Source organism: Bidens hawaiensis, unplaced genomic scaffold, assembly GCF_021521415.1.
Source record: "Bidens hawaiensis isolate Kalapana, Puna unplaced genomic scaffold, B.hawaiensis_p1.1 tig00017050_1, whole genome shotgun sequence".
Taxonomy (NCBI): Eukaryota; Viridiplantae; Streptophyta; class Magnoliopsida; order Asterales; family Asteraceae; genus Bidens; species Bidens hawaiensis.
The window spans coordinates 109,492-181,580 of record NW_027492581.1 but is presented as its reverse complement, the minus strand read 5'-3'; the positions used below and the strand labels follow the sequence as shown (position 1 = coordinate 181,580).

General features: G+C 35.2%; 5 protein-coding genes, 1 long non-coding RNA gene and 1 pseudogene across 7 annotated transcripts; 3 read left to right on the top strand and 4 right to left on the bottom strand.

The window, feature by feature from the left end:
• Positions 1-13,559: 13,559 nt before the first annotated feature.
• On the top strand, positions 13,560-14,464 carry LOC143552914 (zinc finger BED domain-containing protein RICESLEEPER 2-like). Its single transcript, XM_077043021.1, has 3 exons — positions 13,560-13,767; positions 14,027-14,391; positions 14,444-14,464. Exons 1-3 carry the CDS (start codon positions 13,560-13,562, stop codon positions 14,462-14,464), a joined length of 594 nt encoding a protein of 197 aa, XP_076899136.1.
• An 8,256-nt stretch (positions 14,465-22,720) lies between these two features.
• LOC143552904 (glycosyltransferase BC10-like) lies at positions 22,721-24,972 on the top strand. Its single transcript, XM_077043012.1, has 3 exons — positions 22,721-23,009; positions 23,100-23,888; positions 24,694-24,972. Exons 1-2 carry the CDS (start codon positions 22,721-22,723, stop codon positions 23,870-23,872), a joined length of 1,062 nt encoding a protein of 353 aa, XP_076899127.1. The 3' UTR covers positions 23,873-23,888; positions 24,694-24,972.
• Positions 24,973-25,518: 546 nt separating this feature from the next.
• LOC143552903 (uncharacterized) lies at positions 25,519-26,008 on the bottom strand. Its single transcript, XR_013138728.1, has 2 exons — positions 25,850-26,008; positions 25,519-25,717 (listed from the first exon to the last, which is right to left on the bottom strand). It is a non-coding gene; the product is annotated as an uncharacterized LOC143552903 (long non-coding RNA).
• Positions 26,009-28,258: 2,250 nt separating this feature from the next.
• Positions 28,259-29,439, bottom strand: LOC143552913 (protein IQ-DOMAIN 5-like). The gene is made up of 4 exons (XM_077043020.1): positions 29,343-29,439; positions 28,657-28,884; positions 28,372-28,584; positions 28,259-28,285 (listed from the first exon to the last, which is right to left on the bottom strand). The coding sequence occupies exons 1-4, from the start codon at positions 29,415-29,417 to the stop codon at positions 28,259-28,261; spliced, it is 543 nt and encodes a 180-aa protein (XP_076899135.1). The 5' UTR covers positions 29,418-29,439.
• Positions 29,440-30,519: 1,080 nt separating this feature from the next.
• On the bottom strand, positions 30,520-36,588 carry LOC143552902 (outer envelope protein 61-like; annotated as a pseudogene). The gene is made up of 11 exons (XR_013138727.1): positions 36,508-36,588; positions 33,365-33,595; positions 33,206-33,262; positions 32,968-33,096; positions 32,712-32,789; positions 32,552-32,622; positions 32,405-32,454; positions 32,120-32,312; positions 31,546-32,016; positions 31,304-31,447; positions 30,520-30,939 (listed from the first exon to the last, which is right to left on the bottom strand). The product of XR_013138727.1 is annotated as an outer envelope protein 61-like (transcript).
• Positions 36,589-39,386: 2,798 nt separating this feature from the next.
• Positions 39,387-40,481, top strand: LOC143552912 (uncharacterized). Its single transcript, XM_077043019.1, has one exon. The coding sequence runs from the start codon at positions 39,387-39,389 to the stop codon at positions 40,479-40,481; it is 1,095 nt and encodes a 364-aa protein (XP_076899134.1).
• Positions 40,482-43,760: 3,279 nt separating this feature from the next.
• On the bottom strand, positions 43,761-49,942 carry LOC143552929 (protein SEMI-ROLLED LEAF 2-like). The gene is made up of 19 exons (XM_077043034.1): positions 49,511-49,942; positions 49,267-49,341; positions 49,050-49,165; positions 48,618-48,732; positions 48,038-48,166; positions 47,711-47,758; positions 47,470-47,600; positions 47,192-47,388; positions 46,827-47,119; positions 46,595-46,744; positions 46,310-46,513; positions 46,054-46,203; positions 45,885-45,960; positions 45,576-45,703; positions 45,170-45,367; positions 44,925-45,065; positions 44,711-44,836; positions 44,265-44,471; positions 43,761-44,156 (listed from the first exon to the last, which is right to left on the bottom strand). Exons 1-19 carry the CDS (start codon positions 49,643-49,645, stop codon positions 44,004-44,006), a joined length of 2,772 nt encoding a protein of 923 aa, XP_076899149.1. The 5' UTR covers positions 49,646-49,942; the 3' UTR covers positions 43,761-44,003.
• Between the last annotated feature and the right edge of the window lie 22,147 nt (positions 49,943-72,089).

Genomic DNA, 72,089 nt, shown 5'->3' with positions numbered 1-72,089 from the left:
GTATAAGAGTGTTCATATAATAGATCCATTTAAAAATTCGACTTCTTTGAACTAAATTTCATAAAGAGATTGGATTTTGGTAGATTGTAGGGTTGTGTATGTTCACATAGTAAGGTGTGTAGGTAATTTTTATTTTGTATAGGCCTATGTAAGTTCATTATTTTGTTATTCAAGCAATAAGGAAAAGTGATAGAATTGTAGAGAATAAAGCATATTGCAAGACCTACGTTGTTTCTTATAATTAACTTTAATATGCACTACATGATATATCTTAAACTAATTCTTCTTGAACGTGGTTGTATAGTTTTACCTACACTGCATATGGTTTTCTACATTGTAACGTGTGCGGTTTTTATAGAGAATCTATATACTGTGCATGATAATGTAAGTTCATTGTGTAAAATCTAAAAGTAATATGTATTATATGTGTATACATGTGTAGGATTATGTGAGTTCATGTGTAGGTCAGTACCCATTTTGTGTAGCACTATGTAACTTAACATAATAAAGTGTGTAGGTAATATGTATTTTGTGTAGGTCTATGTTAGTTCATGCATTAGTTCTTGTGTGATTATGTGTAGGATTATGCATGGCAAACTTAAAAATGTGTAATTATGTTACTTAATAGTATAACCTAAAAACTACGAGCGTAGGTAAATGTATGTGTAGGTTTCATTTTTGAGGATATTTATGTATATTAAAACTTATTTTTGCCTAAATGATTTTTTAACAGTGTAGGTATTTGTGTCGTTTGGGAAAACTAGAAGTGCACAAATTGCTAAAATTTCAATGTTGATTCTAAACATCATAGGGACTTTTGTGTGTGAACAACTATAATTTACATGTTTGATTTGTATGTGTTGATATAAGTAAATTGATTTTGGGTTTACTAAAACATAAAGTTTATTTGGCATTATGTGGATTTAATCTCTTATTTGTTTTATATGTTGTGACATGTATTAGGTGTGTATGAATGTTCATGGAATTGTATACGAACTATGGAGTATGTCAAACAAGCCAAGAAACTGTATATTTTGAAGTTATACCGTAGGTATGTATGTGTAAGATTTGTGGAGATGTGTGTAGGCTTATTAAATTTGTTTGGGTTTTAGTATTACTATTATTGTTTAACGTGTATATGATAATAACGGTTCATGTGCATGACATTCCGTTCTTTTTATAACTTTGTTTTAGGGTATAGTAAACCCTAATTGACCCATTCATTATTAAATGGGCCATAACTACTACCTATATATTTCAATCTTCAAAATATTATACTGAAAGTAGGAGTCGTTGTACTTTGGACTTTAATGATTGAAGAAGTAGCATACGCACGTAATGAAGTAGGACCCAAAGAGCTCACACATACGACAAAAGTACATATCATGTCTCTACGACATTAACATTAGAATTAGATTTCTTTGAATATAATTAACCAGTGAGTTATTTTCTTTAACTATTCTTATAAACAATTGAAGCTAAACCTGGCGTTCAAAGAATTTGAGATTGTGATCAAAGCAGAAAGTGGTGTTACTAAGTCAAGGATTAAATTTGTAGCAAGGATTATGCATTGAGAAAATCCTTGAGGCATATTGAGACGTTCATCGGGTAAAGAATTTGGGATTGTTTATTTTGTGAAGAATCACTAAGGTGTCGTTAATAAAAAACACACAGTGTAGGGATTTTTGAGTCTATGTATTATATGATGATTTGTTTGTTTGGTATGTTGATCTATTTATCCATGTATAGTAGTGTGTATGTATGTATACGGATATGCTGACTTTGAAATTTTGTTGGATATGAGATAAAAATTAACAGCTATATAACGTGTAAAATAAAAAATATATTAAAACTGTTATAGGATATTTAGAAAAAAAAACTAAATTGACAAAAAGATGTTCATAGAAAACACAATAGGAATTTTACAAATAACTAGATTGGCAAGATCGAAATTTTTAACTGACAAATCGGAATTTTAAACTATTTTTATGATAAAAATGATGATGAATAGTTAATAGTTAAAAGAATATAAATTAATAAAAAAACAAAAGTATATAATTCTAATAAACTATGCTTGGATTCATGAAATTAATATTAACGTTTTCTTAAATTTTAAACTAACAAAGATATATAATAATTGTTTAGTAAAATTTAAACTTCAAAAACCATAATACTTACTAACTAAAAGAAATTATGATCTTCAAAAACCATAACACATTTTAACCTTACGTGTTTCGACACCCTAGGTAGCGGTGTTGGTGGCCTCTTATTGTTCTTTTAATGGTGGTTTTGTTGTTAGCTGTTACCCGGGGGCCGGGGATGGGGAACGTGCTTCGTCTCCCGTTGCCGGTTTCTGTTACGAAACCCTAAGCGGTGGCGGTGGTCAGGTGGATGGAGAGGCCACCCGTAGGGAAGCCGTTGTCTATCGTTGCCAGGTTTTGATTTGAAACTCTTGGTAGCGGTGGATTTGTGGTGGCAGTGGATGTTTGTGGCTGCTTATTGTAGTATGTAGTTCACCGCCATTTGTTACTCCGTGTTTCTGTCGTTTTGGTTGTCTACAGCTATGACGATCATGTATCTGACGATGATAATCGGAACGAGGATGGTCATCTACCGTAGCCGGGTTTATATTAGAAACCCTTGGTGGTGGTGGCTTTGTGTTGACAGTGGGCTATTATGATTGCCGATTATGAGTCGTGGTCTTCATCGGTTTGGTTGAATGCGACTATGATGATCATGTGTCTGAGCCTATGATGACGATCATCTACCGTTTCCGGTTTCCAGTTCGGAACCGTTGGTGGCAAGATATTAAATATGGTACAAAAGTTGTTTGATATGTGTTTTAATGAATTAAGTCGTTATAAAAAAGCTTTTAGTTTTTGTCGTCTTTATCCTTGAGTTAGTTTTCGTCGTCTTTAGCCTTTCAACGCAGCGGAGTTGATGTTTCAGCGTTGGTTGCTCTCTTAAAGACACGCGAAGCGCGGGTAAATAAACTTGTTTAAAATTAAAAAAGTGGCATCTTAGTAGAACAATAAAGAAATAGATTTATTTAATTATATTTAAAAAATGAATCGAGTACTAGCGTATAGAAAAGAAAATTTCGGTGGTAAAATCTAATAAAAGAGAAGTATTTTCGTTCTTTCCTATCACAATTGTAATCGTCGACTGTACTGGTCACTGTCACTCTAGCTATGGTTATCTTGTTAGGAGTGGTTTCTTGTTGTTGACATTAACACTAAGACAACTTGTATGCTACTTGTTTTGTAATATTAATCGTAACTCAAACACAATTAGATCATAAGGAGTTGACCAAGGAAATGTGAATTGAAGGGGGGGAGTTGAGATGAAAGGTGACGAGATGTAGGGTGTAAGTGGGGAAACCGGGAAGAATTCCACGAAATCCACCGGATTTTAAGAAGAAATCGATTTGGTAAAGAAATAGAGAAAATATAACAACGCCCCCCCCCCCAAAACGAAGAAAATGGAGATGATGATGTGGATCCGGGGAGTGGGGTAAAAACGGGATGAATTTGTGTGGCTTTATAGCCAAGTAATCTAAGTAACAACTTATGTTTGTATCTGTCGAAGCATGAAATGAATCTGACCTGATCCATGACGATGTTTCCACGGATTTCGAGATGAACGAACCGCGACTTGATCTTCTTCTTCGATTGCTTGAGACCTGCAATGGCTTTTCGGGGGTGTGGAGGTGACTGCTAAGAAATCCTGAGGATCTCTTGTTTTACAGACACAAAAATAGGGTGGTGGCTCTTATTGAGCATGACCCTCTAACAAGGAGGTGGAGACCTCCTTATATAGAGAGCCTCATGGCCACCATCATGGTACCCTAATGGGCCTAGCCCAGTTAGGGTTACCTCCACAAAACCCCCTCAGCCCAATAACATTGTATTAGTCCATATAATAAAATAAGCCAAACATAATAAATTTAGGGTCGTAAAACCGGGTTTAGTACCATACCCCTACAAGCCCCCCAAGTCCAGTGTTGCTCCTAGGCGTGCAAGCGTTTAGGTGGAGCGCTGGACTTTATAAGGTGTGTTAGGAAATGAGGCGGTTTTCTTTTCCCTTTTCTTCGGCCTTGTCTTTATTGTCTTTGAGTTTTGGGAGGTTTTCTCCATGATGGTGACATGTTGTGATTTTTATGATAATGATGGTGCACTGGCATGAATAAGATATAGCACGCATCATAACAATAGTGGCGCGAGGCCTGATAAAAGATAGAGCGCGCATCTCGATAATGATGCTTAATAGTTTGCGCGCGAGGTAGCTTACGAGCTATAAGAATAATGAAGCTTGCGCGCGAGGCGACTTACGAGCTATAAAATAATGAAGCTTGCGCGCGAGGCGACTTACGAGCTATAAAATAATGAAGCTTGCGCGCAATGTCGACTTACGATAGTGGCGCGAGGCCTGATAAAAGATAGAGCGCGCATCTCGATAATGATGCTTAATAGTTTGCGCGCGAGGCGACTTACGAGCTATAAGAATAATGAAGCTTGCGCGCGAGGCGACTTACGAGCTATAATATGACGATAATGACTGGCCTACAAGGGCCTCTTCTACGCAGGATGACTATCCCAGCTTGTTTTCAAAATAATAATGGAGGCGCAGTCGGCCAGATAATAATAATGTCATATGTGCTTGTGCGACTCGTAGCCGAACCTGCAAAAACATATCAAATTAGCGCGTGGTCGTTTGGGATATTGTTAGGCTCCCGCCCTAAGATTCGGATGTCTTCCATCGCGATAATGTAGTGGTGGTATACCACGATAGTCCCCTAGTTCATTGCTGCTAAATAAAGTTGTCCTTATCCTGATTTTGGGATTAGACTATTCTCATTTGTTGTGCCGCTTACGCATAGGTTTTGGCTTTGTGTCACGCGCAGATGCGCTTGCGCATAGGCTTTGGCTTTGTGTCATGCGCCACGCGCAGATGTTTCATGCGCGTGCGCGTAGACTTTGTGTCATGCGCAGATGTTTCATGCGCTTGCGCATAGGCTTTGGCTTTGTGTCATGCGCCACACGCAGATGTTGTATGCGTGTGCACGTAGACTGTGTCATGCGCCACGCGCAGATGTTGCGTGCGCGTGCGCGTAGACTTTGTGTCATGCGCCATGCGCAGATGTTGCGTGCGCTGATGTGATATGCGTGAGCATGTGATGCGTAAGCATATGTAATATGCGTGAGCATATGTGATGCGCGAGCATAAGTGGTGCATGAGCATGTGATATGCGACTGCGCTCAAGCATCATGGCGGCGCGCATGTAGAATGGCGGAATGGTTGACCCGCGGTGGCGCGCATGTGACGTGGCTTGGTTTAATAGGTTTAATTATGACGGCGTGTTGAGCGGAGCGGAGCCGCGTTCGGTCTTGTATTCGGCGCGAAGCCGTATGGGTTTATGAGGATTCCCAACCTTTAAGTTTGGCGCATGGCCTTATGGGTTTGAGGATTCCCAACCTTTAAGTTTGGCGCGTGGCCTTATGGGTTTATGAGGATTCCCAACCTTTAAGTTTGGCGCGTGGCCTTATGGGTTTATGAGGATTCCCAACCTTTAAGTTTGGCGCTTGGCCTTATGGGTTTATGAGGATTCCCAACCTTTAAGTTTGGCGCGTGGCCTTATGGGTTTATGAGGATTCCCAACCTTTTAAGTTTGGCGCGTGGCTAAATGGGTTTATGAGGATTCCCAACCTTTAAGTTTGGCGCTTGGCCTTATGGGTTTATGAGGATTCCCAACCTTTAAGTTTGGCGCTTGGCCTTATGGGTTTATGAGGATTCCCAACCTTTAAGTTTGGCGCGTGGCCTTATGGGTTTATGAGGATTCCCAACCTTTTAAGTTTGGCACTTGGCCTTATGGGTTTATGAGGATTCCCAACCTTTAAGTTTGGCGCTTGGCCTTATGGGTTTATGAGGATTCTCAACCTTTAAGTTTGGCGCGTGGCCTTATGGGTTTATGAGGATTCCCAACCTTTTAAGTTTGGCACTTGGCCTTATGGGTTTATGAGGATTCCCAACCTTTAAGTTTGGTGCTTGGCCTTATGGGTTTATGAGGATTCCCAACCTTTAAGTTTGGCGCGTGGCCTTATGGGTTTATGAGGATTCCCAACCTTTAAGTTTGGCGCTTGGCCTTATGTGCGCATGCACGGCGACGGAGTGGTGACTCGCGGGCGCGCGTGCATGGCGGAGAGTTGCGCTCACGCATGTCGGCGGAATGGTGACCCACCTGCGAGCATGCGTGGTGGCAGTCTTCTGGGCAAAACCCACATGGTGGAGGTCTTTTGCGCGAAACCCGCATGGTGGTTCCCGCGGTGGCACATGCATGGCTGCGGAGTGAGAATCCGCGAGCGCGCGTGCATGGCGGCGGAAGTCTGGTAATTTTTGGATCTACAATTTGAGAAATCTGTAATTTTAAACCTAAAATCTTGGTCTGTAATCTAGATCTAGATCTGTAAATCAGATCTAGATAGATCTGAAGCTCGTAGCGGAGAGAATTTAAAACCATCACAGATCCGGGGGCTTGATCATCCGAATCAGGTAGTTTCTTTTTTGCACAGATCTGGAAGCCTCTTTTAGATCCATGGATCTTTTTGAGCTTTAATAGAACAAGCCTTGACGCCTTTTTCTGTAAACTTCCAGATCTGGGTTTTTCCTGGGAGAGATCTGACAGCCGAGACGAAAATCGAAGGGTAGTTCGTTGCCGTCCCACGGATGGCGCCAATGTCGAAGCATGAAATGAATCTGACCTGATCCATGACGATGTTTCCACGGATTTCGAGATGAACGAACCGCGACTTGATCTTCTTCTTCGATTGCTTGAGACCTGCAATGGCTTTTCGGGGGTGTGGAGGTGACTGCTAAGAAATCCTGAGGATCTCTTGTTTTACAGACACAAAAGTAGGGTGGTGGCTCTTATTGAGCATGACCCTCTAACAAGGAGGTGGAGACCTCCTTATATAGAGAGCCTCATGGCCACCATCATGGTACCCTAATGGGCCTAGCCCAGTTAGGGTTACCTCCACAAAACCCCCTCAGCCCAATAACATTGTATTAGTCCATATAATAAAATAAGCCAAACATAATAAATTTAGGGTCGTAAAACCGGGTTTAGTACCATACCCCTACAGTATCTAAATGTGACAAGTAGGTTGGCAAGTCGAAATGGGTAAGTTTGTAGTCATTAAGTTGTATGACTTGTAAATAATTAAAACTAATTAAAACTTGTAACTAATTAAAACTTTCGATGCCAGTACCGAGCTCCTCCGTATTATTTTTGTAACTAATTAAAACTTGTAAATAAAAAAAACACGAGATTTATGAAATATTAGCCGAAAAATATGAAAAAAATAATTGAACAAGTGAGATATTATTGCATATACGAGGCGTGTAATTCATCCACTAAGAGCCATACAAGGCGTACAGAGCCTATACGAACACATGGCCACAAAGAACTATATGGGACATCAGGACCTATACGACTCATATAGGCCTATACAAGTCGTATAGACTGAAAAAAGCTTTTGCTTTGATTTTTTCATAACATTATTTATACGGGTCATATAGTAATAGACCTATACGACTCATATAGACATATGCATATATCATGCGGGTTTGTACGTAGCATTCTTTTCTAAAACCTAAGGTTTCATAGGTTCTCTTAAACACTTTATTCATGAGTTTATTAATATCCATATTAACAAACACGAATCATATCACTTTCATTCACATTCTTTTTGTGGAACACATCATCATCATCGTACTCAGTATATCCCACCAATAGCAAAGCTATGGTAGGGTCTGAGGAGGGTAAGATGTAGACAGCCTTACCTCTACCCCATGGGGATAGAGAGGCTGCTTCCGGTGAGACCCCCGGCTCTATAGTAGTTTTGCATCAAGCCTTGGACATAAGGCACATAGCGCTCAATCATCGGGACGCTGGCTGATCGGTGCATGTACCCTTGTCTTTCGGCTATCAACGCCACCACATGATGCATGATTAACCTTCCATCACTTTTAACGTAATTTTCACGAGATTAGTAAAATAACGTCAAAATTAGTGCAATGTTACTTTTGCCCACCCGATGGTTCACACATATATACATTATATGCGCGCACCGCAAGCAGGGCACTTTTTTTGGAACACACAACACAATAATGCAATGTACACCTAGTCAGGTAAACGAGGTGTCAGTACAATGTGCACATTCCCACATTATTAACTATTTTGTCGATAACAAATAATTATATAACTTATTATGTATCTAAGATTGAGTATACACATTATAAGCAAATATTTGAGTGACTTTATTTTCTCACAAAGGTAAACTGGTAAGTGCAACGCTTCATACGCAAAGGCGTGACTCGTAACAAATATTTTTGATAGGAACTGGCTTAGTGCCTTAGCCGCTCGCAACCAGTGATGGAGCCATATACTCTCAACCGGGTTCGGCCGAACCCGGTGTTTTTTTCTTTTTTGTTGTTTTATATATAGCCTATAAGTACGAATTAACGAACGAACTCATTCTTGAACGAACCAAATATCTTTAAAAAAAAATATTCGAGCCCATTGATTATGAAAAATTTAAAAAGCTTTAAAAGAGCTAAAAAAATCCCTAACAAACATTACAAATGAGACAATAAAACTCATATAAAGATCATTAAAGAAAAATGCCCAAAATTGTTAATAGAATGGGTTAATAAGCCCAACCCAATTAACGTCAATAAACATAATACGTATATAACAATAAATTAATATAGGCATAAAATAATAGCCAATCAATTTCTTTTTAGCAATGTATTTTATTGAACGTGGACGATATACTTTTTTCATGATAGCGATGTTGCATTTTGTTTATTTGGCTGAGTGATCGACTTGACTCATCCGGACCCAAAAACTTTAACGCCGAAAAAAATCGAGCACCAAAAAATCCTAAACCCGTAAAAATAATTCCTGACTCTGTCACTACTCGCAACACCAATTTATGTTTGAAAAATTTTGGGTACACCACTCTTTTGCGCATTCCCTTTGGATTCATGCAAATATATTTATACTCAATTTGAACATTAAATGCATTAGGGGGCGTTTGGTTCACGGAAAGTTTAAGAAGGAATTGGAATGTTTCAAATGAATTGGATTTGTAATTGGAATTTATTCTGTCCGAAATTAGCAAGATGTTTGGTTCGTAAACTTGTTAACGAAATTTGAATTAGAGAAAATAGCAAATGACTTAATTGCCCCAAAAAACCACCCCTAATTTCCTATAACTTCTCCTTGTCTTCCTGCACCTTCTTCGTTTATGGAATTCAAAATTAATAGCTTCACTTTATTGCTTTAAATTAGCCTCCACAATCAACTGAATGTGTATGAGAATTGCGAATCAACCACCAAAACTGTATTACTATGTGCCCGTGGTGAACTAAAATCCAAGCAAGCGGCGTACAATTCCTCGAAATTGACATCTTGTTCCTCATCATGGTTGCTCGACTTGCTTGGGATTCGAGCACGTTTATGTTGTCATGTTCACTTCGCTTGAATTTGTGTTGGTTCAATTGTTTAGGTTTTCATCTTTGATTTATGGGTTAATCATTCGATTATTTGTATAGTTGATTTTGGAATCTACAAGCTCACTTCAAGTTTGTTGATTTATGGTGGACTACAGTTTGGTTAATTTGGTTTTATGATTTTGGCCTCAATGTTTCAAGTTTATAAATTGTTTAGCTGGAGGACGAATTGCTTATATGTGTGAAGGGGTTTATGGTAAGTATTGAATATTCCATTGGAATGCTTAAATTCTATCAATGGAGTGGAAATGTTGAAATGTAACATCCCGGCTAAAGCGTAAACGCTTGAGTGTGATGTACAGATTGCTCAAAACACATGTGACACTATTAAGTGATAATATTATCATTAATTGGTTTAAACATCATATACACAAGTTTGTAAACAAGAAATGCAATAAAATATAAATACAACTAAACATCTTGTCCATTTGTTTAAATAACCTAAGTTTAGTGTCTTCTCCAAGTATCATCCTCTAATGCTTGTACCTTTAGCATATATATAAAATACGGTCAACTAACTTAATAGTTGGTGAGTTTACACAAGTTTTGTATTAATACGTAAAAACCATGCAATTCCGTGAAGCTTGTGAAAATTAAATTAATTCGCATGCAATGTCCTTTCTAGTCAATAACAACCAACGTACTCGAATCGGGGGTCCCTTTTTCACTAGATACAACTGCCCCTGAGTGCAAAGGGGGGCGTATAATTATACTTATTGAGGCAACCACTTGCTGAGCACATAATCAAGTAAGTACATAAACACACAAGTCCACGATATGAATTGCAGTTTCATAACTGAGTATAAAATCAATTGCGTTGAATAGGATATATATGCTACCCCTAAAATGTAAAAGCGTTTAAAAGGGGATGTGAGAAACTCACCTCGAAATCGAAGATAAACTTGAAATGTAAACCGAAAGCGCAAAAAGGAAACCGAAGCAACCGAACTTCAATAACTATAATTAAAACAAAAACGAAATCTAACTAACGGGATTATAAAAGTTAAATATTTTGGTTAAAGGGATATTGTATTATTTTATTATATTTTATAGCATATTATAGCATTTTATAAAATAACATTATTATCAAGTTTTAACGATTTTATATTATTTTAATATTATTTAAAATTAAGAGTTTATTACTAAATGAGAAATATATTATTTACGAAGCACGAGTTTTACGTTTACGAGTTAGAACTAATTTAACGGTTTAACGAATACACTACATAACTAAAGTTGGTTTAACGAATAAGCTACATAACTAAAGTTTAATGATTCACGATTAATGAACGAAATAGAATTAAAGGGTAACGATTATGAAAATTGATTTTATATGGGAAAAATGGTGAAATATAATTTATAAAAATTTTATTTGGTTTAAAATGATTTTATTTGATTTATCTTGATTTTTAACTAATTTATTTAATTAATATATTTATTAAAGCTATCCTAAAAAAATGAAGAAAACCATAGCCTGACCCAGGTTTTGAACCCGGGTCCATGTGTTCACGGCCTCGCATATTAACCAACTGATCCAGCTATCAATTTAGTTTAAGAATGAAAACAAATAAATATATATAAGTATATAACAATAAGTCAAGTTCATCTTCCATAATACAAAATCCTAGATATTCAATTCTCTAAATTGGTTTCGTGTATGGTTAGATTATGTAAAGGGGTTTCGATATATAGACAAAAACGAACAAAAAATCTACGTTAGTTACCTGGAACAAAAACCGTTTGATGGTGAACAGAGACTCGCCGGTAACATGTTTATTGGACGGAATTTGGGTATATTAGAGAAAGTGTTAGAGCAATTGAGAGGTATGAGCGGGTTTGCACTAGCCGGTATGTTCTGTTAATCCGACTGTTCCGAGATTAATTGGGCCGTTATTTGATCGTTAATATGCGTGATTATGACCGATTAATGATTTACGTTGGCGGAATAAATTATTACAGTTATTGTTTGATGATAAAATGACGTTTTGGTTGAGTTTTGATGGTCGCCGGAAAATGTTCTTTGTCGCCAACACGGGAGTCATCGACATGGGTCTGATTTTCGGGTTTGAAAAGTAACGAATGTTACATGAAATTCCATGATTAAAGGAATTTGGAGGAAAACATTTAAATTCCATTTTTATCTTGTGCTAACCAAACATGGTTTTGGATGGAAAACATTCCAATTCCAACCTAAATTTTAAAGGATTCAATGAACCAAACAGGACCTTAGTGTATTACTTGTCACATAAGCCCTAGAGCTTCCCCTAGAGCTTGACAACAGAACTCGAAATGACGTAGCCGCATAAGTCCAAAAGGATGCATCTGGGAAATATGAATCCTAGTAAGAGCCAGAAAGCGACTCACAAATTTGGTAATCGGCAAACAAAAATTGCCGGTAGTGAAATATTCGCCATATAAGGCAATCTTGCCCGGAGGAGGCCTATTGGCAGTGGATAGGGGTGTTTAGGAAATCCGCAATCCGAAAAAATCCAAAATCCGAACCGAATCCAAAACCCGATTAACCCGATCCGAATTCTTATTCGGATATTCGGATCGGATTGATCCGAATTTCCGAATAACTAATTCGGATTCGGATCGGATTCGAATATTGATTCCCAAAAAATTTGGATATTTCGGGTTATTCGGATATCCGAACTATCCGAATAAATAACATGTGTTTTCATTAGTTTATTTATAGTCCAGGCCCAATAGTAAATAACCCACTAAAATCTTCAATAACCCTAATCCCTAACCACCGTTCATTCATTTCAAAAAGTTACCAGCTTCTATATTTCTATTCCTTCTAAGTTCTAACCCTAAATCCACCGCTCCATCGTCCTTCGTCCGCCGTCCTCCATCCGCCACCAGTCCACCACAACTCCATTGTTTCCTAATCGGTATATTATTCGAGATATTAATTAGATTCCATTTGTGTCTGAATGATTGATACATTTTCCTTTCTGTTTATATGTTTGATTTTATGCATATTTCATATGTTTATGTGTAAATGTGTGTCATACTCCATATTTCATGTTTTGTTAGTATAGCTTGCAGATTTTAAACACATATGCATAAGATTCAAATATTTTATTAACTGTTTGTTGTCTTGTTGTTACAAATCCAGATTTTCTAGACATGTCTACAGAGGCTGATTCTAATACCAACAATTTAAAATCGGAGTGTTCGAAGAAACCAAAGAACTATAAAGACAGATCAATTGCGTGGCTTCATTTCGTTAGGTATAAAGATGAAAATGGAAATGCTAGGGCACGATGCAAATATTGTCCATCAAATTATGTTGATGATTCGAAAGCTGGTACCTCAAATATGAGAAATCATATCCCAAAATGTAAGGGTAATCCAGAAAACGATTCTTCCAAGCAGTCAAATCTTGCATTTAGTGAAGAGAAGGATGAGGAAACTGGTTATAGTAAAGTTTGTTTACAATCCTTTAGGTTTGATCAGAAAAAAGTTAAGAGACAAATCGCAATAATGGTGATTGTTGATGAGCTGCCTTTCAAATTTGTTGAAAATGAGGGATTTAGAAGACTCATGAAGATATGTCAGTCAGCACTTGTTGTTCCATCTCGAAGCACAATTCGAAGGGTATTTCTTGAAGTAAAGGCTAAGCTTAAAGCTCAAATGAAAAGGTCAGCTAATAGAATTTGTTTGACGATTGATACATGGACATCTTTGCAAAGAATCAACTATATGTGCCTCACCGCACATTATGTTGATGAAAACTGGAATTTGCAAAAGAAACTGATCAACTTCTGTCCTATTTCCAGCCATCGAGGAAAGGATATTGGACGATCGGTTGAAAACTGTTTGATTGATTGGGAGTTGCAAAATGTTATGACTGTTACAGTTGACAATGCTTCTAGCAATGATGTTGCGGTTGAGTATTTAGTTGGAAAATGATGAAATGGAATGATAAGTGTCTTATTAAAGAAAAATGGACACATGTGAGGTGTATTGCACATATAATGAATTTAGTTGTGCAAGATGGACTAAAGGAGGTAGGAGTCTCTGTTGATCGTATTAGGGCTGCTGTTCGGTGGGTTAGACAATCACCGGCGAGATTGAAAAGATTTAAGGAATTTTCTGTGTTGGAAGGAGTTGACTGTGAAAAGTCTTTAACTTTGGATGTTCCTACTCGTTGGAACTCTACTTATTTGATGTTGACTGTCGCAAGTGAGTATAAAAGAGTATTTGAATGTTTTATATAGGAGGACTTGGTGTTTTTTCGTGATCTTGAGGAGGGGCATGGGGTGCCAGATTTAAACGATTGGGGTAATGCAACAAGGTTGAGAAGTTTTCTTGGTCATTTTTATAAGCTCACTATTAGAGTTTCAGGTATTAATTATGATCTTATTTAACTTTTTAGTGTATATAAATATATATTCATTTGATCTATTATTTCATTTGATGATTTTGTGCTAATATCTTTTAGGTACAAAGTACATTACCTCAAACACATATTTGGACTCCATTAGTTATATAAATACAGTTTTGAAAAATTTTCATACAACAGAAGATGAGGAGTTGAAAAGGATGGCTGAGTCAATGACATTGAAATTTAATAAGTATTGGGGTGATGTCAGGAAATTCAACCTGATGGTGTTTATTGCTTCTCTTTTTGATCCGAGGACAAAGTTGGGGTATCTTAACATCAATCTTCGAGGTATGTATGGGAATGAGCTAGGGGATCAAGTTTATCAATTGTGTGAAGAAGCATTGTATAACTTATTCAACGAATATAAACGGATTCACTTGAATAATCATCCAACCAAGGCTTCATCCGCATCATCTAAGCCCGTGAATGAGGGTACTTCAAGTGGTAAAGGTTTTAATTTTTTTGGCAATGTAGAGGATACATTTAGAGCACTAAGAGAGAGAAACATGGCTGAGGTCAAAAGACTAAGAATAGAATCAGGTGTGTCTGAAGATTCTAAGACTGAATTGGATAGGTATTTGAAAGATGAGATTGAAGGAGATAGTGTGTGGTTTGAAAGTGAAGATTTCACTGTTTTGGGTTGGTGGAAGAAGAGAAGTCTGACATTTCCTGTTTTGTCATTGCTTGCTCGTGATATTTTAGCCATTCCTATTTCAACAGTGGCTTCTGAATATGCATTTAGCACGGGAGGCAGAGTGCTTGACTCATTCAGGAGTTCTTTAACTCCTCAAATTGCTGAAGCTTTAATTTGTACTCAAGATTGGATTCGCTCAAGTGGTGTTACTCGCAACATGGAAGAAGACATTGATGATCTTGATAAATTTGAAGAAGGTTATTTACTCCTAATTGTTTATTATTAGTTATGAGTCATATTTTTATCATTCATATTTTATTATATTTAAAAGGTAACTCTTAATTTTTCATTATATTTTCTCGTGTCTTGTAGACATGAGACTTCTATCGATTAAATAAAAGAGTTGGTGGCCTGTTTGGTGAAGTATGCAAATGGTACTCGTATAATTTTAAGGTCGACTTATGAGTTCACTTGCTAGTTTTTTGTAAAATATTTGAATTTATCATGTTAAATTTATGCAGATCTATGAAGGATAATGGAGAATGTTGATGTGCAGTGTGCTTTTTGGAACAAAAAGGCTTTTTTTTGAAGTTTGGCATTTGTTGCGCACTGTTTTAATTTTCTTATTTATGGTGGATTTTATTTTGCTTTTGTATGAAGTTTCACCTATGTTCATGTACTGTTTTTATTTTCTGAATTGTGATGGATTTAGACTTTGGTCCTCTATTTTCTTTGTGATATTTTAGTTTGTATGCTTATTTAGTTAGTATTTTGTTTGTATGTGTTAAACAGGTTATTTCGGATAATTTCGGATAGTTCGGATTATCCGAATCCGATCCGAACTAATTCGGATCGGATATGAAAGTTCCCAATTCGGATCGGATCGGATTTCGGATGAGTTTCTAAAATTTTCAAATCCGAACAATTCGAATCGAATAAACCAAATAACTCGTTATCCGATCCGATGAACACCCCTAGCAGTGGAACCAGCAACATGGAGTTCCGGCCCCCACTCTGGCGCTAACCCACATAGGTTAACGATGTCCTAGAAATCATTCTCTTTCCAGTTAATCAAAATACTCTCGACAGTGGCTGGAGGACCCTCTCGTTTCCCACCAGTCATTAAAGCAGAACTATAAGTCTCACACCAAGTTATGATGATAAATAGAAAAGAAACTACAGAGCAGGAAAATGAACAGTTAGGAAATTTTGTGCAAGTGAAGAGATAAGAGTAACATTCACCCCCTTTATATACCCATCGCAATTAATGCGATGTGAAGGGGAACAGCTCACCATCGGGTCATCATCCAATCAGTAAATGACACGTTAGGCGGGAACTGACAAAAAACAAAACGATTTTGAATCAGCCGCCTAAATATACATGCAGACATCTCAAAAATTACGCCTGACAAGGCTCAAACTGGAGCCGTCACATCCCAAACTACTGAACAGTAATCCTAGTCCAAGGAACACTCCGAAAATTCGCAGTTTAAGATTCACCCCACGCCAAAGAAAAAAGTAGCGAGTCCATAATTCCACCCGCGACATCATGACACGGAAGAAACAGTGGAATGGGGGACTTATAGATGTAGGGTAGTAAAGTTACCCGCGAATCAATAAATTACCATGCGGGTCCCCAAATCCACCCGCGGATTACTAACAAATACCCGCGGAAGAGAATCCGGGGGACGTACATGGAACTCCACACGAGTAAAGTTCCCACGTGACATGGAAGAGCAGTTGTAATAAATCGATTCTAGAAGATTTTCTCAACATTCCCTGATAGTGACACCAGCCAACGGAAGAATGACAGCTAGACACCTGATAACCGTCCTAAACGGAGCCAGACTGTCATATCTTATAAACGCTTGGCACGTGTCTATTCAGGTAGATATGAAATATCTTGATAGTGACAACTCCACCAATCATGTTCCCCCATCCCCGACTATAAATACCTGAATCATCTTCATAAGGTATTCATTCACTCTCACACGATCAGAGCAATTACTTGTGTCTCGTACTTTATCATCCACAGTGTAGTACTTATTATCACGCCGGAGGGTGGTTACGAGAAGACCCTCCATCTTGTCCTTCCCGTGACGAGACTCATAGTGTTTATTTGCAGGGAATTAGCTGGAATCTAATCTCATCAGGCAATTAGTACACTCACACTAGGGGGGAATATAGATTCGGAGTATCCAGTTCAATAGTTCTAAGTTGTGCTTCTTCACTTTGCTAATTTATCAGCTCAAGTATACCCTATAAACTATAAGCATGTTTCTTGGTCTTCTTGAATTTTCTTGTTAATTAATTTTTAAGTGTACTTTTTAGGTACCACATAGCATATCATACTTTTATTATATTATATTATGTGTTTTGAAGATATCTCCTGTTGATAAAGTAAAGTTAATAGTGCCATAGTGGTAAAGTCAAAAAAAGGTCATTCAATAGAAATCACAACATGTATGAAGGTTTCTTGCTTATGAGTAATTGCCAATTGGAGCATTGGTTCCACAACTACTTCAGTTTAGTTTACCTAATGCTTAATATTTCACTCAACAAAACTTTTATTTTTTTGTTAAACAACTTTGAGCATGGTTCTTTTAGGTGTATATAATTACATAAGGGAGCAATTTTATGTCAATATGTTACATAAGGGAGTAGTCTTACATCAACATATATTGTGTCAAGGGAGTAGTTAAGAGAAAACTCAACAATGATAAGTTACTTTTAGTCTTGTGACATATGCTAGCTCCCTTAATTACATGTTATAGATTACCTCAAACACCAGAGAAACTATAAAACCACTGCTAGGGATGAAGTAGGTACCGAAAGTACCCGTATCGAAAATCAACTAAACTGATTACCTACCGTACCGAATTTATTGGTACAATAGATGCACATGTATTTTAGAATGGAACCTGCATTGGTCCGATTTTTTTTTTCAAATCTCTAATGATCTTAGTGCTGGTACGGGATAACAAATAAATTGAATTGGCAGGGTTACCAAATGGACTAAATTGGTCTATGTATTAGTTGGACTATATGATTAATAATCGGTTTGACCTAATTTATAGACATAACTAGGATAGAGCCTGTGTGATACTCGGGTGATTAAAAAACAAACAAAAAAGTTAAATTCAATAATATACATAATAACATATCTTATGGATTCATAAAATATAAATAATTTCCTATAATACATAGATTAGTAAGAATTATTTGTATACTATATTTTAAAAGAAATCAAAATGTAAGGTTGTTAATTTATACCAAGTAAGAAAAAAAGAAGACTGGCATCAATTCATCCTAGTTGAGTTGGTAAGTCACAAATATTTTAAAAGCAAGGTAGTGAGTTCGGTTCCCACCAACAACATATTTTCGGTTCCCACCAATAATATATTTTTCATTTTATCCTTCATTAAGGGGGGAATTGTAAAAATGGAAACTTGTATGCTTGGCAGCCTATGTAGAGAGTCTAATTGAATGACATGTGGAAAAATGGTCTTACTTTAATAGTAATATAGCATAGTTAGATAGTTAGATTATAGAAGCTCCCAATTAGAGATGGAAACAGGTCGGGTTCAGGCCGGATATTGCTAATCCCGTATCCGTACCCAGTTATAAAATTTAGTCCCATACCCGGCCCATTATCTGTCGGGTATCGGGTATGCCCGCGGGTATTAGGTATACCCATTAGATTGTTAAAAAATGTTTTGCTAGGATTTTTAAGTAGATTTTTTTTACCGTTATAGTTATCGTATATATTTTTATTTATATACGAACTGTTACAAAATAAAATATGACACATTACATCTATATAAACGTTATAATAAATAAATAATAGTATTATAACTTTTGTATAACTTTATACATAAACTTTATAACATATAAAACATAAATAATGCTTTTTAATATATATTTTAAACCCAAAAGGTTCCGAAATAATGAAATTAATAATAAAAAATTTTCGGGATTTTATTTCGGGTATATGATATAACGTTTAATATATATTAATCCCGTGTACATTTTATTGATTATTTTATTAGTTTTGTTTGGTTTTAAGTAAGATTTGTATACTACTAACATGGTGTTATGTTTTAGGTTTCGGGTTTTAATTTCGGTTAAAAGAGGGCGAAAAAAAGAGCAAAAACAAGCCGAACCGGAGAACCGAAGGACCAGGAAGAGAAAAGGACCGGACCCGGAAGAGAACCGGACCGGCTAGGCCGGCCAGCCCCTAGCACCGGAGCGTCGCACAACCGGGGAGGTCAGGCCTGCCGTGCGGCGCGGCGACTCTCATTCCAGAACTTTCCAGCTTTTTGGCCGACTTACGTATTTTTGGCAGCCTGTTTCCTATAAAAATATCCCTAAACTCACCCTTGAACATACCCTGAAGTTCCAGACAACTTTGGTGAGTTCCGAGGCGTCCGAGAGCAGATTTTGGCAACTTTGGAGTCGAAGAATCAGCTGGTGTTGCGCATATTGGTTGAAGGCGAAGAACACGGGTTTTATCTTTTGTTTCTTTCGTTTTCGTTTATTTTACGCCATGAATTCTTATTTGTTTGTTTTGCTTAAATTTAAGATGCTAGGCTAAATTGCATGAACTATCTAGGCTTAAGATGAACCTACTTTGATGTTTGATTTGACCTTGGGATTGTTTATCGTTATGGTTTTTATGGTTTAGTAAAAGATTTATTTATATTTGATTGATGCGTATGAATGCTTAGGATTGTTTGATGAGTTTTATTCCATAGTTTTCCTTGATTATTGTTTGTCATGTGACATGATTGCTATTAGGTCAATTACTTCGTGTTTTTGATTATTTTATGATTGTTGTCATGATAAGGTCATAGGAATAATATTGTCAAATAAACCTAAGTGTGCTGCTAACCTAAAATCTGTAAAGTGCTAGGTTATTGATAAGTCTTTACTATTTAATCTTGCTAGATTTAGTTCTTCGTAAGGAGTCCGTCTAGGGTTGATTATTTATTATTGTTTATCAAATCAATTAAATATAGTAAATTGCCTTTGATTTCCGCGCTGTAAGGTAGGATTTCGTTATAAAGGAGCTAAGTCATAATTAATTAGGTGACCGTAAGGGAACTTGATTTTTAATACTGGTGTGCGTTAAAACTTGTTAGAAATCCATAAGCGTCTCTTGAGAAGGGTCAGAGATCCTGTTCGGGTTTTCTTTTAAGTGTCTATTTTACGATCCCAGTCCATAACTAAATATTTTCCCGGGTTAATTCATTACTGAAATTTAGGGGATTCTAGCCTAGGTAGTTTTATTATCATCATCTTATTTTCACAACAGACTTTGTTTTCGTTTAAATTACCTGTTTTCTTAATTAGTTTTTAATTATAGTATTAAATTAGTATTTTAAATAAACCCCCCCAAACAAATATAATTAATAAGTCGTGTTTTGTAGTCGAGTCTAATTAGCTAATAAATGTAATTTAGAGAATCTCGTGGGTTCGATATCCGGACTTACTTAGCTTTACTATAGTCGATTGGTTCACTTGCCGTTTAGTAGTTTAGTCGAGTTTTAGAGAGTCTAGAGTATTACTTAGTGTTTATTTTTAGTTAAATTAGTTAATAATTATTAAACTACTTCAAGCACATCAGTATATAGTTCGGGTAAACGGGTATGTCTTTTCAGGTAATCGGGCCGGGTATTACCAAATCCTATATCCGGCCTGTACCTGCGAAAAATTTTCAAAACTAATCCCATACCCGGCCCAATACCCCGTCGGGCTTAGGGTATACCCGTCGGGTTCGGGCTATTTTGCCATCCCTATTCCTAATAAAACCTCTACATACTCTAAATGGATACGAAATGCTCGTATCTTTACCCGTTAGTACCGAATACCAAAATCTTAAAATCTAGATACCGGTCCCCGCCATGTAGCTCAATTGGTTAAGGGGACGTAAGACTTTGAACAATAACCTAGAGGTCGTGGGTTCGAAACCAACCCTAAGCGCCAATCGCCTTGCCACTAAGTGAGACTGATTTACCTCTCACGTGATGGGCTGGGACGGTCTGATGTGGCCGGTTTGCATGTACGAAACAACACGTTTTGGAACATAAAATCTAGATACCGAATATGCTAAATCAGTATGTGCATTCAGCGGAAATATATCACCCCAAACTAGTACAATCAAGTTAATATATTGAACAAACATATAATGAGTTTTCAAATAATATCAACTATTATATATTCTGATTATGGTTATTTCACACAAAGCTAAGAGAATAAGCAGATGAAGTTAAATAGTCTGGCGTTGATTGTAACGAAAATAAAAAACGTAGGACTAAATCATAAATTTCAAACTACTAAACTAACATAACAGTCTGCGACAAATCACAAAAACGAAAACCATATTGTATACTTACAAAAACACACATGATTGATGTCTTTAATTGATGGAGATTAGGAGTGAGCAAAAACCGAACCATAACAAAACCATTAATCGAAAAAATTTAACATAAATTAACCATAACCAAACAAAACCGACGTTTATGGTTATAATTAACCGCCATTTCACTATGATTACGGCTGACGTGTCTCCGTTGAACGACTTTTATTAGAATCAAACCAAACCTTATATGTGTATGTTTTTTTTTCAAATTTTATATCTCCATTTCATCTTTTACACCACTTTTCCAAACTTAATAATCAATTTATATATTTTACACCATAAGCGAACCAACCTCAACTAAAAGAAAGAAAAAACACAAAAGAAACAATGGACAATTAATCGAACTTAACCTAAAGTGACCAATGATTGACGATTAACAGACTATTTGGTTATAGTTAAGGTTAAGCAATCTTCCACCCTCAGTTATGGCTATCGTTAAGCCCCCATAACCGAACCGACTTCACAAACCTCTAATGAATGTTAAACTTTAATGTAGGTTAACATTAAGGGTGATGGAAGTGCCCATCCGGCATCCCACCCAAAGCATCTTTCATTTTCTCTTTCCTTCATTTCATCGTCACATTAGATTTCCATCAAGCCCATCTTTTAAATGTGAAACTGTCTATCTTACATCCCAATCCATCTTTCATCCATTTTATATATCTTTTGTAGAAAATAAATTAACTGTGGGAGATGAGTAGGATGGCTACCCCGTTCGGGATGGATTTTTGTCGAGCCCGATGAAGGCAGGGTGGCCAGTCCTCCCTGATGAGGGTTAACTTCTTAAGTTTCGGTTTCGCCTAATAACCGAACCGTGCTCTGTCCGACTCCTTGCCCCTTCAATTACATGTGAAAATAGATTTATCACTCTAAAATTTAGGGGCGAGCAAAAAACGGGTTGAAACCACAAGAACCTAGGAATCAGATGCGAACCGGTGCCTCAAAACCGCTAACCTGTATTACTTACGCTTCTCGGTTCTCAATATTTGCATTAAACTGTTCTCGGCTCGGTTCCGGGTAAAACTGATGGTTCTAGACGTGGAATCGAAGAACCTATTTACTAAAAACTTTTTCTATAAATTTACAAGTACCCATTTTTATAGGGTAGCTTATTAGCCAACATCCATTCAATCATTCTTTAATTCAAACCTTCTTTCTTTGCGTTCAATACATAGCAGCTAAGATCAATTTTGATTTGAACTTTCAAGGTAATATAATATAAAATGATATGACATTCCTTTAATTTATCGCCACTGATGATTTATTTAACTTCAACAATTAGGTTTTAATAAAAAAAATATAAGGCATGTTCATGTTGTAACGTAAACTAATTTTACCGTGAAAGAAGACATACAATTATATAAACTTGTTTTGCAATTTGCAAAGTTTGCACAACCCATCTGATAAATAAACGACCGAATCCTTTCTGACACATAATCGATTAACGAGAATCGACTTTACCAGTTCGGAAACCAAACCAATTTATACTATAATATAAGTTTCGGTTCCAATTCTATTTTTCAATCATTTTCGATTGCGGTTCCGAACCGTCACAGGGGCCCTCACCCATCCTAATTAAGAACACTCTTACATCACCGTCACCATCACCATCACATATTACAATCACTATCACCATCTTCATATCCAAATTCCAAGACCCCTCAAATTACTCAATGAACACCCAAACACAATCACCATGAATTCACCATCACCATCTCCATGGCTTCCAACCCTAACTCTCCTCATACTCTCACTGCCCATAATATTCTTCTTCACTTCCCACCTCCTCCCACCACCACCAGTCTCACTCCCGGACGAACTCGATGACCTCACCCTCTTCCGCCGTGCCTCCGACCCGACCCGTTTACCCAAATCAAGACTCGGCTCCACCAATTCCAAACCCACGATTGCCTTTTTATTCCTCACCAACACCCACCTCCATTTTGCCCCTTTATGGCAAAGATTCTTTAGCCCTAATTACCCGGATCCGACCCGAAATTCGACCCGGATCCGAACCCGGAGGAAAACCCAGATCCGAAATCAAACCCGGAACAAAACCCAGACCCGGATTCGGAATCTTTATAATGTGTATGTTCATGCTGACCCAACTGTTAAACCCTACATAAACCCCCCAGGTGGGATTTTCTTGAAAACCCGGTTCATACCCGCGAAGCAAACCCGTCGTGGGACCGCGTTGTTGATCGCCGCGGCCCGACGACTCATCGCCACCGCCATTCTTGATGACCCGGAAAACCAGTTTTTCGCTTTGGTGTCACAGCATTGCATACCGCTTCACTCGTTTCAGTTTGTGTATGATAAGTTGTTTGAAGTCGATTCGCATCAGCTTGCGGAATTGAGGTTGTTGGAGTATAAGAGTTTTATTGAGATAATTGATAAAGATGATAATTTGTGGGATAGGTATACTGCTAGAGGGGATAATGTGATGGTTCCGGAAGTAAAGTTTGAATCTTTTCGGGTCGGTTCGCAGTTTTTTACGCTAACGAGGCGGCACGCATTGATGGTGGTTAAGGAAAGGAGGTTGTGGAAGAAGTTTAGGTTGCCGTGTTTGAGACCGCAGTCTTGTTATCTGGAAGAGCATTATTTTTCGACGTTTTTGGCAGGTGAGGATCCGAAAGGGTGGGCGGGGTATACGTTGACTCGGGTTAATTGGACCGATAGTGTTAATGGACACCCGCATACTTATTACCTGTCTGAGTTGTCGCCTGAGTTGATTTATAATCTTAGGAAGTCTAGTTTTGCTCAGCCTTATATGTTTGCCCGAAAGTTTTCGCCCGATTGCTTGAAACCATTGATGGATATGGCTGATAGTGTCATTTTCCGGGACTGAGTTCTTGTGATTTCTGGTAAATTTATTTTCTTTCAAGTTGCATATTTACATGATTTTTATGTGAATAAATGTTGATTTTGATTGATTTGTTAATTGCTTAAGTAGCCTATGTTAAGAGGGTTTAATTGTTTTTTTGGTCATGATCTTTTTATATATTTTTTATTTTTTGTTTAATATATATTTCATTAAAAGTAGTGTTTGCATCGGACATCAACCGGGCAACAAGTAGGTTTAATATGACTCGATTGATGGATATTAATGGAGTTGATCATGTTGCACATGTTGTGTTTGCTCTACTGTCTGATATATCAGTAGTATGAATATGATTTCGTAAATGTGATTATTCGTGTATTGCGCATTTTTGTGTATATCTTTGTTGGACGGTAGGTGTGTCGAGGCTTGTTGGTTTTGCTTGTTAACCTAGATTTGCACTATGATTACAAATCTCTATGTTTCCTAATTTTAGTTTTATGATGCTACAAAAATGATTTAATGCCTTTCCCTCGCTCGCCCTCTCGTTGATATAATTTTACCTATTTTTCCTTTTAGGTGAGAACCGAGGTGCTTTTGTACACGTATCTTATTATTGGATTCGTTGTTGAGATTGCCCAAATCGTATTTGTTATGCATACAATCTCCTAAATATCTATGATTTTAAATTTAAAAATGGATTGCTAATAAGGGGTAATCATATATAATGTATTAAATATTGATAATATTTTCTGAAAATTAGTTGCTTTCACTAGAACCGGTTTTGACTCGTTGCCCAACCCGTGCAGCCTGCATTTTTTTAACCTATTTGACATTGCTTCAATCAACAGGTGGTCCGAAATCAGCGCAAGCTAGATTTTCTTTCAACATAAGTGTACATACAAATGCTAAAAGAGTACAACGAGCCAACTGCAGACACAATGTGAGGATGAACGATTCGACAATGCTCAAGTGATGAAGGGTTATGATACATGCAAGAACACAGGCCTTTTCGCCTTTTGGGAATTGTAAACTTACCTTATATGATGAGTCTTTTGTTGTTCATCACTCTTTCTTTGTGTTGTTTGCATATCTTTCTGCTGTAGGCAATGCATTTTTTTGAGTAAATCTTCGGTGCGTTCATAATCGTCGTAAATGCTTGTTTGTTTAAGGAGATTCTAAACATAATTTATCAAAAAATAATTAATTTGGTAAATATAATTGTTGAATCAGGTAACACACACATGTATTTTTGTTGTAGTGTAATATAGTAACTAAATATCAAGTTTATTGAAATGGTCAATATACATTTGCCACATTTTTACATAAATTGTACGCATCTATTTGTAATATAAGTGTGGATTCAATGGATCAACATTCAAACATTTGTTTGATACATTTATTAATTTATTAGAAACCATCAATCAACATCAACGACATAAAAGTTAAAAAAAATAAGTTTTAATATAAAACAAAACAAATTTTGGAAATTTTCTGTTGGAAGATGTGTGTGTGTTTAATTTTTAACATAGAATTGTAAGTATAGGCCTACATGCATGAGTCTCCATAATCACACACAAAACACATGCATGTATACATACAACATAAACATAAAAGAGTACATATTTAACCTTTTCAAAGTTCTTCAAGACACCTTGTAACTCACTCAATCTATAACACCAATTGATTATTTATTGCTGCTTACAAATATACCAAGAAACAATAATTACAAGATTCCTAAATGAATCCAATGATCTTTTCCATCTTTATGATAATATTATATACAAGCATAGGCTCGTCAAACGCTCAGTCTTCTCGCAACTGATTTACCAGGTTGACGGGTCATTTGACCCCCGAGACCTTGCCTTGTTTTGCCTGTTCAAATATGCATAATGACAGGTCATACGTTTGCGAGTTGACTCACAAAACACTTTTTTTTTTGTTATAATTAGAAAAACAATATTAATCTGAATCTTGAATAAAATTGCTAAAGAGGTATGGACTAACCACTATCAGGCAAAGCCCATCGCTTATTTCCGTGATTACTGTCGAATCTGGACCCGACACCATGTCTCAAGCTCGGCTCATTGACCGAGTCAACGAATACATTTGACTTTGGATTGACACACATCATGTCAGGTAGTTCTAATACACTAGTTGACCTTCTATGGAAAGAATCAACACCATGTCTCAAGCTCGGCTCATTGACCGAGTCGACAGGTACTTTGTCTTGTTTAGCCGACTCGTTTTCATGAATCTTGATATCATCTCTTGTATTAATGTCAAGAGAGCGGTTTTCCCACGGACGAACAGCCATCCATCTTTCCAGCCAGTTCCAACCCCAGCTACTTTTATCGGGTTCAAATGCAGATTTAACCGTCTGTTGTCTTGATCTTGCCTGCCACTGCGACAAACAAACGAATAAAAGAAACTCGTGTGTATTATAAGTATCATGCATTTAAGATTTCATAATATTTAATGTTACCTGATGAGCAAGAGCATATGCCATGGCTCTCTCACGCTTCGCAGCCGCTTCCTGTCTTTTTATTAACTTCGCTTGGATTTCTTCAACCGAACCAACACTATCACACCATCCTTCCTGTCAATAAAATAAGGTATATATTGGTTTTAATTAATTCCAACTATCACCTTTTGGTTGCTGTCGGTCCCACCTAACGAAATGGCTGGTAAGTGATAATAGTCCCACCTTTTAACATGTTTGCTTCCAATGGTCCACGACTAACGGAAGCGTAACTCTGTTAGTTTCTGAGCGCCAGAAAACTAAACCTGAACACCACCGCTGACCACCACTATCTAAACACCACCACCGATGGTAGTTCTAGGGTTCAGGTGACCTCAATAATTGGGACTTTTACTAAAAAATGTTTCTATGGTCCGGTCTAAAGTTACAAAGAGGTTTGGGCCGAAAAAGTTGAGTTTTCTGGCGGAAAATGTTTTTTTGGTGCCCCCTACCTAGGGTTCTAGCGACCTCAATAGTTGAGGTTTTTACTAAAAAATAAAGGTTCCTAAAGGTCCGATCTAAGGTTTTAAAGAGGTTTGAGACAAAAAGGCTGAGTTTTCGGCGAAAAATGTTTTCTGATAATTGGAGACTAACGGAGTTACGCTTTCGTTAGTCGCGGACCATTGGAAGCAACATGTTAAAAGGTGGGACTGTTACTAGCTATTTTGTTAGTTGTGACCGACAGCGACCAAAAAATTATAGTTTGGATTATTTAAAACCAATCAATCAATCAATCAATCATGCCCAGTAAAATCCCACCGACAGCAAAGCTATAAGTAGGGTCTGGGGAGGGTGGGATGTAGGCACACCGTACCTCTATCCAAAGGAATAAAGAGGTGGCTTCCAGAGAGACCCTCGGCTCTAAGTACATGTGTATGAAGCAAAATAAAGGAAATCAAAGTTTAACAGTTATATAAAAACTACTACTAATTATAATAATATTAATAATAAGATCACAGTTTAACAGCTATATAAAAGCTAATAATAATTATAATAATAATAATAATATATGCAAGGGAAATACCATTATGGTATGTGACCTAAATAAGTTAAGTCTAAGCCCTAAGGTATTCAATTCTCTCTAAAAATCCTTAACTTTAATTCTACTTCTCCACGAATTCCTATCCTCAACCATGTCCTCGGAGAGGTTTAGGTCTATCAAATCATGCCTAATCCTCTCATCCCAAGTCAATTTCGGTCGTCCTCTACCCCTCCTCCCCTCTATAGTAATGTTTTCTACGGATCTAACAGGATTCGTCGTCTGTCTTCTCTTTACATGTCCAAACCATCTCAATCTCCCCTCTCTTATCTTGTCTGCTATGTTCGCCACCCCTAATCTCTCGCGAAACACAACGTTTCTTATTCGGTCTAGCCTTGTGTGCCCACACATCCAACGTAGCATTCTCATTTCTGCTACCTCCATCTTCCGCACTTGTGCCTTCTTGATGGCCCAACAATCTGTTCCATATAGCATTGCAGGTCTAACTGCCACCCTATAGAATTTTCCCTTTAGTTTAGTCGGGAAACTCTTGTCGCATAATATACCTGTGGCTGCTTTCCATCTACACCATCCTACCTGAACTCGGTGGGTCACATCACTGTCTAATTCCCCATCGCTCTGTACAAATGATCCTAAATACTTGAACTTCGTTACCTGCGGGACCACCTGCCCTTCAATTGTGATCTGTACGTCTTCATTGTCGTTTATCCCACCAAAATCACAGTGGAGGTACTCCGTCTTAGATCGGCTAATCTTTAAACCTTTTGTCTCTAAGGTTGTTCGCCACTCCTCAAGCCTCATGTTTATGGATTATTTAAAACCAATATACCATAAAATAATAAACAAATAAATAAAAAAGTGGGTAATGGGCCAAAACGGGTTGAGGTAAAAGCGATCACATTTTACATTCGCGTTGAGTTGACTAAAAACACTTTTTGTCCACATGTTTGACCCATTAAAGATGACTTTAGTGATCTCTAGAGAAAACAAACTGTGGAATATTTTTACCTCAACTTCCCGAACACGGGCCTCATTTTGCAGCTGCGACTGGGCCGGTTGATCTAGCGAAAGGCTAACACGCCTAGCCTTAACACGAGCCTGAACTCTAACTAACGCTTGCATACACCGAAGAGTTATCGCAGCTTGTTTTCTCACAGCATGCCCCCTCACAAGTGCTTGCAGTCTCACCAACCCTTTTAGAGCTCGCAGGGCCCGCCTAGCCTGTATTTTATAAATTTAATTATTAAACTGTGTAATGAAATATTAATGTACCAATAAAAAAAAATTCATTACCAAAATTCCTCTAAAAGCTGTTTGGATTCGTATAGCTGCCCATTCTTCTCTAGTTTGTGATATGGTTTCTGATGAATCTTGTAATATGAGTGAAGTGGAGGGTACATAGGTAATATGTGAATCTGCATTGTTATGCACATCTTCAACCAGTTCAGCATGAATAATATTATTACTGATCTCTACAGAATTCTTTCTCCGGTGCTGACGCTTTCCAAAGTTAAATGTTATCTGAAACGGTTTTTACACATGATAAATATATATACTGTATATGGTTGCAGAAGTGTTGCCAGGTCGGTCGACTGAGGAGTTGCAACTACTCGGCCTAGGCGGGGAGTGCTCGGACATGGTAAACTATAAAAGAATTAATTTTAGGAAATTATATATATCACAAAATATCATTATAAATCAAAAGAATACATATTCAAAATACTAAACTATTTCAAAAAGGGATATTAATTCTTTAATATTATAAACATAGTAATCTATATTTCTCGTCTTCCAAGGTATCTACACGAAAAAAAAGGAAAAATACGTGAAAAACAACGAAAATCGGTGGAAAACAAAAAAAAATCCGTGAGTTATACAGATTATGAATAATGTTGGCCGAGTTGAAGAAACTCGCGTTGGCACCGTACCCGGCCGCCTAGACCAACTTTTACACACTAGCATATACATTTTATACTAACATTTCCATTATCATCCGGCTTTTCGGTTTTCTTGATACCAAGGAGTGTTTTAATCCACTTTCCAGATATACCCATGTTTGTAGTCTTTAATCTTTATTCAATCCTGCCATGAATCTTTTATAAAAATTAAAAAAATATAAATAATTAAGAAACTGAAACCAGAAATGAAAATTAAGGTTTGAGAGTTACTTTGGAATAAGTGGTTTTGAAGTGGTTGAATGGACATGAATGAGAGAATGAAAACTTAGAAGGAATCACATGCATTCATTGGTTACAGACAATAATAATATGAGAGGCATTGTACTATTTGGATTTTGTTTTATAAGATTTTGTCACACACATAAATGCCAGTGTTGTGGCCAAGCATTGCATGTGACCACATGTGGAATCACAAATTGTTATTTTCTCATGGCTACAAGCCTACAAGTGTAACTTGGGGTTTATAATTTTTTCTTTGCATAATTGTATCTATAAAAGATATTGTTTTTATGATTATTTTTTCTATTTTAAGTGGTTTTATATTGTTTTCTGCAAAAGGTTATGTTTTTAAAACTGGATTACATTTCCTTTTTTTTTTAATATTTCCAGCAATTTCTATTATCTTTAAAGCATATAAAATATTGTTTTGTAAAGACAAACATGATAAGACCTAAACATAATTAGGTGTGCGCATGGGTCGGTTTTGGTCCAAACCCATAACCATAACTGAGATGTTGGTTAATGGATAACCATAACCAAACGGTTATGGCAGTTTTGATTAATCGGTTTAGAATGTTACTTATAGCAAGTCGGTTAACTGTGAATTTGGGCCTAGCTAAAAATAGCTCAACACAATCTCTTGGAAACGAGACACCTTACATCACCTGGATAACATTGGGCCAAAGGCCCTTTAGTAGACGTAAACATCTAGGGGGGTAAATCATTCCCGGTTGGCGTGTCGAATTGTTTAAACAGAACAAGAGCCATATTTATATTCATGTCAAAGACATCCGCTCTAACCCCACACACACTTAAAAATCAAGTTGTGTCAAACGGGTTGATGGTTAATAATCAAGCTGTAAACGCATTAATCAGTTGGCGAGTTGCAAAAAAAAAAAATGGGTTAAACAGATTGTTAACAGGTTAGCAGGTTGACATGTTGAGTTAAACAGGTTGTCAAGTCGAGTAATCACGCTCAAGTGTTCATTTTGTATATGAATAGGTGGCTTTGGCTTTAACCATGCAAATGTACCAAAATAGCTGATATAGCATAACTAATGTACCTTAACATAGCAATATACCACACAAACAGAGACCAACAGAAACAAAGGCTTTGTCAAAGATGTTAAGATATATCTTTACTCTTACAACATTAACCAACAAAACGTAAATGTCGTATTTAGTACTGCTCTTTTAACTGAAAGATATACGGTTTGCTGAGAGTCTTGAGTTGGTTAAACTAATATACCAGTTAATGACCAAGATAGCCCAGCCAATGGACGAAAACCGCAAGCAAGAGCATAGTTATTGCCATAACTAACCCTTTCCTTCGAAGTAGCCAGTTTTTTGTATTTTTTGCGCCTTCGGTGACTCTTTGTATTCTATTTGCCCATTTCATCTGTTGAAACACGAGCATTTAAAGTTAAAAAAAAAAACAGACACACACACGCGCGCATATATAGGGGCACGTTTAATGTGAGCCCAATTTCAAGCAGAAAATTGTGGCATAAGTACAAATGTTAAAGCGGTTCTTGCAGTTGTCAACATATGAAACAATATCATATTCAATAATGTGCTGAGAACTGAAAGAGTTGCATAATTCACTCGTGCATATTGCTTTGATTGTGATACATAAGACGGTTACATAAGCTTCACACTGTCTCTCCCGTTACTTTGATTATTTTTTATGCATTATGTACAAGTGCATTATGCAGTCCTTCGGTTCTCAACGTATTATGGTTTGAAACGAACATGAAATATACCATTTTATCGAGGCTCTCAGGTGATAAAGATGACATTGCTTGATGAGCTCTTTCCGCATCCTCCCGTGATAGTTTATATCCAAATTGTTCACTCATGTTTGTCATCATGTCTGGACTCATGTTTTTCATCATTGATGACATCATCTACAAATGTTAAACCACATATGAATTTATAAATAAGTTAGTTTATTATAGCTATACAATTAAATACAAGATAATATCGTGGTAATTAATTACTGTACCTCGCGCATAGCTGGATTGTTCAGTTGGCTTCTAATCTGTTCCTGCATATCAAAACCTGAACTACTATCGCCGATATCATCATCAAATGTTGTATTTTCACATCTTTCTTGAACTTCGGAGCTCACATTCAATCTGGATCCATTAGATTGTAAGCCGCCATCTTTTGAAGATGACATTTTGAACATTGTTTGGAGGTCTTCTGGTGGCATCTTATTCATCATATCAGTTGCGGTTCTAAGCATGTCAGGTGAGACGTGTGGCACGCCTGGCCCACGACTTGAGCTGTTTAACGGGTTGTTCCCCTGAAAGGAAGCAGCCATTTCAAGCATTTTTGAAATTCTTCAGGGGGCATATTGGTAATAACATTTGAAGCAGTTCTCACCAAATCAGGAGATATCCCTTCAGCTTTTCCACCACCATCTGATACCAGAGTTTCTGGATCAGCTTGAGACATGAAGTTCTGAAACGATCTACAAAACGAACATCAATACGTGCATTAGTGCATATGCCAAATGAATAAAAGATAAAATCTTGGCACAATGGAATTTAAAAAAGGTTATAATGTATGCAGACCTGATAGATTCTTTGTCATATTTAAGAGACTGGAGATACTCGGTATTGGTTGGAAGATACTCGCTTTGACTATCAGTTTGAGTTTGTCTACAAATTTCTTTTGTATTTTGGGAAGAAGATTCTAAAGATGAAGGTTCATGCATTGTAGATAAGGGAATTGGGACCTCATCAGTAATTTCCTCTATTTTTAAGCCTGATCACATGCATACAAAGTCTTAGAAGAGAGACAACTTAATATTATTCAGTCAATATAATGTATATATTATTCAGCAAAACACAAAGTACCCCTCTGTATATCCTCGCTACTGTGTGCATTTAACTTTTCCTCAGCATCCCTGTACAACGAAAAAAGTATGAAACTGAGAAAAACATTGTACAATGATAGAAAAATAAGATAAAAAAGAATGCTCCAACGAACATCACAGCATGTACCTTAAAACATCAGCAATAGTTTCATCATCAGGAGAAAATTCAAGTGCTTTTTTCAAGTCTGACACTGCGTTCTAACAATTTCGAGAATTCAATCAGATTGATAGATATAATAGCAAGTTAAGTTACATAATGATATAAAGATGATTTAAATATTACTCACTTCAAGTTGCCCTAAACTTTTATATGCTTGGCCTCTCCTATAGAGAGCTTTAACATTTTTAGTATCAGTTGCCAATACCTAAAAAAACCGAAAATAGGATTCTTTATGATTATATCATTGATCTCCCAATGGTTTGATGAAAAAAAAAACAAGTATCAAATCCCTAACAGAACTATACGTCAATGAACAGATTATGACACGATGATAAAATAAAATGAATAACATAAATCTTGAAACAAATAACTTTTGCACATACCTCAATACCTTCTTTTATGCACTCGTCAAATTGGCTCGTCTTTAAGTAACATGCCATTAAATTAAGAGAGCAGGCCAAAAGAAGAATTCCCCCTTTAGATGCAGGTACATCTTTTACATTGTTTTTTGCCTGGTTAACAGAAATAAATAAACAGATGAAACCATTATTGTTGAAAGCTTACAGATGAAATTACATATGCACATCAAAAACATTATGAAAAAAGGTTCGGAATGCAAACCCTCAAGTATTTCTCCAATGCCTCATTGTACATCCCCTGACTGTGAAGCTCGTTCCCCTACCAAAACGGAAATAAAGCTTGTGCTCATGCTAGTTAGCTTGGAATAAAATAACTTATGGTTTGTATATAAGACCGTTAAGAATATAAACAGTCAGTTACCTTTTGTTTCAGCATTTGGGCTGCATTTAATTGATAGTTTGTTTGTGCATCTGCCCTGCTACTCATAGCAGCAAACTCCTCGGGTGTTGAATTTGCCATCTTGGCACCCATCTCAGCCATTTGATCTGGCTGAGCAGACTTCAATTGTTCTGCAGCACGCCTCAAGTCCTCAGGTTTCATATTTTTCATGCTCTCAGACGCCATTTTCATCAACTCAGGATTAGACATCAACTGCAGTTTCACACACCACCAGATAAATTAAATAAAAAATATGCATACATGCAGCTGTAGCCTGTAGGGCTGTAAGTGAACCGCCAGACGAACTGTTCGTGAACTGTTAGGTGGGAGTTTGTTTAATAAATAATAGAACATGGTATAGGAATTCGTTTGATTAACTAAATGAACGAACATGAACAAAGGCCATGCTCTGTCAGTTGTGTTCGTGAACGTTCGATAATGTGTTCCTTAACTTATGTTTGCGTCAGTTAATGTTTGTTTGTTCATAAAAGGTTTTTAATACTTATTAATGACTTTTCTAATCTTATCATACAGGTATAAGCAAAATTATTAACTATAAAACAAAATTATATATGAGTATTATGATTTATATGTATATTAACATATGAATATGACCAACAAACTTTGTAGTCAAACCGAACCTTTGACACTGACCGTCGTTTGTGTCCGTTTGTTTGTGCTTGTGAATCGTTACAAACAAGTTCATTTCCTTAATGAACGAGCACGAACAAGAAATTTCGTTCGGCCAGCTGTCATGAATAGCTCGCGATAAAAGCTTAACTGACGAACATGGACAAGGCCTTGTTTTGTTTCCAGGCCGGACCGAACCTGTGACACTGACCATTCTCGGTTAGCCAAATCAAATAAAACATTGCTTGTGTTCATGAATTGTTGTTCATTTCCTTAACAAACAAACACGAACAGGAAATTTCGTTCAGCTAGCTGTTCATGAACCGTTCGCTTGCCCGATAAAAGCTTAACAGACAAACACAAACAAGTCCTTGTTCATTTCGCTTCGTTCTGTTCGTTTACAGCCCTAGGTATACTAATACCTAATTTAACCCTATAAGCATCACAATTGCATATTATAATATATCACCAACGTACATGCAATAAGCCAAATTAAAACACACGTTTCCTAAATTTGGGTTCTCAGTTTACTAATATTCATGAAATAACCGAACAAATTGGCTTAATTAAACTAACTCAGCTCAATAGGCAAACATGAACAAGGCCACGCTCGGTTGTCAACTTTTCAAGGACAAGCTCATTTCCTTAATACACGAACAAGAACCGTTCGCTTGTCTGATAAAAGCTTAACGAATGAACACAAGCAAGTCCTTGTCCGGTTCGCTTCATTACTTCGTTTACAGCCCTAGGTATACTAATACGGTATCACAATTATACGTATTAATATAATATCACCAATGTACATGCAACAAGCCAATATTAGAATACACACATGACCTAATTTAGGGTTAACTCTGTTTAACAATATTCATGAAATGATAGAACAAAATGGCTTAATTAAAGGCAGCGTTGTTTTTTGACAAGGGATTGCGTGAGGCGATCGAGGACATTGTAGTTTGTGGAGGTCCTTTCTTTGGAGATCTCCAATGGCGACTTGCTTCCTTACCCATTAAGAATGGGGGTTTGGGGTTGTATTCGGCAGTAGAGGCTTCCACCTATGCGTTTGTGGCCTCGAGGGCTCAATCATGGGTGCTTCAGGATCACATTTTGCGAGACAGTGGTATATGTGGGATGGATTCTGATTATTCTTGTGCCTTGGCTTGTCTTCGTGATATGATTCCAGCATCGATTTTAGCAGTTTCACTAACAAAGAGACCGCCCCCCTCTAAAGCCCAACATGCATTGGCGAGTGCTCTTTTTAGTAAAATTGTTCATGATATGGAGTCACACTTTAACATGACAAGTAGAAAAAAAGCCATTTTTGAGTATCCCTATAGATGGGTTAGGCCAGCATATGTCTCCAGTGGGGTATCGTACTATCCTTAAGTATCGCTTCATGATTCCTCTATTCCCGGTTGATGAGATATGTCCTGTTTGTCGTAAGGCGTGTTTAGGCTCATATGGGGAGCACGCAGTGCATTGTAAAGAGCTCCCAGGGTTCAAGTACCGACACGATCTGGTTAGGGATGTGCTCTTTAACATACTCAGGCGGGCCAGAATTTCTGTTAAGAAAGAAGCGCCTGTGAATTTGTGAATTTCCTGACTGACCCGTCGGAGGGAAGATCATCTCTTCGGCCGGCTGACATTTTGGTGTTTGGATGGATAGGAGGAAAACATGCTTATGTGGATTTGACAGGGGTTTCCCCTCTGGTGGGCTTAGGGATTAGTGGTTTCATAGCCGGTCAAACTGCTTTGAAAGCTGCTTCAGGTAAGGTGACCAAACATGAGAAGGCGTGTCTTGACAACCAACACGTTTTTATTCCTTTTGCTTTTGACACTTTAGGTTTCCTCGCGCCTGAAGCTGTGGAGTTACTTACCCGTGTCCAACGGGTCATGCATAGTAATGTTATGACTCCAATATCCGCAAATGTAGTTTTTAAAAGATTGGGTTTTGCAATTCAAAAAGGGGTAGTGGCACAGCTTGTTGCCCGCTTGCCTTCTGTTTCGATGTAATCATAAACATTTTATATTCAAAAAAAAAAAATTTTAACTAACTGTTTTTGAGATTGAAGTGTTACTAAATTTCGTTCGGCCAGTTGTTCATGACTCGCTCGTTTGTCCGCGTAGAGCTTAGCGGACGAAGCTTGTTCAGTTCGGTTTGTTTACAGGCCGAACTGACCGTTCTCGATTAGTCAAATCAAATAAAACAGTGTTTTCATGAACAAGTTCATTTTCTTAACAAACAAACACGAAGAAGAAACTTGGTTCCCTTCTCCCATAAAAGCTTAAGTGAGTAACACAAAGTCACAAGCCAAAGGTATAGTAATAACTAATTTACGCCTATAAGTATCACAATTACACATAATAAATAATATAATATCACCAATAATGTACATGCTGCAAGAAGCCAAATTAAAAGGCACATGACCTAATTGCCTTTTTAATAAATGTTATCTGGATTGAAGTATAATAAAATTATTATAGAAAGAATGAACCTGTTGTTGGATCCTGGATAAGTCTGCAGGTGACATGCGGCTCATCTGCTCTTGTGCGAGTCGAATCATCTCTGGATCCATAATAATAATATACGCAAAAGTGAAGGTGAATTAGGATTGCTTGCGTGTTCAACAATTGATAATGAATTGCAGAAAGAAAATTGAAATTGAGAGGTTTGTTAGGAGGTTACATGTGTTATGTATGAGTTTGCCCTTGGCAACAGAAACTAAATATTATTATTATTATTATTATTATAAATTAAAATATAAAATAATATTGGAACTTTTGTTGAAGTTGTTGGGGTTGGATTTGTACGGGTCTTTTACCATCTATACGGCTCGTATAGACAAGAAAATAATTATAAATCTCGGGTCAAAGTACAGACTGACATGCTGTCTATATGAGTCGTATAGACCCTATATAGCTCGTATAGGTCAGGTGAGGTAAGCGGGCTAAACTAGCCAGAAAATCTATACGGCGCGTATAGGGTTTATACTACTCGTATAAACTACAAAAAGCTGCCACACTGTCATCTCCGTACGTATGTCAATAACTTAGAGTTATACGACTCGTATAAGCACTATCGGACTTGTATAGACTTATTTACACACCAAGGGGTTGGTGTTTGAATATAACCACCCTTAAGGTATAAAAGTAACGAGTTTGTAGTTTTGATTTTTAAGAAATTTTTGTATTAGCGCTAATGTCTGTTAAATTTATGTGAAATGACCAAAATACTCTTTGTTTTTTAAAAGAGAGAATTCGTGTAACTATTTACTGGAAATTTGGTTTACGTCATAAGCATATTAGAAAGATTGGTCTGCATATCGGGAATGTGGATCAAAAACTTGTTCGACTTCGCTATAAGCATATCGAGAGTCATGAGAGATTTGAGATAGTTGGTGCAAGACATGTGGCAATAAAAATATTCAGTTTGGTGATCAGGTGGCTCGGGTACATCTCCGCCCTGTCGATTTCAATAGCTAAGCTGTGGATTCGGTTTGGTAAAACCTATTGGAGATGGAGCATGGAGGATGGTGAACATTGGTGAAACCTCCATGGATCTCCATTTGCCCCCCTTCAAGCCTTCACGCGTGAATATAATCAGCATACTCTCATTTGGTTGGTGATTCGCCATGACTCCATGCCCCCTAGATTGGGTGTAGTGTAGTAACGCTCCAAGCCACCTCACTCTTATTGTCAATATTGTAAAAATAGGTTCACAAGGCCGAGTACTCGCTACAAGGTATGGTGCCGAGACGAGTTTCTTTAATTCCGCCTACTTACTAAGAATCGATCAAAGTTGGTCAACCTTAACCAGAATCACATCTAGTTAGTCAACTTGAGCCGATTTTGACTTAAAAAAATAAAGCATAATTCGTATTTTTGTAACATTAAATAAAAACATCATTTTTTTTAATTAATGAGCAGCAATTTTCGAATAATTTAGTATTTGAAAATACACTTCTCTTATTTATATTTATATTCACTTATTTTGTAATAAGTATTAGTAAACTCATCATATCGACATATATATAATCTCCACAAATTAATTTGCTTTGTATTTACCATTTCCTAGTACTGAGTACTCGAGTACCCCGAGTTCATCCAACTCTCTAGTCGGCCACTTCGGGTCCGTCTAACGACTTTTTCAACTTGCTTATTGTTTCCTTCAAAGCCCGCCAACCCACTTCTGAAGGGCGCCAAGATGTAAAGAGCCCCTTTGGGAGTTAACCAAATGAAGGGCACGATGGCAAAGGTGGCGCAAGGCAACATTTTTTCCCCACCAATCATATTTACATCAATTTTTTTCCAACCAATCACATTCACTCATTCATAATTTTATATTTAAAACATTATATAATAACTTTTTTAATAAATTAAAAAATAATTATTTGTTAGTTAAACCATCACACATACTCTTATTAACTTGCTTGTATAACCTCTTCAACATTTCATCACAAAAAAATCATATGACTACTAATTGTGGTGCGCCAAAACGTGAAAGCCCAATTGACTTCCTTGGCCAACACCATCATTGTGGCATTGCCCGTCTCTTTTCATTTTTTTTTAAATTTTTAATTAATTACTAAACCAATAACACATCTTCAACTCATACCACCTAACCATAATTACTCGACACCACTTTCATAACACCATCTAGTAAACCTGAAACCGTAAAACCGTAAAACTAAAAAACAAAACCCCGATTTCCACCATATCGCTTACGTGTCGTGATTTGCCACCTTCCCGGTTACACTAACAAATACTCTAAGGGCGCGTTCGTTTCACAGAATTCGTGGAAATTCAAAGGAATTGGAATTAAAATCCCATGACATGGCGTGTTTGTTTTGTTGGAATTGGAATCTTAATTCATGGGAATCTGAATTGGAATTCAATTCCTTCAAATCTCTTTAAATCAATGGATTCTAAATCCTTGCAAAATGTGAAGGATTTCAAGTGAATTCGTTGGAATCTTTTCTCGAGTTATTTTTATTATTTTTTTAACGAGAACAATGGCGGAAACATTTTAGCTTTTTTAAAACCCCTCAAAAAAATATTCAAAAATAATAATAAATAATTCATAACTCAAAATATAAATCGAAAAAAAAAGCAAAAAAAACTAAAATGTTTCCGTCGTTGTTCTCGATAAAAAAAAACCGATTCCAATTCTTTTATCAAACGAACACATAAAAAATGGAATGAGATTTCAATTCCTTCAAATTCCAATTCTAATCGTAATGTTTAGATTCCAAATCGAAATTCTTCCAATTTCAAATATTATGCAAATTCCAATTCAATTCCCGAAACCAACTCGCCCTAAAATCCTAAAATCATACAAAAAAGCCTAAACCAAACCATCTACCTACAACCAACAATGACCACCCTCTTCCACCGTTACCTCTACACAATACCATCATCACCACCATCCAAATCCACCATCATCACCTACCTCACAGACACCCTAGGCTTCCCAAAATCAAGAGCCATATGGTTCTTCAACCGCCTCTCATCACCTCAAACCAACCCTCAAGCAGTCATCAGCTTCTTGCAATCCCACAACTTCAAGCTCACAGACATCCAATCTTGGGTTTTAAAGTCACCCCACATCCTCTTTTCAGATGTCCACAAAACCCTTAAGCCAAGACTTGATTTTTTTCAAGATTTGGGCCTCAAAGATCAAGACTTGTGTAAGTTTATTTCCAAGAATCCTGTTTACTTGACTCATAGATTTGATGAAAGAGTGAAACCATGTGTTGATGTGTTAAAAAGATTGAATCTTGATGATAATAATAATAGTAATAATGTGAATTTGATTAGGACTTTGTGGAGGTGTAATTGGGCTGATATTAAGCACCCGGTGACTCGGGTTAGTAGTAATGTTGAGTATTTGGAGCAATGTGGGATTGTGGGTGCGCAGCTTGCGACGGTTATCATGAGGCAGCCGAGGCTGTTGATTATGGGCGAGTCCGAGCTTAAGGTTCTCGTGTCGAAGGTTTTGGATTTCGGGTTCTCTACTGATTCGAGGATGTTGGTTCACGCGATTTATACGGTTAGTTGTTTGAGCGAGGAGACGTTTGAGCGGAAGGTTGAGTTGTTTCGGTCGTACGGGTTTACCAAGGGGGATTTTACGAGTATGTTTGTGAAGGCGCCGCCATTGCTTAGGGTGTCGGAGGCGAAGTTGAGATGTGGGATTGAGTTTTTTTTTAATGAGGTCAAGTTTGAGAAGGATGTGTTGGTGCGTCGGCCGCAGTGTTTGATGCTTAGTTTGGAGGAACGGGTGATTCCACGGTTTAGAGTGGTGGATATTATGATGGCGAAGAGGATTTTGAAGAGACGGCCGAAGTTTCTTAATGTGTTGTCGATGCCTGAAGATAAGTTTTTGGAGAAGTTTATATATAAAGATAGAGATTATGCTGAGAAGTTGTTGTTGGCTTACAAGAGTGGCGGTTCGCTTTTGCAGAATGAATGAAACACGAAAATATTGTCGGTTTCAGGGTTGTTTTTGGTAGTGGCTGCAAAATAATTTTAGTTGGGGAATTCTTCAGATTGCCTGCTTGTTTGTAAAATTCTTAGGTGTTCTGCAGATGTTCTTGGTAGGGGTTTATACTGCAAATGGAGAATTCTGTCGGTATCGGGTTCGTTGCTGACCTCTTTCGTTTTAAAGACTCGGATTAGTTTTTTTTTTTCTTGAATTATTAATGAACTAGTTTTAGAGCCCGTGTCACACACGTGATTATCCAAATTAAAAAATTACAAGTAAAGCAAATAATTACATAACGTATTTGAAAAAATATATTACATATTGGAAAAATATATTACATCTATGTCTGAATCTATAATATTTGTACATAAATTAATTTTATTTATATCACAAAATGATTTTTTTTAAATGAATTTAATAAAAAAAACGCACGTACAAATTCTAACTTTCATCCGTTTGACATTTTTAAGCCAACACTTTGAACCCGTAACAAATTTGATGATAAATCTATTTGCATTCTCAAACTTTTAAAAATACTCAGATTTCTTATTTTTTATATTTTTTACCTGTAACAAATTTTGATCCTAAATGTAGTTAACTTGTACCAAACAATCTATTTATCAACTTTTGACCCATAAAATTCAAATTTAAGTTCCACAAAAAACCCAGAACAATCCTAGATAAAAATACTAAGAAATAAAATATGATAAACCTTGTTATGTCTTAAAGTGATTGGTATATACTATCTTTACGTTTTAACATATATATAGTTTACTAAATTAACCAATAGATTTAAAGCATAGATTTATAATATATAAATTTATATGACAATTTATAATAATAATAATAATAAAAATGCTAATAATAGATAAATTGATTGATTTAAAAAAAGTGGATCGACTTTTAAACATATATTTATAATTTAATAATTAAAAAATAACTTTGTAAAATGAAAGTATATTCGAGTTTTATTTTTCTTTACAATCTCTCACAATATACATAGTATAATATATTAATGATAACATTTAAAATTATATGATTTTTCAATCTTTGACAAACATGGTTTATTGTTGATTTTTGGATTCACAAGTATTTTGGAATATATAGTAAAACAATATTTTAATATTTATTTTTATAAAAATATAAATATAAATATAAATAGAGTATAAAAGGAAAGTGAATAATTATTGATCTATTACATATATTATGATTAATTAAGTTAGTTTTGGAGGGAAAAGAATGATGAGAATTAACCAAAACATGATAAGTGTCCACAATTATTTTACTTTATTAGAATACTAGTTTTAGAGCTCGTGCCACACACGAGATAATTCAAATTATAAAATTATAAAAATAATTACATAGCGTATATGAAAAAAAATGTATTACATCTATGCTTATATCTATACAATGTGTACATAAATTGATTTATTTATATCACAAAATGATTTTTTTAAATGAACTTAATAAAAAAAATGCCCGTGCAAAAACGTACTCGAGAATTCTTCTTTCTATTGAAAAATTCATTCTCGGTGCCACATATGTATAATTGAAAGACTTTTGGTTATAAACCAATTTCGGAAATAAAGCTTCTCATACGATAGTAGTTCTAACCACTCAACCTAAATGCAAAAGGAGCGTTACCTTTATTGATATATTTATCAATTTACCACCCATCAAAGGAAAGTAGAACATTAAATTGTAACAATGGATGTTCTTCAAGAGCTATGTTTTTGTGAGCTATACCATGAAAAAGATTTTGATAAGTTTCAGAGAGCTTCTTAACTTTGTCATAATGACAACATAAAAAATAACATGTTAACCCATTCAATTTTGTGAATATTTTGTTTCAGTTGAGCATAGTTTTGTCTGGCATGCTTCCCATACAACATTCTGATCACCATTGAAAGAAAAATTAATGTTGACATAAATATTTCAAATTTGATAAAAGTTAGAAGCATTGAAAGGCATGGGGGTGGCATGTTGAAAGTGTTTGCAATCTTTTCTTATATTTTAATAGTTTAGGGAAAAATAGTCAGTTTGTCAAATCCTGAACCTTTTGGTTATTTCAAAAAATGCCCTTAAAAATAAATTTGAAACCCGAATTATGTTTAAAATTTTAACTTTCATACTTTTGACATTTTAAAGTCAATACTTTGGACCCATAACAAATTTGATGATAAATCTATTTTGCATTATCAAACTTTTAAAAATACTCAAAATTTCATTTTTGACCCGTAACAAATTTTGACCTAAATGCAGTTAACTTGTACCAAATAATCTATTTACCAACTTTTGATCCATAAAATCAAATTTAAGTTCCACAAAAAACTCGAAACAATTTTCATTTGAGAAACATGATTTATTGTTGATTTTTGAAATTCACCAAGTATTTTTAAATATATAGTAAAATATAATATGTTAATATTTATATTTATAAAAATATATAAATATTATATAAATATAGTGTAAAAGGAAAGTGAATCATTATTGATTTATTACATATATTATGGTATATTAGTTTTGGAGGGAAAAAATTATAAGAATTAACCAAAACATGACAAGTGTCCACATTTATTTTATTTTATTTGAATAGGTAGATCAACTTTAAAACACAAATGGTGTTTTTGGTTTGTAGTGTTTGTGGAGTTGATGTAATTCTACCTCGAGTTCTTCTATGGCTGTTTAAAAGTCGGTCCTCTCGAGTCTTGATGAAGAATAGGATTATATCATCTACTACTCTGCATTTAGAGGGGGTTTTAGCAATTTTGAAGTCAAAAAGTCAAATATTAGACTTAAAGTCAATTCTTGATTAACTGCTAATTGACGGTGTGACGCTACTTCTAGAGACCTCTTCTGTCTCGAGTATTTTTGGTCTCCATGTTGTTGGTTGTGGTTCAGAAGTTGCTAATAAATTACCTCGGTTAAAACTTGCTCGTAACACAGCTAGAGCTAGTTGGCTCATTTAAACATTTCAGCCAAGTGTGAGCTAATTGCAGCTCACTTGAATAAATCATTGAATGTTATAGTTTATTGATCGGTTGATCTTCTGTTATTTAACACTAAGATTGATGTTTAATTTGTGATTGTTATAGCTTGGAACTTGTTACCGGTTAATTTGTGTCCAGTTAACTTAAGTTACAGTCGTTCGACGCCAGTCCTAAAATGGTTCTGTTTGCATGTACCGACAATTGAACACCTCTAGCAAATATAAGCAAAGAAAATAACAAAATGGAAGGCCATAAAATGATATTAATCATCTCAAACTGAGCAAACTTCAAATTTCATCCTCAAACACACAACATAGAAATATGAAACACACCTCAAGCCAAATCAAAAGAATAATTATCTCGAGTATTCACTATAACATTTTGGCATCTAACCCAACTCTTTTTCTACTTTCGAAAAAGATCAAGAAAACCGGAGAAAAATCAATAATTTATACAACACGAAGAATTATAATATAAAACTATAATACGAATATATATAACTCAAACTCGACTCGGTTTATTAACATCCAGCTGCCTTTAAAAACTTGTCGTATGGGCTTGAAGGTGGAAGTCTAAAAGACTGTTGTGGACTGAACTCTTTTGTAAAGGGAATAAGTTGATCATGTACGTGGCCGTTTGTTAGTAATTTGACATCTGCTGGGAACTCTGTTTTCTGTAAAAACATAATATAAATGTTATGCTGACTTTCTATAGTTGACCTCATATAAATGGTTATAAGGGTAATAAGTGAACTGTTGAAGACCCAAGTTGAGATTCTTACAGTGTTTGATGTAATTAGGCTTTTGGTTTCCTGTTCACCCGATATAATTATTGTCATGCAATCTTGTTGCTTCTTAAAACTCTGAAGCACAGACATCTTTTGTTGTTTTCCCGTTACCAAAGCCTCACATTGATCTTTGACTTGGTCATATGATACAGGAGTTGAGGAAACGGGCAAGCTTGCAACCTGTCGGGCTGTTTCCAGTACCTACCAGTGGCACATAATGTAAATTTATTAAAGTAATAATGTTAATTTAAAAAAGGGTAAATAAGTACTTGTAACTTTAACTTAAATAACCAACTTTGTTGCAGTTAGAATATAAGATATGAATCAGAACCACTTCGCTTCATGACTATAATAACGCATCTAAATGCTTGTTGCATATGTTTATATTATTAGACATCAAAACAGGGGATTACATACACAAATATAAAAGCAAAATATACCGATTCCAGCAACTGGTTAACACTCAAAATGTCAAGTGAATTCATGGAGAGAGAATCTTTGCGACCCGATTGGCCTCCATATTGTTCTTGAAATGTATCATCTGTTTCATCAGCATGAGGCATTACCTAAACAAAGAACATATCATTTAAGCAGTATTAATATATTACAATGGACTTACGAAACATTAAATTAAAATGGTATTTAAAGAATTACATCATCAAAAGCCTGAAACTCTGTTTGAGCATCCGGAGAACATGGCAGTGGTGTCTCCATAAATAACGGGCCACCCAAAGGATATTCATCATCAGGAGAAAACTCCTGTGACAGTTGTGATTTCATATTCAACTGTTCTTCCTGGAGAACACAGAGAATGATTACAATTACTGTTAAATACCCATTTTGTACATTATAATGTTACTTTACAAGGAATAATAGATGAAGCAGTAAAGTGTAAATACCTCTGACAAATTCTCAAGCTTTGAAAGCAAGTGAGTCAAAAGTGTGTCTTTTAACTGCTGTTCATTTAATTCAATTGCAGAGAGTGACTTCAGTGCAGCAGCTTCATCCATTTGTGATCCATAAGAATTATCTTCACCAGGTTTTGTACAAGTTACCTGCAGCCTCATACCTTCATCCAATGCAAGATAAGGATCCATCTGCATAGCAACTAACTTTAGATAATATTATTTGGCAAATGGGCTGTTAGGTGGTTGTGTAAGAATCCTTTTCTCCAAGAAATTTTGATCCAAAGGATCATATTGTTTTGACCAATTTCTTATATGGATAGGTGAGAACCCTTATCATGCTAGTGCAGTATCAATATATGAGATTCAAAATATGAGTAGTATGAAACAAAAAACCAACCGTTTCTTCGGTCAAAGTTGACCAAACAATGGGAATCAGCTCCAAAAGATGGCACGCGTTTGCAGAAGCAATAATCATGCATGATGCTAATGTGAAGAGGGACCTTCTATGGGATGGTTGCAGACCACCTTCAAAACATAAAAATTAATATTATAAACTTATGACAAAAGATAATAATTGGGTAAACATGTGTATTGGTACCGCCTACACAAGAATGCAAGATACATGATTATGACAAAATCTTAAAAACATTCAAAATCTACTTACATTAGAAAATTAACAAATAGATTTATTAAATGTAAATCTTACTTTGTTGATCCAAGGAGATGCTTTGAAGGGTAAGTGCCAGCTGAAAGCACCGGATTAATGCCATGTGATTTGAATTCTGAAAAAGGAAATCCAAGTATAAAGGTTTAGTAAATAGAAGAAAAAGAACAAATATAAGATTTCATCTAATTGTTTTAGATAAAGATCGCACCTTTGATAAAGTAAAAAATAAAGCAAGACTATACGTCTGTGCCATTGCCTCAAAATTCTCAGGGGTATTTCCCGTCGTTGTTGCTTGAATCCAAATAGATGAAAGCACAAGGCTCACTTGATGGCGACTCAGTCTCAAGGAACTCGAGATCTATAAAATTTCAAAAAAGAAGAAAGAATATAAGATCAAAGGTCTACATCAAGAAACAGAAAGGGTAAAATATGATCATGTATATTTTTAGAAAGTTGCATCATACTGTTTTCCCATCTTGCAAAGATTCAACAGCCTGATTTTCTTTCTCCCCTGAGAAATTTTCATTTGTTACCCTCCATGAAAACGATGGAAGAATGCCGGATGGAATAAGCACATTGAACAACACACGATGTGCAAGAGCACGTGTTTCATGATCAGGGTGTGACATGGCTAAAAGCAAGTGATGAAACAGAACATCAGGGAATGCCTGCACAGAAGGAAGTTTAACTATTAGAAAATGCATGAATTACCCTTGTTACATGATGCTAATAAGATAAGCTGTACTCACTTTTTTGTTGTACGATATGTTTGGAACAGAACTGATAAGTTGTGCAGTTCGATAAAGAGCAGACATAGTCGTTCTAGCTAAAGAAGCAATTGCAGGAATATTTTCAAGCACTACAGCCATCATATCAAGAATCGGTCCCACATCTCCAACCTACAAATATTCAAGTGAAGTAGAGACCTGAGATACAATTTTCCAGCTAAAAACATCAAAAGATCCAAGGGGCGTTAAGAACCTTATGCGAGAGACTTGAAATACAATTTTCCAAAGCACATTGAAGATCCATATAGGAGCTATCAGATCCCGGTCTAGGACTTAACGGTTCAGACAAATTCTGCATGCATTTTCGCAAATGTTTCATAAGATCGGATATTGCACCAACAATGGCACCTGAGACCTGCTGATTTACATATTGTGACAATTGCGTAGCCACATTAGCGATGTGCACTTGCATAACCGGCTGTTTAACAACATCCTTGTGGTCCAAGTGTTTGACCAAGACTGACAGGAGTAGATGAGATTTGTCATCTGAGTTAAAATGGAAAAAAAATGGTTAATGCTTTAAAATGATCTGTATTTATAACTTATAAATAATCTAACCTGATTCCTCTAACACCATCTGCAGATACTTCAAGATAGAAAAAGCCAACCCTTTTTCTGGGAACCAATGTTTGTCAGTGTCGAAACTGTGAAAAAGTGGTTCAAGTACACGTCGTACAGTTGTTCCCTCATTTGCCAAGTGGGCCATATTGTGCAAGCAAACACCGGCCCAGTAAGAAGGGCTTTTCTGTACATCCCTGTTAAAAATAAGAAAAGAAATAACATTAATAGTTAAATATAAGCCATAATTTAATATCTGTATGTACAAGTGCATTTACCACATGGAGGCGTCTGTTTTAAAGTTAACGTTCGTGATCATCTTATTTATATCCAAAAAGTCAGTGTGTTCTTGTGTCTTTTCTTGGTTGTTTGATGTCTCCACTAAATTATCCAAGGTTGCTGATACAATCTGTTTAAAAAAGAAAAGTGATGTGATTTACATTCAAATCAACAAAAGTTACAATATATGTGAAGGGATTTTGATCACAAATCTGATATTGAAAAAGCCATGCTTCATACCTTGTCAAAGTCCATAGAGATGTGGGATTGCTCCCCCATAAACCGAACCTACTCGAATAGAAGGATCAAAATCAATTAGAGATGATGAAGATGGTTAAAAAATCAACCAGATAATTTAGATTATGTCATTAGGATGTACAGCATATTCAAAATAAGTTAACATGAGGTTCCAAAAATACAAAATACAGAGGAAAATGACGAAGATAGTTCTTTCATTACTAGATTTTCAAGAGTTACAAATAAATGTGGAAAACAATATGCAATTAGTAACTTTATGCACATATATACACTATTAAGACGAAGATAATACAGAATACACATGTTTACCATGGAAGCCAAAACTTGAAGTCCTGCTGACCTTAACCGCAATGCTCTTTCATCGTCTCCTATTTCTTGAGCCAGTTCACAAAGTTTGGGGATGAGACCTTCTAAGTTGAACATGTATGTGCTATCCACCTGTGTTTTAAGAGGTCAATCAGTTTCATCTCAATGTTTGTTTGTTTGTTTGTTTCTTTTCGTCTTATTTATTGATTCGTTGCAGCATGCTAGAGGTGAAGTTGTAACCCATTTACCTTATTCTAATGAGTCAAACATGTAAACTTAAAAAATAGCACAAAAGGAAACATGTCAAATAGGTCAAACGCATTGAAGGTCACCAAAAGTACGTTGTAATGCATAAAACCTCCTAGACTTAATATTAAAACAAATTAGATTATTATTATTGTAATAATGCAATATTGGCAATCAAGTTTATAAGAAAATCTAAAAAATTGGAAAGTGTCACCCCAAAACAACGAGAGTACCAGACCACAAATTTTTAACTTTTTTGACCCTAAATGAAATACATCTGTGAGACTCTTGATCCAGGAGAATCATCTTACTGACATCCATTAAAAGCAAAAGTTACCTGATTGTTTATGAAGCTGACAAGAGTCTGACAACCAAGAATTTGCATTTCATCATGCTGAGTTTGATCTAAAAGGGTCCGAACAACTCCCAACAAACTACTGGCAAAAAGTGGCCTGCAATGTAAAAAATAGAAAGAGAAGAAATTATAATTACAATTAAAACGATCATAAGCAACAAAAAAAATAGTCAAAAGTCTATAAGGGACAAACTAACAACTCCTGCAATCTATTGTTCATAAGTAACAGAAAAAAAAAGTCAAGGCTTAAATCAGCACCACACCACCGAATACAAATCAAATACAGTATCCTCTTTCTTAATGCTCTTCTAACTTATCAATTATGCAAGTGAACTTATTGAGTTACTGTGATTAGGGCATAAAATCTTTAAAACTAAACAACCACAGATGACAGGTATTCCAAGTTGAACTTACATCTGCTCCTTACATGAGGATGGCAATTTCCCATAGATAAGTGGCACAGCTTTTACAGAGACAAAGTTTTTGTTACGCAGCTCCTTGTAAAACTTCTGCTCTAGGTAATCAGTAATCTATATAGAAGAAATCATCAAGCAAAATAAGTTACAAATAGTATTTTAAAAGATAATTAAATTAGTAACATGTTAGTTCAGATGAGTGAAATAAACTTTGCCTTTGGTATGCGTAAGGGATTTTTACAAGCATATTCACAGAGCTTCCCAATCTTCCGATCATTTGGCTCAGCATCCTGCCATTTGAAATCGATTAATAATTAATTAACTGTAATCCTTTTAATAACTAGACAATTGTGCACAAAACAGAAAATCTGGAGACTAGGGCTCCAATCAAAGTAAATTGTTGCTAGTCAATTCAACTCGATTGAAGTAAATTGATACCATAAAAGTCAAAATATTCACCTGAGATCGAGGAAATATATCAGCAAGAAGCTTCTTATACCGTTTCACCGGCTGTCTTGACCTTGGTCTCATGGAAGGGCAAAATATACAGAGGTTACTACAGACAGGTAACACCCGTCTTGACATAACCCCCATTTTCTCAAAACTTTACAATCAGGTCACACAAATTGAAGTGAAATCACCTGCTAAATTCAACAATACAGTTAAAACTCCGATCAAATTGAAGATGAAAAACAAATTAAACCCTAACTAATGATGAATTAAACACCAGCTAAATTCAACAATACAGGTAATAATCCAATTAAATTGACGAAGGAAAACAAATTAAACCCAACGCTAACTAATGATGAATTGAACCCCAATCTAGTTAAGCACCTGCTAAATTCAACAATACAGCTAAAAAACCAATCGAATTGATGGAGGAAAACTAATTAAACCCTAACTAATGATGAATTAAACCTGCTAAATTCAACAATACAGCTAAAAATCTAATTGAATTGGCTAAACCTAACTAATGCTGAATTAAACTTCAATCTAGTTACTCACCTGCTAAATTCAACAATACAACAAATTAAAACCTAACTAATGATGAATTAAACCTCAATCTAGCCAATCACCTCCTGTATTCAGCAATACAGCTAAAATCCAATCTAATTGAAGGCGAAAAACAAATTAAACTCCAGCTAATAATAAATTAAAGCTCAATCTAGCTAAGCACCTGCGAAATTCAACAATACATTTAATTAAACCCTAACTAATGATGAATTAAGCCCCAATCTACTTAATCACCTGATAAATTCAACAATACAACGAATTAAACACTAACTAATGATGAATTAAGCCCCAATCTACTTAATCACCTGATAAATTCAACAATACATTTAATTAAACCCTAACTAATGATGAATTAAGCCCCAATCTACTTAATCACCTGATAAATTCAACAATACATTTAATTAAACCCTAACTAATGATGAATTAAGCCCCAATCTACTTAATCACCTGATAAATTCAACAATACAACAAATTAAACCCTAACTAATGATGAATTAAGCCCCAATCTACTTAATCACCTGATAAATTCAACAATACAACAAATTAAACACTAACTAATGATGAATTAAGCCCCAATCTACTTAATCACCTGATAAATTCAACAATACAACAAATTAAACACTAACTAATGATGAATTAAGCCCCAATCTACTTAATCACCTGATAAATTCAACAATACAACAAATTAAACACTAACTAATGATGAATTAAGCCCCAATCTAGTTAATCACCTACTAAAATTCAACAACACAGCTCAAAATCCGATCGAATTGAAGGCCAAAAACAAATTAAACCCTAACTAATTATGAATTAAACCGGCTAAAATTAAATACAGCTAAAATCCAATCCAATTGACAGAGAACAACAATTAAACCCTAAACAATGATGAATTAAACCTCAATTTAGTTAATCAGCTCCTAAATTCAACAATACAGCTAACTAACGATGAATTAAGCCCTAATCTACTTAATCACCTGCTAAATTCAACAACACAGCTCAAAATCCAATCCAATTGAAGGCTGAAAACAAATTAAACACTAGCTAATAACAAATGAACCGTACTCACCAATGCAAGTGGTCAAGTAACTCGATCGCGTGAACCTTCTGATCCCGATCTAGACGTAACTGAAATCAAACAAATCATAATAATATAATAATCAAAGGTGAAAGTGACGTCACTGGTTTAACAAACATATGAATGAACTAATTACAGTTAATAAGCAGAAGAAAGTGAACGGATGGATGGTTGATAAATACCTAAAATCGCGGCAGTTATACAGGTTTTGGGAGTCAATTACGATGCCTTGCGTCAGAGGGAATAATAATATGATTGTCTTGTTAGTAACTGCAAGCTGTCTCTCCATAAATATTATTATTATTATTATTATTCGGCTGTTTCTAAACTAAAGTTAACCGGTATAACACGGGACACGTTAAATCCCAACACGGGATTGATTTTGCATTGCATGTTCGGATGTTCTAAGAGTTCAAAATAGCATTAAGTAACTTTAAATATTCATGCAATGGGGAGTTATGGAATGCTGGTCTAGAGTAGGAACTATATTTGTTTCTTTCAAAACTGAAGTCGATCTACCTGCAAGTAAAGATGTCCAAATAAAAATACAGAACCAAAAAATTACACTTTTGGTGCAGGTGGGGAGCTATCAGTGGCGGATCCAGGAATTTTTTTTAGGTGGTTCCCTCTTAATTTATAAGGTGGTTCCTACGCGTCTTCTATATATCCGTACACTATTATTTCGAAACCCGGAACCACCCGTTTGTATGCTGGATCCGCCAATGGGAGCTATGGAATGTGATAAGCATAGCACCTAGCATGTAGATTTAGAGTGGACATGAATGATATGCTTTTATATGCATACCTAACAGCAAGCTCTATTGCTTCTACCAAAATTAAAAATGAAGTATTTTATTATAAACTAGGTTATTGACCCGTGTATTACACGGGCAGAAATATAAAAAACCGTCCAGGTAAAGGTACATATAATTTCAAACGACAACATTTTTTAATATGTATTTTGAGACAGCAATATAATTTATAATTGTAAGTCATATTCAAACAAAAACATAATATTTAAAGACATGGACTTACAAAAAATGACATTACATAGTATAATGTTTACAAACAAAATTTTATAACTTTAAAACATAAACTTCAAAAGCTACAAATTTTTACTTATAAACAATATTTTTTGTTTTGTTTGCAACTTTCTCTTGCTTATCTAAAATAAATATATTTATTTTTTGTTCGTTTATACTCTTCACTCTTGATAAATTTACATAAAGTTGACCATGTGTAAAACAAGTCTATTAAGTATACCAACTCTTGCTATAGACTGGCCTAGACTTTTGGTGATGATCATTGCAAAACCAAACTTCAACAGGAAACTGTTTTCTCTAAAACTCAAACAGAATCTTTTTTTTATATGAAAGTGTCAATTGTTTGTGTGTGTGTGTGTGTGTCTATATATATATGTGTGTGTGTGTGAACAATTTTTAAATTTTATATTTGTGTCAAATTATTTTAAATAAATGTTATGTTTGTCCTTAACTCACATATAAAAATGCATTTTAATAATCACAAAATTAATAATTAATTTTAGTGAACATAACACCATCTGTCAAAAAAAACTATATAAAAGGGCTCGTTATTTTGTTTCATTCACTTCATTTTCAAATTTTCATAAAATAGATCGTTTTACTTTGAACAATTAATTTGTTATGAAAAATAATCCTATATATTTATTTAATGTTGCGTGATACAACAATATTCATACATTAGATCATTTTACTTCGAATAATTAATTTGCTGTAAAAACTAATCATATATATTTTATTTAATTTAGCGTGTCACAACAATATGTGTTAAAAATTCATTTTATGGAATTATAAATTTTTTAAACTAATTTCTATTTCAACTATCATAAATATAGTATTCCAAATAAATGTGGCTATTTTATATATTTAATATTAATGTTAGTGTAATTTGGAAGAGATGATGGTTATAGTGGCCCTAACTTTTTTACTAAAAGAAATAGACGTATTAGACTTTGACCAATTTAAGAAAATGTAAACAAAATATGATACACAATAAAATTATCATATATTATTAATAGAACTACGTTTTATATTACAATGCTACTTAAAATTACATATTACATGGAAAAATTAATCAACACATTATAAGTAGTAACATGCACAAAATTGTCACCTCTACGACAAAGGATGACCAACTTGCAGTCATGTTGCCAAATATTATCGCTGAAGATTTATGTATATCCACAAAATCCTGTCGCATTTAACCAATCAAAAAAGAAAGATAAAACTACAATATTATTATAATGACATACCGATTCAAAAAATCCCCAAATACATATAGCTCTCTGAAAGAATCAACTTAAAAGAAAATATCAATAGTTCAATTGTAATATGTCTTTTCTTGTAATTAAATTCCCAATACTTTTGTGAAACAATCACCTAATCCAAATCATTGGATACAGCAATATAGCCAAGCCTATTAATAACTATCTTTGTCACATATGGCGTCTCAAATATGTAATTTCTAATATGAGACTTACCTGATAAGAAAGCCTGAATGTAAACACCATGTGCTATGACTTCTATACCCTTCGTCTATATTATGTAATTGATACACACCAAAACCGACCCATCGTATCCTACTCATTAAATAAAGTTAGCAATTTTGACTTATTTTGATTTAATAGTTTTTTTAATAGCTCGTTTCGACCCGAACTCATTATGATCATTATTACCCATTTTGACCCGAATCTAATTTGGTCTGTTACTCCATCCAGCCCTACCCCGCTTGTTTAAAATAACATAAAAATTAAGAATGCATCATTAATAAATTTGCCTTTTAAGTTTATTCTACAATTTAAAACAACTGGTTTTGATTCAAACTCGTTATCTTGGGAATTTCTGTCTATAGAAATTCTTAATTTGTCATTTGCTGTATATTCTTTTCCTTTTGATCTCCAAATTTTAAATTTGATTTTGTAACATAGGTGCGTGTGTTTAATGTATGATAATCTACTAACAAAAGGAGCAAGAATAGAACAATTTATGGGAGCATAAGTGACTAAGTGGAGAATAGCAATTTATCATCTTCTACATCTAAAGCTTCAATTGTGAATCAAAATTAACAAATGATAAGAAAAGTAGTTCAATTTTAATTTAAAATTCATTTGCAAATGCAGTTTATTGAATATGTGCAGATACCAAACAAAAATGTTATTAACAGAAAATGTCAAACTTTAGGCAAAGTTAATGCAAAAGTATATAGAGAGGAAAGATTATGATGACCTTTAGATAAGAAACAATAACTTTTGCTTATATTAGTCAAACCAGTGATTCCAATTTGTCGATTCTAATCTCTTCAAAAACACCAAGAACTTGATAGCATTGTAGACACGAATCATGTTAAATTGAGGGAAATGAATGAAAATTAGGGTTATGAAACGCATACGGGTCCATAATTGGTTGTCTAGGAGAAAATGCATCTAATTAAATGATTATTATGATTTTAATTTTGAATTATTTTATTGTAACAAATTTTATGAGGGCTTATTATTTTTGGAATATAGTAAAATCAACCAATAGGAATGAGCCAAAAAGAATGTCTTTAATAGTATTTATTATATAGATTAAATTATTATTATGATTTTAATTTTGAATTATTTTATTAGTAACAAATTCTATGAAGGCTTATTATTTTTGGAATATAATAAAATCAACCAATAAGAATGAGCCAAAATAAATTTTTTTAATAGTATATATAGATATTACAAATGAAGCCAATGAAGTGATTAAATATATGTTTGTGACTACTAACTATATATGTTCTCATCATTATCATTACTAATTGTAGATGTTACAAAACAAATGGCACGCTAAATGCATAGGATAAATTGTTATACCATGAATGCATAAGGTAAACATAAATGTTATGTTTTCGTATATTACCTAACCTAATAGCAGCATCTGCTTCTTCTTCAAAATTTCCTTCTGTAAAGGAAAAAAAATATCAAGAGTAAATGTCAACTGAAACGAAACAATTAACGATTTCCAACATATCGTAATTAGTTGGAAACCTCAACAGGGCACAACTCAACTAAATTTAAGCATCGTATACATTTTAATTTAATGTTTGCTAACCTTAAATTGAACTTCAGATCAGATCAAATAAAATCAAATTAGGACTTCCGGCTATCAATTTGTAAGCTAAACCTGCACAACTAACGACCTAATGTACGAATCGCAACAAAAGGGCAAAAACTTTTAACCTAATTTACTCGATTAACACATAGAACACAAATCGACGAACGAAATCATAACCTAACACTAATTGCAGCAAAACGAGTAAAACTTTTAACCTAACTAACTCAATTAACGTAGAAAACTCAAATTCCGACAGCAAGGAAGAAATCGTAACCTAAGCGATCATCATGTAATACATCAACAAATTGTAACCTACTTTAGTCAATTAAGCACAGAAGAAATTACCAGGATATTGTCGTCGTGACACTCTTCTAAAAGTGATGTAGTTGAATGACTTATGAATGGAAAGGGCCAATGATAGCACGTGGCAACAGGAAGACGCAACAGGTAGTTGCAACATATGCTTAAAAGATAACAATTAATATATATATATATATATAGGGGTGGGATCCAGTGAAAACTTCTCTTAAAGAGAAAACTTGAAAACTCCTAAAAATACCTAAAAACTATTTTTAACTTTAAAAAAAAAGTTTTTGAAGTTTCTGTTTTTTCCATTATTCTTATATTTGTTATTGGTTCCAAAAAAAAAAAGAAAAGAAAAACCTTGTCGGTAACCTCGTCGGTGTAGTGCAACATGTGTAATGGTGTGCATTGCATGTATGCAAAAGTGTTTGTATTGCATAGTATACAACACTATTGCACATGTGCACTACATCGACTTTTATTTTATTATTATTTTTTCATTTTCATATAATACAACACTATCACACATATACAATACACAAATATTGAATATATACAACTAAACACTGTTGAACTTAAAAATACATAGTAATACACATGTGTAATACAACGGTTTCGCCCAGTAATACGTATGTGTATTACAGAGGTTTTTTTTTTAATTTTTTTTTATTTTTTTCTAGTGAAGGGGACCAAAATATAAGAATAATGACATAAACGGAAATTTGAAAATATTTTTTTATATTTAATTAAAAATAATTCTTTATGAGTTTTTAAGTTTTCTCCTTAAATGTGAGTTTTCTCCTGATCCTCTCCCTCTATATATATATAATGTATATTACTAAATCGTCCCTACACGGTTACATTGTCTTTTTAGAAACTCAACTTCTTTGTGTTCAGGCTACAGTACTCTCCAGACTTGAAGAGCTTTGTTGGTATTTTGTTGGGATGTTGTAACACCCCGGCTAAAGCGGAAACGCCTGAGTGTGACGTACGGATTGCTCAAACACACGTGACACTATTAGGTGACCATAATAACATTATTTCATTTAAATCATCATGTAACACAAGTTTATCAAATAATACAAGTTGAAACAATAAATAAATAAATGATAAGTTGTTTTTTGAATATCCTATAGGCATGCTATATGTCTTCTAACTTTCATCCTCATATCTTTACACCTGTAACATATGTATAAAATAAAGTCAGCTATGAACATAGCTGGTGAGTTCCCACAGTTTTATATACATACATAAAAATCATACAATTCATGGATAAGTGATAAACGAGCAAGTAAAGTCCTTTCCAGTTGGTATCAACCAACGTACTTGGGTATTCGCGCAAGTAAGGTCCTTTCCAGTTGGTAACAACCAACGTACTTGGATAATGAGGCCCTTTTCCACTCGGTACAAATGGACCGGAGTGCAAAGGGGAGCGTATGATCATACTTAATAAGGCTTCCCAACGAGCAAGTAATATTCGTGCAAGTAATACAAGTAACACACAAGTCCATATACGAATTGTAGTTTGTAATCGAAATCATAATACTTGAATTTGTAATAGATACATATGCTACCCCAAAATATGAAAACATTTAAAAAGGGGTGGTGAGAAAACTCACATCGAATGCGAAGATAAACTTGTAATAAAAGCCGATAGCCCAATAACAAAACCGAAGTGATCGAAAATGCGTTTAAAGAATCCGAAACGTTTGAACTTCTCGAACTATAAAAAAAATACAAATATTTAAAGACTAACTAACGAAATTGATGAAAACAATAATTTAGATAAAGGGATTTTTAATATATTTTTATTAACTTTTTAGGGAAAATTATAATATAATATCATATTTGAGTTTAACGAAATTTTAGCGATGTTTATGATTTACGTTGTAATTTTTTTAACACTAATATGAGAGTTATAATGATCACAAGGCACGGGTTTTATATCGAAAAGCAATTATGTTATTTGATTAAAGTGAACGAATTAGAAGCTAACGAATTATAACTCCTTTTAACGGTTTTAATATTTATGAGATACGAAATTAATGGTCTAATTTTATCCTCGTTTACAAGCGTAGTTAAAGTTGCCGAAAAAGTATTGTAATATTAACGGACAAGTATTTAATATTATGGAAATTTGGGTTTTACGAATTTTAACGACAACAAAAGTCGGTTCTAGGTGAAAGCGGTAAATATAGTTTTTATATTTGATTTATAGTAATTTATAAAAATACATATTTAGTTTATAATAATTTTGTTAATTTAATCTGATTTTTAAATAATTTATTTGATTTTTAATGAGTTAATATATATATAATAGAATGCTTAAAAAAATAAAACAAAACACATGGCCTGACCCGGGTTTCGAACCCGGGTCTTTGTGTTTACATCTTTTTGCATTATCTAGCTACACCAGTTTGCTTGTTTAAATTAATATTAAACTAAGAAATACATGGATAATGAATTTTATTTTTAAGTTAGAAAATACTATGATTTAAAACAATACGATTCGACCGAGTTTATTCGAATCATAACCCTTTTTGACACACATGTTTTGACCTAGCCAATTTGATATTCTTTTAAAACAACCTATTTCGAACCAAACACTTTCCATTCATAACCTGTTTCGAGCCGAATTAATTTTACTAAAAAACTATTGACCTAAACTAAGTATGAGCCTAATCCGTCTTTTTAAATTAACATAAAAACTAAGATGACATGAATAATAAATTTATCTTTGTTTCTACATATAAACTTTTATGTAACATTGTAGTTGTTGCATTTGTTTTTAAGAGTCATGTAAAGCAAAAGGTTGAATCTTACACGCATACATAAAATAACCATGACCATCTTTTTGTTGAAATTAGTCAAGCTTGCTCACTCACATATAGAGAAACGACCTTAGTCACAACACCGTTGGTTATGTCTTTTACCGACTATTAGCGGATTGGTTTTGTCTATTATGGGTTAATCACAATTGTTTAAATAAAACAAACTTTGAGATAACCATAAAAATAGTATAAGGGCAAATTATTTGTGAAATATTATGAACTGTTTGGTAACAAACCGTATCCTTGAACCTAAAATATATCAAACTATTATAACTTTTTCTAACTATGCTCCAATTTTTATGCCCAAATGTAGTCAACTTGTACCAGACACTTTTGACCCGTAAATCTGTAATATCTTTGTTAAAAAAAAATTAAACCAATCAAGCTTTGAAACCAGCCATTTTTCCAATGAGTTAATTAGATATTGTTAATAATATAATTTTAAGAAACTAATAACTGGTTTAATTGAGGTAATTAATAAATATTAAATAGTAATAAATGCATTAATTGTTATATCATTTAACATAAAAAATTATTAAATTGAATGAATGGTAATAAAAAAATTAGTTAATTAGATGGAATATGTATAAATGGAAATTGATTAGTTGGCATCCCATATGGATGACATATTTGAAAGCCATGTGGAACATGAATTGCTTTAATATATTAGTTAGATTAGGTGGAATATGTATAAATGGAAATTGATTAGTTGGCATCCCATATGGATGGCATATTTGAAAGCCATGTGGAACATGAATTGCTTTAATATATTAGTTAGATTATATTATTAAGGAGGAGTGAATGGCATCTTGAGGTAATTTCACAATTGCATAATAAGGGCAGAATTAACATTTATTATTGGGCAGAAAAAGTAATTTGACAATGCATCGATTCATTTTTATAGCGTTTGGTACAACTTGATAAAGCTTGGTTTTTTCTAAAATTACCATTTAATCCTCTATTATACAAAAAGTTTTTCTGTTTTCATTCCTTCAATACACTCCGCAACTATAAACTATCCTATCCCTGCGTAATTAATCGACAATCATTCAAGGCATCTGTTATCTGGCCATTAACACGCTATTGAAGGCAATTTGGCGGCTAGGGTTCTTCAGTTTACTTGAGTTAGGGCACCATCCATTATAATGATGGATCGATTATTATTCCAATCGCTATGCTATTGAGTTATCCCAGTTCTCAGTCGATTAGGGCAACAATTCAGAGCATCTACTGTTCTCCAATAAGTTCTCCAGGTTAGTGACTAGCATACATGTTTTGTTCAATTCAAATGCAATAATGATCGACACACCATAATTAGCACGAGTTCGTGAACGTCGACTCCTCCAAACACAATTCAGGTCTGTCTGGGTTGTTCAATCTCAATTGAATTGTAAGCAGATAGATTCCTATTTGTTCGTGGTTCCAATTGAACTTTACAGTTTAACCAATTTGGATGAGGATGATTGATTCAGTTTTTGGTTATAAGGTAACTATTGAGTTTTGTGCAAGGATGACTACCTTTTCTTTTCTTTTCTTTTGCTTTATGCTACTGTTCTTCTCATTGATGACCAAATTTATTCTTGATGTGCAGGCAGAGAGTTGTTAGACTTATGTTTGGGGAAGAAGATTCAAATTCCAATGAAGATGGATAGGTGTGTTTCTTTTATTACTATATGTTTTAACAGTTCATGATGTATTATAAATTTAGGTTAAAATAACCAACAACCCAATGTCTTGCGATACCATGACGAACCAGTCAATACCCGTAAGATTTGTGTGATACCATAATAATAAACTAAACCAATGCAGGTCGATGAGCAAGTGGCAGGCGCGTGAAAAAGTGAGTGTGAGCATGAATTAAAGGTCTAACGAAAAACGGTGCTCTTTTTCGATCTGCCATCATTCACAACGAGCCAAGTTTCAACACACATTATTTTCTCATCAATTTTTTTTCAGCATCTTTAATTCAGGTAAGCCTCTTTTCTAATTCTCTTTATTTGTGAATTCATCACATTGTACAATGGCACATATTAGCGGACTAGGGTTTTCTGATTAGTAAATTACATGGACCAGTTAATGTTTTTATGAATCTTTTGGTAATTACGTTTTGTTATGGCAAGCTTCGTGTGTAATCTCTTATTACATAACTGTTATCCTAACAAATGTTTTAAGCGGAAAGACCTAACTATGTTTTTAGCTTCTTGAAGCACTATAAAAGAGTGGAAATGTAATAGATAGGAACAGTGTTTTGAAACCCGGACCGGACCGGCCGGTCCGACCGGGACCCACTACAAACTAGAGGTGCACAAACCGGTTTTTTACCTAAACTAGTTTCGGGTTAAACCGAACCGGTTTTCAGTCAAAAAAGTCAAAACCGATTTTGGTCCAAACCAGTTTGAAACTGAACCGGGTCTATGCAAGGAAAATCCCAAACTGATATAACCGGTTCAGGTTGGTTAAAAACCGGTTTTAAAACCGGTTTTGTATGTCTGAATGTTGGAATTCGGAAATGACGTTGTGTTTTGTGAGAATTTTATTTATTTCTACTGATGAAACATAGATATTACATCAATATAGCAGGTAGGCGGGCAACAAGCTGCGCCGCCACCCCTTTCTGAATTGCAAACCCTAACCTGCTAAAGACATACCCCTGCCCCTTTGGAGTCGACACATTGCTATGCACAACCTGTTGGACCCTGGTTAGAAAACGGATAGCTTCCGGTGCCAAGGAGCCAAATGTATCAAAAGCCAGAGGGACAAAAACATGTTGGTTCTCTTCGCAGGCTTTAGCATGTTTCTCCACCTTCTTCGTTTCAGCCCTTTTTATTGCTTGCCCAGCTACAAACCCATTATCCCTCAAACCAGCTAAGGGAGATACCCCTGTGAGGTCAACACAAGCGTGTTTTCCCCCGGCCCAACCAAAGACGAGCAAATCTGCCGGTCGTAGAGTGGATCTCCCTTCCGTGGGGTCTGTAAGGAAGTTTACGGGGGCTTCCTTTTTAGCTGATATCCCAGCTCGCCTTAAGATGTCCCAAAGAACGTCCCGCACCCAATCATGTCGGTATTTGAACCCAGGCATCTCCTTGCAATGAACCGCATGCTCTCCGAATTTATCCAGGCAGGCCTTACGGCAGATCGGACATGTTTCGTCTTCGGGGTACATTGGGACCATCAAACGGTACTTAAGAATGGCCCTATACTCAACCGCAGACATGCTTTGGCCCAAGCCATCAATCGGGATAACGGTCAGAAAATCTTGGGCATGAGGACCTTGTAAGCATTCAAAAACCGCCTTCTGTCGGGGGGACAATCCAAAAACTTCTCCCAGGCTTTGAGCGATTTTTCCAAAAAGGGCATTCGCCAAAGTTTTTTGAGGCTTTGGTGGGGCGGTGTCCATATTAGAGAAACCGCCAATGTCAAAGTCTGGGAGAGCGCCATTTAGGCGTTCCAGGGCCTGCACGTAGTCTGGGTCCAGGTCGACAACTCCGCTATTCCTTAAGATGTGATTCTGTAGCTTCCAAGACTGAGCCCTCGACGCTACAAAAGCGTAAACCCCGACATCATGAGCCGAAAGAAGGCCTAAACCCCCTAAGCGCATCGGTAAAGACTGGTTAATGCATTTAATTAATGCATTTAATATAAAAACTGGTTTCCATACTTGATTTATATGCATCACTTAAATGCCCTTTTGAATTGAAAATTTGTATTTTGAATGATTCTATAATTGTATATATATATACACATTATGAAAATATGAAACACTACACCAATTTTCTTCAACTATAAACTTTCATCTACAAATTTAAACTTCAAATTCACGATGGCCAACCATGACGACGTAGTAATGATAATCAAAACCACCCGATGCCCCATGGTTGGCAACACTATGACTTATGCTTGATGTCTGACGACTCGAAATATGCGCATTGCAAATATTGCAACGCGTTCCTCAAAGCCGTGTCTAATTCGACTTTGAAAAATCATACTGAGAGGAGTTGCCCGGCGAAAAAGGTTAAGAAAGAAGGAGAATCCTCCAGCTCCGGACCAAGAGCCCGCGCAAACAACTAAGTCGACAAATCATTGTGTGTTTTTTTTGTTTGTTTTGAATAATGTTTGTCGGTGTGGTTTGGATTTTAAATAAATTGCAAGTTATTATAAAGCAATGTGTATTTTGTAATTTGTATGCTACGCTGATATATGTGTATCATTGTATCACTATCAAAATTAACCGAAAAATATAATCACAAGTTAAAAAGATATAAAAAGATATGCTTATTTAATAAAGAAAACCAATAAATAAGATAACAATATAAATATAGAATAACATTCCATTTTACTTTTTTTTGGTCTAACATATGCATAAAAAAGACATTATAAAAAAGATAACATTATTTTATTATGGTGTTCGAGTGGTATTAGTTAAAACCGGTTTCTATATTGTCGGCCCTTCATAGTTACCCATGCGTATTGTTTCTTTGTAGTCAAGTTCATCATCGGATATTTGAGACGATTGTTCACTTGTTGCCTCTTCATCGTGTATACGTTTTTCAAATGGTTCTTCGTCTTCTAAAGATGTATGGTTTTGAATGTGTTCCGCCGCATCTAAGTGGTCCTTCAAGTAAATACACATTTCCATTGCTGCCGGGGTAAGTCTTGTTCTTCTAATCGATAATACCCTGCCACTAGTAGAAAAGGCAGATTCCGAAGCTACCGTAGAAGCTTCGACGGTTAGTGGATCTCTGGCCATGGAGGATAAGATCGGAAAATCGGCTTCCTTTCCTTTCCACCAAGCTAAGATATCAAAATCAGTCAACGCTTCGGGACCCATAACGGAAAAGAAGTCTGTTCCGCTATACCTCCCGAGCTCACTACTTGGTGTGCTACCTCGAGCCTGTTTAGTATTATCTTTACTTAATCTTTGAACAAAACTACCCCACCCGGTACATCGGTTTCCCGAATTACTAGACCCCGCGGATGACAATGATTCTTGTATCGGTGACGTGGTACCATATTTTGCCAAATATGCATCATACATATTTTGAAAAGCATCGTTAAAATTTTTTATTGCATTTCTTGCAAAAAAGACATTACCATCACATAAACCCAAATTATTAGTTATATCTTGAATTAACAATTCAACACCATTAACATTTAAGCATGGGTTCAAAGCCGCGTCACAACAAAAAAATTGGTGGTATCTCAGAAAAATACCTTTTTAATTTCATTTTCATTGGATTTATCATATCGGTAAAAATTGAACCTCTGATTTCAAATTTTTCTAATTGATCACTCATTAGATATAGCTCATAAAGTACTAAACTACTCGTTGGATAATAAACCCCCGATAGTTTAGTTGCGTTTTTAAAAACGACAAGTAATTCGGTTAAATCTTTAATATGTGACCATTACAAGGCCGGAAACGAGTTTTGGGATTTAACCCGATGGTTTGCAATAAGATTTTCATGAAACATTTCTAATGTTGGCCTTTGTTTTAAACTGCTTTCAAACATGTTAAATGTTGAATTCCAACGTGTAGGCATATCCCAATTCAGATCTAAAGTGTAACATTTCGATTTTTATCATATTTGTTTATCATTGTCCGAGCGTTATTCGGATCTTAATATTTTATAAAACCTTGCATTATGAGTTATTAAGTTTCCTTATGCTCACATCTAACCCTCCATGTTTTAATTATTGTATATTTCTAAATATATCCAAAATAATTCATAAAATGATCAATGTTCAAACTAGAGGGACCAAAACTGCCAATACATGAAAGCTGCCCCTGCTGGTCGCCGGAGCGCTGCGCGGTGGCCCTAGGCCCGCCGTCGCGCGACGCGGTGGGATAGTTGCACAGTCAGTTCGTTTATACTGCTTCCTTAGTCCATTTTTGGCATAAAATCGGTTATTTTCGGCATGAATCGCGAGAATTAAGGGCCAAGGAATCGTTTTATAACTGATATACATGTTATACCTCGTTTCTTATTCACCAAGATCAGATCTTTATGATATATATGCTGTGATTCTTTCATTAATTACGTAATTTCTTGCTTAACGGGCCAAAACGACTATAATTGGCTCGGTTTAGATTTTGCTATATAAACTAATCTTAAATCACCTGCCACAACTTTACCTAAACCTAATCTTCATCCTCCAGCCGTCCATACTCTCTGCCTCTCTCAATTCTCTTCGGTTTTTGGTGTTTCGTTGAAGAACCGTTCATTAAACGGTTGACTTTGCATGTTTAACGACCTTTGACTCGTTATATCTCATCATTCATGCATATTTTGGGTAAGTTGTAAACTGAGTTTTTGTTCATAATCATTTTCTAGTCGATAAAATTCAATCAATTTCGGAGATTGAAGGGTATTGACTGGTCAATTGCTTTAAAACCCGATAAAGGGTAAAACAGTCAACAACTTTGACTTCTCGTTTTCTCATACTTCTGGTCAGATTCAATGGTCAGACTCGACTCGTTTAACTATTAAAATCGACATAACTCGAGTTATACTTATCCGTTTGGATTGATTCCAGCGGCAATAATTTCGCTTTTACTTATACTTTCATACTGTTAAGTTTCAGGTTCTGTTGATTATCTTCGTTAGGCGCGTTAATCGGAAGACTCGTTGTTTATTTCTTAATATCATATTAACTCGCTTATCTTAATGTGAGTTTTGTCATTCCCCCATTTTCACATATTTTCAAACGTTTTGGGGGCGTATACGTACTTAAAGTATTTATATTATACATATCTTAATGATTAGCAAACGTTGTATTGTAACATCACAAAAATTTTGGTTCAAATTTGACAATTTAATAAAACTTAAGGACTAAAAATATTCATGGCAAATGTAAAGAGAAAAATAAGACAAAGAATGGAAGTAGCTTATGTTAAGGAATGGAGTAAGGAGACTCCATCCCACATCGGAAAAATAAAGAAAAATAAAGTACTTTATAAGGAGAGAACATTCCATGGAAATGTTCTTAAATGGCCAACCACTCTCCCTGGTCCTAGCGGAGGGTGCGAAGCACCCGACGCGCACGCGCACGGGTGAAGGGCGATGGGTGCTATGATGGCGCACTTTGCACTTCGCACGCTCGCATCGCCGCGAGCCGCCTTTGTATTTTTGGATGATGATAAGATCAAGATATGGCAAGTTAGCAAAAGACCAGGGACTAAAAATGAACAAATCTTGATGATAAGATCAAGATACGCGAAGAATCCAAGTTGTGCATCTTCGCGATACGCTAAGATGCAGTATACATGGAGAGGCAGGAACGACACGTGGCAAGCCTACGCGGCGACTCAGCGAAGCTAGTGCAGCTTCACGATACGCGAAGCTGCTTCGCGATATGCGAAGTTGCACAAAAATTTCTATAAATAGGCCGGCGAAAGGGGGTGGTCCTCACCATCCAACTCACACTTCCAATTACACATTGTCTTGATTTACGTGCCACGACCCGAGATGGCGATATCCCGACAAACCTTACCTCGAAATGCGTGCCATAACCCTACTTAAATACCCTCTCGACTTACCTTCAAGTAGAAGTGCTGTTCAAGTAAAGCACAAGCATTTCTATAAATAAGCCATTCAAGGTAGGGGTTCTGCTCGATTATTATAATATAAATGGCTTAGACCATAGTTAGGAATATAGCCTGTACCTTGATTTTATAAAGTGGAAATAAGATTTTATAAAGTCGAGATTAAAGATAAAATAATACTTCTTTATTTTATATAAAGATTTTATATTTCTTATAATAAGAATTTAAAATATATGTTTTCTTCACGAAGAATAAACAAAGGTTTATAAATGATTAAAAAGAAAGGACTAGAGGTCCTTATATTTATAAAGAGATAAAATGTCAAGGTAAATGTTATGCAATCGGACTAAAGGTCTGAAGCTAGATCGTTGATCTAGTACTTATAAAATGTTATTCTCGTACTATAGGTTCGAGGTAACGAGACAAATTGGTGAGAAACACCAACCAAGAAGAAAGGTGAATACGTCCAATTTTTTATAAAACAAAGTCTTGAATGTTTGCATGGGATTATATCCCTAAAACTTTATAAACAAAAGTAATACTGGTCCTCAGGCTATTGTATATGTTTGTCTGAATCCTTACATATGTGGGCAGACGGTGGGCACACCGCACCACACTTGATAATGCCTCCGCCACGTTGGGCCGGACCCAAGTAATGTCCGAGAGGGGATTATCTCGTGTATATTAAATAGTTGCCAAGACCTCGATGTTGCGGTATCGCTGAGAGGTTTCAAGTATAACTAGAGGTTTATAATAGTATATTTAACTTGGTTGTTTCCTAAGCCACGATGGGCCGGGTCACAAGATACCTGAGGGGATAATTAAGTAACTTAAAATATTTTGAGTCAGCGTGTTCACCAGCATGTGTTGCTGACGTATTTTTATATAACTATTTTACAGGTAATGAAGGTTAGGTGTTTGGAGATAGAGGATAGCCGTTAGACGATCTGATGGCTCAAATGATGTTTTAATATTAAAATAATGTAAATCATGGTTTTAATATCCAAACACTTTTGTATAACTTAACGGGTGTTTCAAACCCCGTAATTTGAATATAATAATATTTTATTAAAAGTCTTCCGCTTTACAACCTTTAACTCTGATGTATTTACAAAACAGGTACCAACGTTGGGTTGTCACGCCCAGGCCCTGAGCGGGGTGTGACATGTATTGTGTGTGAATTGCTAGACTTAAATTGCTAACTGATTACTTGTTTAATTTGCGCATTCGGAGAGGTCCATCATGTTCTCATTATAGTATGATCATACGACCGTTTAGTTGTAATCGGCGCCCGATTCGCTTGGCAATAGTTCACTTGACACTTATTTGCTCATTGGTTTGGTTTATTTACCGCTTTACTTACGTTTTGCTACTTTTCATAATATATATTATTGCAAAACTTAATGACTTGCCCACTCAACATATTTGTTAACAAAACTATTGTATTTTCTATGTATATGCAGGTTATCGTTTAAACTGAAGGCTTGAGTATTGGACTGCTAGATTGAGACCCTAGGCTATTTCAAGAAACACTTTATTTAAGTTATAATTTGGATTATTTCTATTTTGTCATGGATTATTTGTTTTGGATTTATTTGCTATATTTGGATATTTTGTTTTATTTGGAATAAAATTAATTACTAGATATTGCCACAATTATTGCATGATAGTTACCTCGAGCTATGAGCAATCATGCTCACGCCCCGGCATTTCCGCCTTAGGTTGGGGTGTGACATAAAGAAACCGATTTGATTTGTTCACAAAATTTTCGATAATTTATGTGTCGAGATCTATTTCTTTTAAAAATGTCACTTAGCATTGTTCGAAAAGCATTGGTTAACGCAAGAACGTTGGGTGTCTTTAGCCCGTCTTGCACAACCAAATTAACAATATGCACAACACATCGTGTATGGTAAAAAACACCGTCACAAATCGGTTGATATTTTAATTTTAATTTATCCACCGCTTTTGTGTTGTTTGAGGCGTTATCAAACGAGATTGACAATATTTTATCTTGTAATTTATATAATGTTGTCACATAATCCAAAATATGAAATAAGTTATCTCCGGTATGCGGGTATTCAAACATTTCAAAAGCGATCGTACGCTTCGTCATCTGCCACGTTTTGGGATTCACCCAATGAGCGGTAACACAAGCATACGACTCCGGCAAACCATTTGGAGCCAACCAAACATCGGTGGTTAAGTTCACACCCGTTTGTAAATTTTCAAAACCTTTAATTAATTCTTTTTTTGCATCTTTCCATAAACTTAAACAACGACGTCTGAGAGTCGAGCGACTTACATTTTTGTAAAGCGGTTGGAGAGTTTCTTGAATTGACTTTGTCAAACGGGGGTTGTCGAAGTGGTCGAACGGCAAACCCTCTTGAATCACGAACTTTGCAAACCGATCTTTCACCTGTGAACGTCAAAGTTCCAAATATTTCCATCTTTGGCTATTGACGCTTGACCTTGAGCGGGAGTGTTTTTCAACGCGTTGCATGATTTCATTGAATGATTTTTTAACGTTGTGTTTTAATCGGATTTTAAAAACCTCCACACCTTTTGCACCGAGCACGGAACGATTTATCGGTCATCATACACATATCGTAGTTGATCCATATTTCTTTGTTTCGGTTTGTGGCAACAACTTCTTGTACGGCGAGTTCGTTAGGTGATTGGGGTCGTTTGGGGGCCATTTTTGAGGGTATGGAGGTAGTGGAACAAAAACGGGTTTTATATTTGAATGTTTTAGACTTGTGACTTGCGTAGTGACTAACCAAGACAATTACCATCAATTTATAATAGTTGTAAAAGGGTAAAAAGTGAAAAATATAAGTGATTACACCATAAAATCGTTTGCTAAACGCTAACGGCTATATTAACAGAACATTGGTGTTCAACTGATTTATTGTTAATTAGTAATTGATTTACTCAATATTCTAAAATTCCGAATTGATTTCCAACGGACGTATTACTTATTGTTTGACTTAAAATATGTTAATGGCTACAATTATAGAATGTCATATTTAAAGAATCTTTAAAATTGCATTGAAAATGACCATAGACATTTAATGCCCATAATATCTACAACCAACTTGAATGTAGCTACAAACCGGTTTGTAACCGGGTCAAACCGGTTTTTTTAGCCGGTTACAACCCATCGGGTTCAACCCGGTTACACCTGAAAAACTCCAAACCGGTCCTAACCCGGCGGTTTACAGGTCCTCAAAACCGGTTTTCACAAAATCAGGTTCAAACCAGTTCAGTTACGGTTCAGTTTTCGGTTCGATTAACCGGTTTGTATGCCCATGTAACATTCGTTAATTTTCAAACCCGAAACCCGACCCATTTAAAATGTTTGATGTAATTTGAACTTTCAGTTATTATTAAAGACGGTTAATTTATTGAATATGATCATTATGTTGTTTATGATTATCATGATGTTTTATTAATATTACTATCTCAAGCATTAATTTAAGTCAAGTTCAATTCAACTCATTTATGTTTTGATTACATTTCAACTATTATTATTTTTATTAATTATGATTAATCACATATTTTGAATAACATTCAACTATATTTATTTATTTTGATCAATTCCATGACTTTTGCCCATAAGACTTGTCTTTTGACTTGGTTTAGGAGATCTTTAATTCACCTAGACTATATAATGTATAACATATTTACCTTTCATTAATTTTTGGTCAAACCATTTAATTTCATCATTAACTTTTGCTTAAGACTAGCCTTTTGACTAGTTCTTGAAGTTAATTCCTTTTGCCTTGTTATTAACGATTTTATGGCTATATAAACATGCCTCCATCTATTATTTCCCTTGCCCAACTCATTTATCACTCAAAGCCTATATTGCTCTCTAGTTTGTTGCGTTAGTGTTAAAGTCCAAGTTTGACCAAGAAAGTCAAACCGTTCAAGTTCTTCTTTTTCTTTGTTATTCCATCATCGGGTAATTTATTGTTTTATGTAAAACACATCACGTTGTCACCTTACGTCGACAGCCATGGTTGTGTTTCACTATTGCTTGTCGGCTCGTTTAATGTTCGGTTAAAAAAAGTTTTATGTTAAAAAAAAAACTAACCTTTGCAAAACAAATATAACCAAACCAAAAATTTTCAACATGTCACTTCATCTTATAATTTTCAAATATGTTAGACATAAACCCGACTCAAAACCGAGTTCATGTTTGACCAAAAATGAACCATTCGATTAACTTGTTTGCTTAAATTGTGACATTCGTCAATTTCGGGTCTTGTTTGTATTCGTTTTTGTATTTGTTTATTATGTAAACCGACCCGATTTGTAAAACGAAGCTTATGTTATAATCAAAATGATGGATTTATGTTACAATATTGTTTCACACTTGTTGGGTCTTGAAAACATCCTATTTTTATATTTATTTTTATTTTTATTTATTTATTTATTTATTTTTTTGTTGTTTTTTGTTTTTGTCTTGATCCATTTTACATGAAAACTCTTGTGTCTCACACTCATATTTGACCACCAACATTACCCTATATATACACCACCTTTCCTCTTCATTTTCCCTTGCTACAACTCCAAAAAAAAAAACTCCTTCAAACATCAAAGATTCAAGGTTATCTTCTTAAGTGTTCTTGAAGGATTTTGGCCTTTCATCTTAATTAGTTTATGTAGCCTTATTAATACTTGTTTATGGTTGTGCAACATATATATAATATACACCCCTTGTTTACCTTTGGTAGTTACTTCTCCGATTCCGGTCGGTGAGGTTTCGGACCCCATAAGGCAAGGCTTCATGGAGGACTTCGTGTCCTTGATATATATACATCTATATAACTTGTTCATACATATTAATCTTGCTTATTTTAGTTTGTTGGTCATGTTTACAAGTTCCATGGTTATGGGTTTTTAAAAGTCTATGCTTCGGTTTAACCGTAAATAGCTCTAAACCATAAACCGAACTTTGTTACTAGTTTTGTTTGTTTAAACATACTTAGTGTTAGATCTAAGCTTCTAAAATCATTTTTACAAATTCTATGGTTATGGGTTTGTAGAATCTTACCTCGGTCTTAACCCGAAACACGATCCGAACCAAAACCGAACTTTTGTTTAAAGACTTTATTGTTAACTTTTGGTATTTTTTTATTTGTACATTATTATACAAGTTCTTTAGTGTTTGGACATGTGGAAACCATCTATGAACTTGTTGTGAGATGGAAACCGAACCAAACCGATTCTTGCTCGCTTAAGACACACGAGTGTGTTTTTTTTAGCCATCAAGACTTGTATATTTCTTTAAAAATAGTTATAAATTGATTTTTAAATATTTTCTTAAGTACTTGGAAATGTTGGATCCAACTTGATCTCATAACAAAGTTTGGACCGACAAAACCGAACACTCGCTTAACGTGCGTTGTTAGTTCTAAAACTATGTAACTACATACTTGGTTAAGTCTTATTAAATTTTATTGAGTTATCTCATAACATTCAATATTTTGGAAAGTTGACTTTGGGTTTGACCAATTATCAAGACCCGAACCGACAACCCGAACACTCGATAAAAAAAAACCCGTTTTAGTATCTTTATTCCAAAGGGATTTGCATTCTTGCATTTTACCCACCTTATTACTTAACATAGGTTGAGTAAATATTAAGGTTAGATACTTTAACCCGGTTTCGAGCAAACATACATTTTTAAAGGGTTGTTATTATAAATTCTTAAATAGTCACATTTTAAACCTTGAACTTTAATTATTTACATTTCTCAATATTTATTTTGTTTAAAGACCTTCATGACAACCTTTCTAAATTCAAGACTTCTTTTCTTTTTAGGCATTGTGCGTTAAACTCGTCGTTCCGACAAATCTCCAAATTATCATCTTTCAAGTTTACCACTTGAAGGTGAGTACTTCATACCCCATTTTCCATCTTTTATTTTGGGGGTGACATTTCATACTTATTCAACAAAATGCTTTATATTTGAATCTTAAACCACAAACGTAGTTGTATACTTTACCTAAATAATTGCTCGATTTGGTGTTCTATGCTTATATGCCTATGTGTTTATCGCTTTTGGTTTGTGGACTATAAAATCCTAGACTATTTGGCATCCCCTTATAGCAAGGTGTCGTTAACGTAATGCAATTAACGA

Coding starts and splice junctions, on each gene's coding strand:
- LOC143552929 (XM_077043034.1), bottom strand. CDS start 49,645: ATGGGGGTTATGTCAAGACGGGTGTTACCTGTCTGTAGTAACCTCTGT. Junction 49,166..49,266: donor ATCCCTTACGCATACCAAAG/GCAAAGTTTATT, acceptor TCTTCTATATAG/ATTACTGATTACCTAGAGCA. Junction 45,961..46,053: donor TATTTTTTACTTTATCAAAG/GTGCGATCTTTA, acceptor TTCCTTTTTCAG/AATTCAAATCACATGGCATT.
- LOC143552914 (XM_077043021.1), top strand. CDS start 13,560: ATGAATTTAGTTGTGCAAGATGGACTAAAGGAGGTAGGAGTCTCTGTT. Junction 13,768..14,026: donor TTTGATGTTGACTGTCGCAA/GTGAGTATAAAA, acceptor AATATCTTTTAG/GTACAAAGTACATTACCTCA. Junction 14,392..14,443: donor CATCCGCATCATCTAAGCCC/GTGAATGAGGGT, acceptor TTGGCAATGTAG/AGGATACATTTAGAGCACTA.
- LOC143552913 (XM_077043020.1), bottom strand. CDS start 29,417: ATGGGTATATCTGGAAAGTGGATTAAAACACTCCTTGGTATCAAGAAA. Junction 28,885..29,342: donor AGCCGGATGATAATGGAAAT/GTTAGTATAAAA, acceptor AAACCGTTTCAG/ATAACATTTAACTTTGGAAA. Junction 28,286..28,371: donor CCCGTGTTCGGGAAGTTGAG/GTAAAAATATTC, acceptor AAGTGTTTTTAG/TCAACTCAACGCGAATGTAA.
- LOC143552904 (XM_077043012.1), top strand. CDS start 22,721: ATGAATTCACCATCACCATCTCCATGGCTTCCAACCCTAACTCTCCTC. Junction 23,010..23,099: donor CTTTAGCCCTAATTACCCGG/ATCCGACCCGAA, acceptor CCCGGATTCGGA/ATCTTTATAATGTGTATGTT.
- LOC143552912 (XM_077043019.1), top strand. CDS start 39,387: ATGACCACCCTCTTCCACCGTTACCTCTACACAATACCATCATCACCA.